Source organism: Aethalodelphis obliquidens, unplaced genomic scaffold (assembly GCF_003676395.1).
Source record: "Aethalodelphis obliquidens isolate GAN/ISIS:26980383/991018 unplaced genomic scaffold, ASM367639v1 scaffold6, whole genome shotgun sequence".
In the NCBI taxonomy this organism is placed as follows: domain Eukaryota; kingdom Metazoa; phylum Chordata; class Mammalia; order Artiodactyla; family Delphinidae; genus Aethalodelphis; species Aethalodelphis obliquidens.
In genome coordinates, this window is record NW_020837950.1 from 58,014,854 (window position 1) to 58,086,942 (window position 72,089).

The window sequence follows — 72,089 nt, forward strand, 5'->3', positions numbered from 1 at the left end:
CCTTTCATCTGTTCTCTCAAGAGAATCAGGTGGTGTGTCGATGAAACGTACTGTGCATTACTGCTCTCATTTTAACCACATTATGAAGCGAAATATCTTTCCAGATAGTGCAAAAGCCTATGAGGAAATTGGTTGAGACCCAGAAGACTAGAAAAGCTGTATCTTAGGAGAAAAGCTTCATGTGATGAAGCATGATGCCTTCTCGATCCCTTCTCACCTTCTCTTACCTCCAAAAAGCAATGGCAACCACAGACCGCCTTCTACCCCTTGCCACCGAACCTTCAAGCAGTAGCCATTCCAAAGTAGTTGCTTATTTTATTTCGCTGAGTCTTATGTGAACTTCTGTGTGTCTTTAACGTCTTACTTCATTTTTCATTTAGCTTACAGTGCGTGTTTGTGGCAGCACAGAAGGAAAAACATAACTCATATCTGATTCTGTATAATATCAGGGAGCACTGCACGCAAATATATCCGCTAATGAGTTCATTAAGTGTTAAATAATTAGATAATTGGTGTTTTTACACGTTTGGTAGCATGCAGGAACCCTTGATGCACTGTTATGTAGATGTCTAAATAAGAGTGTTTCAGTGATGTTTGGGAAAATTAGTTGGGCTTTTCAGACACACTGGGAACATATTATTTTTCATATTAAAACTAATGGATGTATATAGTTCCTATCATCCAAAAACTAACTAACCCGTTTTGGGGAAAGCATTAAACTTACTAGGCAACATATTTTTCAGGATTGGATAATGAGGCATTCCTGTCTAAACTAATTAAAATAGGGTATTATTTTGACTAAAGCACAGCAAATGCCTCATAGCTGAAGTATAGTGCATTATGTGTGATGCCCCATACCCCATCATTCTTTCTCCTAGAATATCTAATCCAAAGGAATTTAATGATTTCAGTTTTGCATAAATTCTTTGAGGGGAAAGCCAACGTGCTAGTCATCTTTGCATATGAAGGGGGTCAGAAAATGCCACTCCCAAGTATGCCATTTTGGCATAAGGACCATTTTGAGCTTAAGGCGATTAAGAAACAGAGAACACAAGAAGATCTCTCTGCCCTCCCCCTTTCTGTCTAAAAGCAGGGCATAAATTCTCCCTTTGTAAAGACAATTTCCATTTGTAAAGCAAGTTTCCATTTGTAAAGTTATTCTCCTCTTTTGTAAATCTCTGGAGATAACTCTTATCACCTCAGATAACTTGAGTCTGCATAACAAACCTTCCTAAACAACCCTTATTTATCATACATTTCTTAGTCTTCTAAAACATACCCCCAGGCCAGAAGCCCAGACTGGCCACCCTCTCCTTTTTGTCTACTCCCTTCATCCCACTTTATCACCCTTTGTTAAAATGGTATATAAGACACTGGGTGTAACTGTTTCTTTGGGGTTTTCTCTTCTTTCCTGTGAAGTCCCCATATGCACATGAAATAATACATTTTTCTCCTACTAATCTGTCTTTTGTCAGTTTAATTCTCAGACTTTAGTCATTGCACCTGAGAGAGTACAGGAAAGGATTTTTTCCTCACCTACACACAGCTTGCCGTGTGCTACATGCAGCATACGCCCAATATATTATTATTATTTTTATTTTTAAAGATAAAGAAGGTTTATTCAGGGAGATACACACTCCATAGACAGAGTATGGGCCATCTCAGAAGGCGAGAGGCCCCAGGGTACAGGGTTGTTAGTTTTCATAGGGGTGGGAAATTTCATAGGCTAATGAGTGGGCGGAGTATTCCAACTATTTTGGGGAAGGGGCGGGATTTCCAGGAATCGGGCCACTGCCCACTTTTTGGCCTTTTATGGTCGGCCTTGGAACTGTCATGGCACCTGTGGGTGTGTCATTTAGCTGATGTATTACAGTGAGGCTCAAGGTCTACTGGAAGTCAACTAGTCTGCCATCTTGGACCTAGTTGGTTCTAATCAGTTTATGTCGTGTCCTCAACGGCTATGTCATTCTTTTAAAGGTTGTGCCCTGCCCCCTTCCTGTCTCATTCCCTCCTCAGAGATTTTACTTCCATAGCCTTATGGGAAGCAGAGGGGCGACGGTCTGTCTTCTGTAGCTGCTTCAGGGCTGAGTAGGGACGTCAACCCTGCCTGTCAGGGAGTAAAAATCTCTGGATGCTGATCTAGGGGCCCCAGGGGCAGGACAGCTTCTTGTTTCGAGTCAGAGGGTTGGAATCCCTGAATCCTCGAGTAGCCATCATCTTGATATGGAGCTGTTGTAACTGCTTCCGTAGCCTTCCTGTGAATCTTCTTGAAGATGAAGCACTTTAATAACAGCATCAGCTACAATAACTGTCTATAAATGACAAAATATATTATTTTTAAAGAGATAAAAAGTGTTTCATTTAGTCAGTGTTGATACCAGTTATGTCTGCAAGACACTAAGTGGAAATCTGAAACCTCTTATGTTGATTTTAGCAAACAACCTGCGAGTGAATTAGGTTGTGGCATTTTGTTGCTATATCTGGGATACCACCTGAAACTACCAGAACCCACTGGCAATTCAGGAAAGCAGGATCATGGCTTTGCTTAAAAATCATGAGGAGTTAGAGAGTCACCCATCCTTGATTAGTAATGAAATGTGATTGGTTTTAGTCATGTTTATGCTAATACTGTCATCAGTTTTAGAAATGTTTATGCTAATATTGGTAATCTCCTTAAAAGAAGTGGTTCCCAAAAGTCAGGAAAAAAACGTGAGACTAAAACGTTAGATAAGGGGTTAGAGGCAGGTGATGGTGGGAAAGTGACTGGAGAGAAGAGCTGGGGGGCAGGGGGTAGGGGGTGGGACCTGGAGCTTGAAAGAACCTGGGCTCAGGGACAGCAGGCGGAAGCCATGCAGCAGGGGCAGCACTGGTAATAGACCTGAGTTCTGTTCCTGAAAAATGGAAAAATGACTGTAACCCAGGAAAGCTGCAGAGGTTTTTTTTTTTCTTTTTTAAAAAATTTTTATTGGAGTATAGTTGCTTTACAATGTTGTGTTAGTTTCAGGTGTACAGGAAAGTGAATCAGTTATATAGATATCTATATATAGATATCTCTCTATATATCTCCACTCTTTTTTAGATTCTTTTCCCATATAGGTCAATACAGAGTATTGAGTAGAGTTCCCTGTGCTATACAGTAGGTCCTTATTAGTTATCTATTTTATATATAGTAGCGTGTATATGTCAATCCCAGTCTCCCAATTTATCTCTGTCCCCCTTATCCACTGGGTGTTTTGATTTGGGTGGCTAGAAGAAAGATGGTTTCAACTGGTAACAAGGGGGTAGGCCTGGAATTGAGGTACAGAAAGTTATCCCTCACTCCCAGCCCCCTCCAGAGGCCATGACGACCAAGAGAATCATGCTCTGTCCTTGGGAAGTAGATTTGAAGGTGAACCAGTGTCATTACAATCCTGATCTGTGCCCGCCTAGGTCAAGTTCAATAAGCCTAGGTATCTGGAAATTACCTAATTTGTATCCTGTGATATCACCTCAGTGTTCAGAATTTTCTCTAAGCAGTGACCATATGAGGACATGGTACAGGGGTAGGTACCATAGGAATAAGAATATTTCAGGAGCATGGTCTCTGGAGGAGAAACCCCTCAATTCTTGAGGTAATAATGGCATAAAGTTACCTAAAAATGGACATTCAGAAGATCAGGGCTTCTTCACAGAGGCTTTGAGAACTATAAATCCTATGGGCTCTATGTTTCAGGTAATAAGACTGTCAATTCTGAAAAAGCAGCTGAATTTATCTTGTTGAGCAAGGGAGGTAGGTAGAATATTGGAACACAATTTACTTGAAGATTGCTTGAGCAGGACTTATATATACGTTTCTGTGTGAGTACAGAGGGTTTTGATTCGTTCTAAGAGAAGAGAGAAACCTTTTTATTAATTCTAACAGAATCAGGGAATAATGTTGATCAGCTCTTGGACCAAAGCTGGGCTGATTTAGCCTCTATTCAGTTTAAAGCTGTTTTATTTTGGTCATATAATCCCAGATAGGATTTCAAAAAGCGAGGTTTCTCAAGGATCATGATTTTTTTTTTTTTTTTTTTTGCGGTATGCAGGCCTCTCACTGCTGTGGCCTCTCCCGTTGCAGAGCACAGGCTCCGGACGCGCAGGCTCAGTGGCCATGGCTCACGGGCCCAGCCGCTCTGCAGCATGTGGGATCCTCCCGGACCGGGGCATGAACCCGCGTCCCCCGCATTGGCAGGCGGACTCTCAACCACTGCGCCACCAGGAAAGCCCAGGCCATGATTTTTAAAGAATAAGGTTTCTTAGTGCTGTGTCCCTGATGCTCACCAGCAGATGCAGTTTTACAGTTTTGAGCATATTCAATCAGTCACACCAAAAAAGAGTTTGAATTATGTGGTCTAACCATGTTTACTGATCAAATTAACTGGAAAATATTTGAATCTCTTACTCATTTTGTGTTACAAAGACTCAGTCTTTAGCAAAACTTAACACTCTTTCATGCATTAAGAATGGGAAGCCTAAAGTGGGCTGTGTGTCCTAGAAGTAAAAGCCATGGGTTACGGCATCTGGACCAGAGGGATTCCAAAGTACGTTCTGTTCCGTTCCATTTCATGAACATTCATGAAGCACATGATAGTAATATCATGCCTACTGTGGTTACGTGCCTGGGTGCCTGTTGTTTTACATATGCAATCTCTGATTCTCAACAATTCTGCAAGAAAGTAAGGGTATTACTATTACCATTTTACAAATGAAAAATCTGGGGCTTAGATAACCTGTCTAAGGTCATCCAAGTGGTAAACGACGGAACAAGAAATTTAACAGAGGTCTCTCTGACTCCAGATTCCAAGATCAAACCTCTGTACCTTGCCCATACCTCTCTCCCTCTCCATGTGAATCCATTACAAGTGCGCACCAAGATTGCCATAGGATGGTTCTGAGGAGTGCGTTTTTGCAAGGACAAGTAATTCACCGAGAAACTATTGCTACCCATTTCAGGCCTCAGTTAGGACGCTCACTGTATCTTCAGTATCCTAGAGGTAGCTCACGAGACAAACTCATTTCAGCTAATCACCAAGCCACTTCATCACCATCTCTGCTTTGGGTTGGGAAGGCACTGGAATGGGGACACTTCAGGATCGCCCAGCGGACAGAGTGAAATGTTAGTAAGAGGTTTCCCCTTAGAGTTGTGGTTCTTCACTCTGACTTTGGTTTCCCTGTTCTCTACCTATATTTTCAAGTCCATCAGTGCTTCCAATCTGGACAAGAATCACCAACTGTAATGGCTCATACCAAGGTTTAACTGCTAAGTGCATCACTAAACGTTTTTTATTTTGAAAAGAAAAAAAAGATAGAAGACAATGGCTAACCCAGAGAAAGCGACCATTAGCAGCACAGATCTTTATGCATTCATTAGTCTTTGGTACCTAACTCTTGAATGTACCTGGTACTGAAGGATGGCAGAATGTGCTTCCTCAAAATATGTCACTTGGGCATATGGGCAAGAAGGACACTCTGATCTTCCTTTTTCTGCCCCAAAGCAGGAGATAAAACTCTCACGTGAAAGATGCCCTCCCGGTACCAGGAGGAAAGGAACATTCTTATCACCAGAGGCGGGGAGTGGAGGCCAAGAGAACTCTGTACAAACAGACCTTGTTAAAATAACTCTGATCTTCCTTTGCTCTCCCCATATGTTTTAGTTATTTTTCCACAATTGCCTCTTAGTTCAACCTAGTATATAAATGCACTTAGGTTTTGCCACTTCTTTGGGTCTTCATTTCCTTCTGAAGGCTCCTGTATCCTGTAAAGCTTGTATTAAATAAACCTGTATGCTTTTCTCCCGTTAATCTATCTTATGTCAATTTAATTCTCAGGCCCAGCCAGGGACTCAAAGAGGGTAGAAGTAAAATTCCTACCCCCCCCCCCCACCGCCCCGACAGTACCTATGGTACCGTGCTCAACCCTGCAACGTGAGACTGAGTAAAATCCACTTCCTGCCCTCAGCGAGCCTGTCTTCCATCACAGAAGACAGATAGGTCAACATGAGCATGGGAGCATGGCAAAGGCATCACTGGAGTCATGCACAGGTGCCCAGAGTGTAGACGGAGGTGGCAGGGGGGCGGGGGGAGGTGGCAGTGTTACAGGGAAGGCGTAGCTTCCTTTTGCCTGACCATCACATTTCTGTACGACTGACATTATTCAGACCATGAGACGTGAGGTTAAATAGCTCTCACAGCTTTCAGCTACGTTAGGCGACCTCACTTCAAGCTGGCTGGTGAATCAGCACGTCCCTGTGATCTTTTAGGCATGTGTCCTTGCGTTCAGGACTGAGAGGTGTGGTTCTTCTAAACATCAAGAGATGCACCACAGTGGAGCTTTCCAGAGGTTCCTACTCATCCCAGAGTATGGATGTAATGGTGGTAGTGATTTCTTTTTAAAGAACTTTCCAATAAATTAGGATTTGAGGTTAAGGTAAAACTGCTTCCGGCTTCAGAACAATCATGTTAATGACCCCTATGCAATTTGGGAGATGCGGAAATGACTTTTGTCTAGTTGTCAAGTCCACGCTTTGTGAGGGAACATTTCTCGTGGTTCAAGAGATCCACACGTTCCACTGGGGCTTATTTTTAATTGTTTTGATGGTGTTTCTCTTGATTATTTAGTGGATGGCTTTTAATTTCCTTGAACATAGAAAGTCTGAATCGTATGTGATTCCTTGCACCGTGCATAGTAAATGCAGAGATTCGAAGGATTTAGGGCTCCATCTAAGTGTAAGACAGTGTCATTTTCAGGGCCAGAAGCCCAATCTACTTCAAACATCTTCTCACTATCCAAGAGTCCTTTGAATGAAGTCCTCTCTCACCCCCCAATTTTTGTAAATATATGTTTGTGTAATTTGGCCATTATAACATTAGCCCATAAGAACCATAGCTAAATAACGTAGGATTATTCCTGCTTTTAAAGAAATCAGAGATCCCAAGGTAGAGGTCAGAGGGAGCATGTGGTGAAGGAAAATTTGGGAAAGGGAAATCTGCTGAGGGCTTCTAGAAAGCACCGGCCAACTCTTGATAAGGAACCCCGTGAAAAAATAACCAAGGCTGGGGGCAAACTTGGCCCGTTTTATGGTTTTGCATAGGGTGAGCCTTTTAAGGCGGATAGGGCAGATGATTTTATTTGGCTACTGAAGTTACAGTAAATGGCCACAAATTAAAGGCTGCTATCGTCAGAAAGCAAATTTATTTTTGGTATTACAATCCGTTCTAAAACGTTTTTAATATTAAAAAAAGGAAACTTGATGAAACAATGCATTTAGAATGAGTATATTTAAGTTTCTTTTAAAAATGTGTAGATCTATTTCTCTTAGGGAAATAATTGAACTGTATTAAATTCCAAGTGCAAGAAAGTATACACTCTCACGTTCTGTCCAGCCAGAAACTCCTCCTAACATAGAGCAGTGGTTCTCACACTTGGCCAATGATCTGAATACCATGGAGAATTTCGTATAAATTCTCAGGTACTATCCTAGACCTACTTTCGCAATATCCAGGCGTGGGCCCCCAGAAAGCTGTATTTTTTTTTCTTTTTTCTTTTTGCGGTACTCGGGCCTCTCACTGTCGTGGTCTACTCCCGTTGCGGAGCACAGGCTCCGGACGCGCAGGCTCAGCGGCCATGGCTCACGGGCCCAGCCGCTCCGCGGCATGTGGGATCCTCCCGGACCGGGGCACGAACCCGCGTCCCCTGCATCGGCAGGCGGACTCTCAACCACTGCGCCACCAGGAAAGCCTGAAAGCTGTATTTTTAAAGGCTGTCCAGGTGATATGGGGCCTTTGACGGATCTGAGAACCACTGCCATAAAACAAACAGGGATTTAAAACTTTCAGTCTTATCTCAGCCTCTCACTGAATATGCTCCTGTAATGGTTTAAGGTAATAATGACCTTGTTGGAGGCTCTTTCCTGTTGATTAATGACCAGCTGGAAGAAGTTGTCTCTAGGATCTTTCAATTCAGACTGCCAATAATTACCCAACTAAAGGTACGCCTGCAGTTCAAATGTGTCCCGTTTTCCTCTGTGAGGAACATTGCACTCTTAGGTTGCCTTAATTGCATTCCTTTCCTAATTCATCTCTCAAATGCCACAGTTGCTGCAAAACAGAAAAAACAAACAAGAGGATCAAAGTGTATGTCTCTGCTGGAGCAAACAGGGGCAGAGAGGCACGGGAGAAGATTTAGCTCTTGGGTGGATTTCGCTGAACTCTTCTATTTGAGTAGCAGCGATTTGTACCAGGTAATGTGAACTAGGTTGCCCTCAGTCTCTTTGCAGATTACACCCCATTTCCTTTACTGTGCTGCTAAGTAATTCTCAGGGAATTATTCCCCCTCAAACTTCTCTCCGCTAACGGAGTGATCTGCCACATATGCTTCCACTTTACGTACCCCTGGACAGCCGGTGGCTTCATAAACTGCCTGCCTTTCAAACCATTCAGGCTAGAGCTGCAATCTTTCCACCCACCCCTTTCCCATGAGGTAAAGAGAATGTTCATACCTCAGGTCTTGTTACCAAGCAACATAGCTCCATTTGCCAATTGCCACCATTTCCTTCTCATAGTATTACAGGCCTTATTATTAACATTTAGTTCAGAGAAATTGCTGTCATTATGTGAAGTAACTTCCTTTAGAGGTTATTCATTAACCTTAGGTATTTTACTGTGTAATTATAATTGCCAAGTGCCCGCAGGCTTGGAAAACCTTTGAACTCCTCAAGGTATTAGGGGATGGCAGAAAGGATATTATCTGCTTTTTCTTCCTTTTCTGGTTGTTTTAATCTCGAAGGTGTCCCATTTCCCCTGTGGAGGTGTCTGCCTTCCTAGAGGGTAAACTTCCAGATTGCTGACTGTAAACTCAGAAGATACCGACGGAGGAACTGGCCTGGCAGAGTCTGATTTCCCCAAATACTGGAGTGGAGGGAAATGGTTCCTCCTTTGTCTTAAGGAAAAATAGCGGGGATATTCCTAAGACCCACACGGTTGGCACGTACACTCGTTCGTATGTAGGGCTCCGTGAAGACCTCGCACGATACCTGCGACTGTATATCGTGCACAACCTCGTTCTGACACAGTGGAAGACCGTCAGCCTACTGCTTACTTGATGGCTCCGTAAAAGCAATTTTTCACTCCCTGGCTCTGCAGGAGCCAGGTGTGCTTTCCATCATACGCCTATTATATAGCCATCCTCAGTAGCCACTGCTTACACAATGACCCTGTGATTTGCCCCATCAGCGTGTGGCTGCCAGTGTCTTTGGTGCCCACCCAGGACACCTTCAGGTACGCATGTCACCTGCATTTGCAGGCAGGGCTGCGGGGAAGCACCCCCTTTCTGTCTTTGTTTCAAGACGAACAAAGGTAACTGGCATTTTTCTTCCTCCCAGCCACATGCGCCTGCAGCACGCGTGCCCCCCCAAAAGGAAACCTGTTTCCCTTCTCCTAGGGTTCTGGTTTCTCCACCCCCTGCACCCAGTCCCTCCGGCCTCTACCCAGACTGGGAGAAGTGGCCCGACCTTCCAGGTAACCAGATTCCCCAGACGGGAGGGGCGAGGGCCTCTGGGAAGGCAGCCACGTGACCTCACCTGCCACCCCGGGAAGGCGCCCCTGTTTCCGAAAACTCGGGAAGGTTGAGCCCGGAGTGCTGTTTTGAATCTGAATTTGAAGCAGAGTTCCTGAAAGGGTGCTTGCCTCCGACCCCGACGGCCTCCACTTTGATCATTACCAGTGAAAAGGCACGGTCGCCCGTGGGGTTTTCTGGCGTGAACCGGGCTGCCCGACAAAGGCAGCGCGGTCTGCGGAGGAGAAGGCCGAGCGGGTGTCCCAGGAGCTGCGGCACAAGTCTGGACGCGGAGGCTGCACGCGGGGAGGGCCGAGCCGCTCTGGCAGGAGCCTGAGCTGCAGGCCCCGGACTGGAACCGCGTGCCTCCGTCACTTCCCCGGCTCTGCCGTCCCTAGCGTGCCCTTGACAGCTCTCTTCTTTGATCTGGAAAATAGGAGAAGATAGGGGACACTTTGATATTTTTTAAAAGGTGCGGGGATTTGCAGCTTTCTCCCCCAAATAAAGGGCTGATAGGGAGTTTTTGGAAGAAACATGCTGTCACATGTAATCTAATGAGCTTGGCCTCCTCTTCCAGTGCCCATTAATCTATCAACCAACACCGAAAGCATCTAAGTGTGGATTCTGTGTGCATTGGAGAAGTAAGAGCATGGTCTCTGCTTTTAAGGGATTTACGGTTTAGCTGGGGAGATGGAATATATATGAGTGTACGACGCGGTAATAGCTAACATTTACTGAGTACTTCCCGTGTGCCACGTTCTGTGTGGTACTTTCCTTTATTCCTCATAACAGCCCATCAAATAGGTACTGTGTTATCATCTCCATGTTACAGATGTTTTAGCGAGATCACGTGCCCCCGGTCACACCGTGTGCGCAGTCAGGCTGTGTGTGCATCAGATCTGGCGACTCCGGAGGAGAGAGGTGCGTTTGCAAACCCAAGTCTGTTGAACATGCAGTGATGGTGAGCGGTCCGTTGCATTTGGCCTCATCCTCTCCGCCCCGGTTCCGAGACTGTTCTCCTTGCCCTCTCTCTGGAGAGCAGGCAAACTGCCCGGAGGAACGTTTTTAGCCCCCAGTACCCTTTGGGACCCTACACAAGTTCTGTTTCTTCCCCTTCCTCTGTCTTTTCCTGCTCAACAATCACAGCCCAGTTCTTTTTTCCTTAGGCGACATTAACCTTGTACATGCCTCTTGTTTGTCCTCAGTGATTTTATCATCCAAGTAGAGAGAAGGGACCTAATTCAAAACGAGTAAGTGTACAAAGCAGAACTTCACCTCAATGAAGCGGAACTTGATGGTCTCTGAGGTTCCTTCCTTTCAGTGATTCCTTCCCTCTCTGTTTTACATGGAGCAGTGACCGTCCTTAAACACAGTCAGGTAGAGTCAGGGTTTTACCAGTACCCCAAAGGCAAAGGCGGGGCTCACAGTTTAGCATCTTCAACTCAGTTTGCCACTCATGGGGACTAAAGGACGAAACAGAATGTGGCTTTCTCAGGGAAGCCAGCATCTTGATCATTTCTAGTAGTGTAAAACACTGGTCCATGGGATTTTATGAGTATCACGGGGAGACACGTCTTTTGACCTGGTGTATAATCCCACATCTCTGGGCGCTGGGCTAATTACAGCAGCTCCTTTGGCCATGGGTCCGAATGGGAAACATGGTGTTCAGAAAATTCCAGATTGACGGGAATTAACCCAGGGTCCCCTGTTCTTTATCCCTAGTCAACCTAGTCGATGGGGATTGAGAAGGCCCAGAAATCCTTGTTTAGTATAATTTCGTCTTCCTTTAACCGGAAATAATAGTTATCTGAAAACTCGCTACACTTTGTTGTGCTTTTATTGAGCACCTCTCTTTGCATCACCTATTGGTAAAAAATAATGAAAAGAACAGAGTAGGTGCTGGGAAGCCTGGGTTCTGTTTTCGGACCTGCTGCTAGCCAGCCTGGGACCCATGATACCAACTCCCATCCATGTGGGTCTCAGTTTCCTCACTTTTAAAAAAATAAAAACTTGGACCAGGCCAGTGGTTTTCAACAGCGGCTCTGCTCTCATCTTTTAGGTATTGCAGTTTTGTGAAAGATATTTGTTTACTAAATGGAAAGGGAGACTCACCGACAACAACTGTTACAAACCCACTGCTCTAGAGGCTCGCTGAGGTCTTCAGCTCTAAAGTTCTACAGTTCTCTTGAAGGCCGTGGGCAATGGCCCTGCTCCTTGGGAATCACAGCTGTTTCGTTTGGCTGGATTATAAATTGCACGAAGGACAGAAGTTGGAAGACAAGGCTGGAAAAGAAGTTTCGGTCCAGATTTGGGATTGCCATGGGAGCTTGGCCAATCTGGACACTGTTTCGTTGGAATTCAGGTGCCAACAATGATTTTTGAGAGCAAAATTTGGTCAGTTATGTTTTGCATGCAGCTGTGAGTAACAGAGACCTGAAAAATAGTAGCTTCAGCAGAGAAGAGTTACTTCCTTCTATAAGATCCTTCAAGATTGGCGAATTTGGGGCAGGCACGCGAGCTCCATGCAGCCATCAGAGACCCAGACCCCTCCTAGTGTTTTGCGTTTCTGTTTAGCGAAGCAGGCTTTCCTTCTCACAGTTACCTCATGGCCCACGATGGGTGCTGGGCTCCACCCACCATGCTTGCATTGCAGGCTGGAAGGAGTGTAAAGGAAAAAGGGCACGCATCCCAGCTGAGTCAGCTCCCTTTAATCAGCCTTCTCAGCGGTCCCTCACGACCCAGTTTTTTACATCTCATCGGCCAGAAGTGAGTCTTATTGCCACACTTAGTTTCAGGGAACCTAAGAAATGTACACTTTATTCTGGGCAGGGATGTGACTAGCTGAAAGTCGGGGTTCTGTTACTAAGAGAGAAGGGAAAGTGGATATTGGAAGGCAGCTTTGTGTGGTCTCTGCTACAGAAAATGATCAGAACTCTGCCCTGGATTCATTTAGTTAGTGGCAGTAGTTGGGAAGCTATGGACTAGGTGGAGGGAACGAGAACCTGAAACTGGAGTGACCCTGGGAAGGTGGGTAGGGGAATGAGGGGGAGCTCATGCAGAGGAGGGCCAACAGGACTCTCCAGGTTTGACGGGATTTCATCAGCTGGGTGTGAGCACGTGGAAGGATGCAAAGAACACGCCCAATTTTAGAAGCATGTGAAAGGGATGCTGGTGATGCCAGTAAATGAAATAAGGAAGTTGGAGGAGGAGTTTTCGGGAAGGAGGTCATGAATTAGGTTTTGGACAGGTTGAGCACGGTGCTGGTGGTACACCAGGACTGGAGCTTTGGGGCAATTTGTATTGTACATTTCCAAATAGAAAGGAAGTTCACCTAATTTTTTAAAATCCTAATATCTAGGATGTCCTAAAGCCTCAGATGCTTTTTGGGGCACATGTTGTTATTTAGGGACATTCTGTTAATATGATGGAGTAAGGCAACGGGGTTACGTCTTCTCTGCTGAACCTGAGCTCCACAGAGATTCTTTTCCATCGTTAGGCTTAAGGATCCTGAGAGTTATGACAAGGATGATGTTCTGGGAAAATACCTATTTCTTAAAAGAGCTTCTTCCCAGAATCCCTGTGTGTTCTTCCACACTGGAGAGCTCAAATACGGACAAAACACAACACTCTTCCATTGTCGTCCCGGGGCATGTCTTAGTAGCAGGTGCCCTTATTTCCCTTTTGCTCTGAGCCTCCATTGGGTCCACTGTTAGGGTGGCACAGGCTAAGTGGGGCTGCCCTTGCATTTAGGAGGGGTGTACGTAAAGCGCCGTGTGCAGCACCTCTGGGTCCTGGAGAAAAGCTTACGTTGAAAATGTGGAGGGAATCTCCTAGCAGTCCAGTGGTTAGGACTCTGTGCTCTCCCTGCTGAGGGCCCAGGTTCAATCCCTGGCCAGGGAACTAAGATCCCACAAGCCACATGGTGTGGCCAAAAAAAGAAAAAAAAGTGGAGGTGAGGGCCCAAATTGCATGGGGAGTGGGGACAGATAGCAAGGTTACTAGTAAAGGTGGTCAAGAAGGTAAAGATTAAGGCAAGGGGTTGTGAGGTCAGGCAGCAGAGTTTAAATCCACTGAGCATCAGGTATTATGGGGAGAGCGCTCAGTGCATCTCGCCTGGGCAAAAGCAGCTCCTTAATAGAGAAAACCTGGGCCAGATAATCCCTAGCTGGGGGTGGGGGGCCTTAAAAAAGCCATGCTCAGTGAGAGAAGAGAGAGTTGTCCACCCAGCCTCCGTGTCCTATAGAGTGTTAGTTACTAGTATGCTTGGTTATATAAACCTAGATTTTGGATATCCCTTCCCTTCAGAATTTTGAAGGCATTGTTCTCTTGTCTTCTGGGTGAAGGTGTTGCTGCTGAGGAGTGAGATAGCAATCCTGACCACTGATCCTTTATTTGTGACCTCTTTTTTCTTTATGGAAGCTTTTAGGATCTTCTCAACTTGACACTGACGTGTTCTGCTGTAAATCTTCTATTATTCAGTGTGATGCTCCCTTCATGGGCCCTCACTTGTGTCCTTCAGGTATGGGACATTTTCTCGTATTATCTCTTGGATAATTTCTTCATGCTACATTCTCTGTTCTCTCTCTCTGGAATTCCTATTAGTCACACGGTGGATCTCCTGGACATCTCTTCTCTCCTGTTTTTCATCCCTTTGCTTTATATTCTGTGGATCTTTGTATTGCCTTCTTTATAGGGTAAGTAAAAATAATTTTTTCTATTGTCCTCAAAAGGTGGTTGTGGTCCAATGAATGGAGATGGAGTGGGGGAGGGTGGGAAGGCTTTTTGGCACCAGGACGTTTTCTGGTGGGGAAGCGCTCTGAATTTTCCCCTCACTAAGTCATCAGCCACATGGCTAGTCGTCAGCCACATGGCTCTAGTCTTCCATGTGATTTGACACAACTGAAATTCATTGGTTCCTTGGATTTCTGAATGGAGACGGAGGCCTTCTTTGCAACCTCAGTTCTTCCAGCTTTCTGTGTCTCCTTGGCTTAGAACATGTGTCTGGGTCCTTAATGTAACTAATGAATTGAAGAAGTGGATGGTTACAGTTGCATCACCTGTTGTTATTAGTATACAGATCCTGGCGATTTAGTTGTATACCTCCAGGCAGCCAACTGTCCATATTGCTTGAATAAAGCTGTCTTTCTGAAAAAGTTAATTTGAGTTTTAGAATATTTTCACTTGAACCTCATATTGGCATCATACGAATTTAAGAATGCTTGTTTGTTTATTGTATTTTTGAGCATTTAACAGAATAAACCAAAATAATCTACTTCCTATCTTTGTCTTATGGAGACTTGGTCTTATAGAGACTCAGGCCTTGCTGGAGATCTAAATATCCTTGGGAGACTTCCCTGGTGGTGCAGTGGTTAAGAATCCACCTGCCAATGCAGGGGACACGAGTTTGATCCCTGGTCCGGGAAGATCCCACATGCCGCAGAGCAACTAAGCCCATGCGCCATAACTACTAAGTCTGTGCTCTGAAGCTCGTGTGCCACAACTACCAAAGCCCACGTGCCTAGAGCCTGTGCAACAAGAAAAGCCACCACAATGAGAAGCCCGCGCATGCGAGAAAAAGTAGCCCCGGCTTGTGGCAACTGGAGGAAGCCCGTGTGTGGCAACGAAGAATCAATGCAGCCAAAAATATAAAAAAAAAAAAAATGTCCTTGGCCACCCCGTTATCCCTCCCACCACCGCCCCTCCGCCCCAGCTTCTTGGCAAACTCTCTTCATTTTATTTTTTATTTTTATTTAAATCACATTGTATGCAAAGATTTTTTAAAATTAATTAATTAATTATTTTTGGCTGTGTTGGGTCTTCGTTTCTGTGCGAGGGCTTTCTCTAGTTGCGGCAAGCGGGAGCCACTCTTCATCGCGGTGCGGGGGCCTCTCACTGTTGTGGCCTCTCTTGTTGCGGAGCACAGGCTCCAGACGCGCAGGCTCAGTAGTTGTGGCTCACGGGCCCAGTTGCTCCGCGGCATGTGGGATCCTCCCAGACCGGGGCACGAACCTGTGTCCCCTGCATCGGCAGGCAGATTCTCAACCACTGCGCCACCAGGGAAGCCCCTGTCTTCTTTTTACATTCTGAACTACTGCTACACCATCTTGGTTCTTCCATTTTCTAGACTGTCTCTTGCTGCCTTCCACGCCTCTCTGTTTTCACCCTTCCTGATCCTCTTCTTCCTTTCATTCTCTAAGTTAGTGTTTTTCAAACTGTGGTTTATGAATGTCCAGCATCAGAATCCCCTGGGGCCTGACCAGACAAGTGGATCAGAACCTCTGGGAGTAAGCTGGGGACAGCTGAGGAGTCTGCCCGCTGATCAAGCATTCCTGGGGCTTCTCGTGACACCTGAGTTCAAGGCACGCTGCTCTAATGCCTGATATCCACCAAACTCAGTTCCTGACACTGCTGTTTGTTCTTGCCCTTTTCTCATGGGGGGAGGTTCATACACTGGCAGGCTTCACTTTCCTGGGAGGCACCAGAGGCTCCCTTCCTGTCCTGCGTCAAATCTCCTCTTTCCAGCTATTCCCTGGGCCTCTCCCCTTTGCTGAGTGTGACCGCTCACACTGGCCATCTATTGGGACAACCTCCCGAAGTGTTAGGTACTTTTCTCCCAGGTCACTTTGTAGATGAGGACACAGCGCCTGAGAGCGATCTACGTGGTAAGATTGGCTTTGTTAGGGAGAATCATTATAAATGCGTTTTGAGTGCATGGATGAGAGGGCGATTCACCTGAACGCACCATCTTGATAGACTTTATATGGGATCTGGGTGTATTGTTCTTCTTGAGTTACTTCTCCTAGAACCACTGGGAGGTAGGAGAGGGGGAGCAAATGGTAGCGTTCAGCTTTAACAATCACAGTGCCCAAGCTCTGGGAAGCACCCTGGAATATGCCAGGGCCAGCCAGGAGTGCCTTATAAGGGAGACTTTACCAATAGCATTTTGGGGGGGAATTGTGTGGTGCTCATTGACTGTTGGTTATTGTAGCACTGGGTCAGTCAGAGGTCAGGGAAGGGGGGAAGCTGTGGGCTTAGAGATGGAACAAGCAGTTCTAGCAATCCCTGCGAGATCCGTAGAGAGAGCACAGGGCTTTAAAAAACACGTTTTGGGGAATTTTCTTTATAAAATTATCAGAAGCGTAGATCACTGCACTCTTCATACCCTGCCTATGAAACAATACAAGTATCATAGGGAAAAGCCCCATTATGAGAAAGCAGTTAGAATAACTGCACGTTAGGAGAGTTAGGTCACTGCTGGCCGATCTGACGGTGATTTGCATCCGCTTCGGTACCGGGGAAAGGAATGTTTGATCTGACAGAAAGTGGAGGAGGAGGGCAGCCTCTCCACTTCGCAGGTCGCTGCTGGGTCCCCCGGGGATTTACTGCTTCCTCCAAGGAGCTCCCACTGCAGCTGGAATAGAGGCTTGTTTCTCCAGCTGTCTAACCTTCAGTGTTATCTGTCTCTCTTTGACCTCTTAGTTTTATAATGAGTCAGTTTATTTGTGTGTGCAAATTGAGTTTTCTTAGAAATAGAACAGAGCTAGAAAGAGGCCCATGTTTTAGTCGTTTCCTCTGAAGAAGGAGAAGCAGCCAGGGGACCTGGCACGGCAGAAGGTGCTTGTGCTCTGACAGCCCCTGTTGTTGGTGTCTTTTAACACCGTGGAGTGAAGTCTAGTGGTCAGAGGAAGATTGTCTCCCTGTGGGAGGTGGAAATATCCTCAGGGTTTACCAGCTAATTACTTCTGGAGGCCCTAGGAGCTCAGAGAATTTGCTTAGCAACTGGCCTGACCGGTCCCCCGACCCCTGCTGTCCCCTGACATTACCCGACTTACCAGCGGGGCTGATGGAGCAGTTTGGGAACCAAACACGATCCAGCATTTTTGTGAAAATGGTGCCAATCTTTTCCTCGATGGGACCTGAGCCTGTAACCCAGTCCAACAAAACGAGGGAGAGGAAGCCAAAAAAAACTTTTTTGAGAAACAACACAGGCAGTAGGAAATCATACTGGTCAGGGCTTGTTTTCCTGACTCAGGGCCTCATTCCAACCTGTTGCAATCAGCTCTCCGAGTGTCTATGGGGACACCCTGGCGCAGGGGCCCCTCGGAGGAGAGGAACTTTTTACATTTGTGTTTGACTGGGCTCCTTGCCAGGGGCTAAGTTCAAAGTGCAGTTTCCAGTAATTTGCTGGGACTTCTCTGTGGGTTTGATAGGCCAGGACAGAAGCCTGCAAGCTGAAGTAATATTTCCTGATTTCTGTCATTTCTTAAGAAGAGAAGGAAGGTTTGTGGAGGGCCTGGGGGTTGGTGGGCTTTTTGTTGGCTCTGAGAGCAGATGGGGCTCCTGTCTTCCTCGGCCCTTTCTCCTCCCGTCTGGGGCCCTGGGCAGCCGGGCACTGGGCTGGCATCATCGGGGCTCCCTCCCCGAGCAAACGTGAGGTGTCCGTTCGGTGAAGCCCATGCAAGGCTGCCTTGATTTACTGTGTGCTGGCGTTATTCGGAGCCATAAAGTTGTCGAGTAATGGCAATATGTTCTTATTTTCTCATATCTGTAGGATGAAAGTGAACATTTTTATAATCCTTCCCTCCTCACCACATTCAGTTCCCCTGCGTTAAACATGTGGGCTTGATTAAAGGGGAAAAAGAGCTACAAAGAGAAGTTAGGGTTTATACTCCTTCCCTCCACCACCCCCTTCCCAGCACGTTGAGGGCAGGGCTCATCATTTTGTCATTTCATCTTTGTGTCTCCCCCCTGTGTCTGGCAGAGGACCTGACACGTAATAATTCTGAATGAATCTTTATTCAATGAAGGGATGTGGGGAGCGATGGCATCTCATTTCAAAGGAGTGTTCAGTAGAACAATGTAATTTCTATGTCAGGTGGAGGCTCATAGGAATGATGCTTTATTGATTTGATTATAGCTCATTTTCTACAGCAAGGAATTATCTTCCAGAAATGTTTTCTCTGGTCCCTGCTTCAGCCACTCTTTACTTGGAAAGGACCCAGCTGAGCATGGAGGGCGTTAGGAGCTGAGGAGAGAGACGGAGTGGGCAGTAGTGGGAGCCCGAGTTGAACTCTTCAAGGTTCTTTAGCCCCAGCACCAAGTGGCCATCACCTTTCAATTGTCCTCCCACTACTTCAAACACGCTTAAATCCACAACAACAAAACCCCAGGAAGACACAGAGGGATGGGGGTGAGAGGTGGGTAAAAGGGCCTGGAAACAGCCTGTGGGAGTTCCTTCCCCAGCTCCCTGACTTTTCCAACAACACACTTCTTTTCATTTGCTAATTCGCCTGAGAACGACTATCTCTACGGCTGCTTTTCCTCTAGTCTGGAAACTTGAATTATAGCAATTTAACATTATAACATAATTCCACTGCAATAAAGCAGTTTGGGGCTGGCAGTGGTGATGGAGTGGATGTTGGTGGAAATGGGGAGCCGAGAATTGACTCTAATGGATTTTTTTTCTGTATTCGTTTAAGAAATGTTAGGATAAAGCCATGTTAGTATGAAATCTTATTTAAATATTTTAATTAGAGGATTGGTGCTGTGTAAAACCATCTAAATATGATGCCAAAAGAACTAGTTAAAAGCTTAAAAGAAGATGGGAGACAGTCTAGTTGTGTGGACTTGTGTTACGCAAATCACGAGTTTGTATAATTTTCCCCCTCTTTACTGAATTGATTTTCTAACTTACGTGAATGATTATTTGTTTTTACAATGTGGAATAAAAAGAGTCTCAAATATTTCAGTAGTCTTTAGTTATAATTAAAAAACCAAAACAAAAACAAAGAAACAACTTGTGGCAAATGGTCTAGAAAACCAGGCTCTGTAGGTAGATCTCAGGGACATGGAGAACAAAGAAAGAAATGAACTTGAAAATTCTCCTTGCCCAATGACTTCTCACACCATGTAAGGAGATTGGGTAATTTAGATTGTTGAATGAAGTCAAGACCGCTTTATCATCAGACCGGTCTCTTTAAGGCAGGGCATGGATGGCCCACAGGTGTCTGACTATTACCCATCCGCGTTCAAAAAAAGCGAGATGCCTGCAAAAGACACTAGGTTTAAAGTTGATTTAAAACATGTCTTACTTGCTCTCAGTTCCTGTCTGTGCTAGGTGTGATTAATTGCATCCTGATTCCTCTATCTGTAGTGCTGGCCTTTGGCATTTAGGGAGATAATATTGGCAATTTCACCTACTCACGAGGTATCCTAAAAGCCCATGATGGTGTATAATCTCCGTCAGGCCCAAAGCTCTGACATTTCATCCCGTGTGTGGGAACAAGTGGCTTCTGCAGCGAATAAAGTGCCCAGCGCCTCAGGGTGATTCTGCGGTTCTTCATGCGTCCCGACGGATGCAGCCCGCAGCTCTTGTCAAGTGATCAACATTTGGTCCCTTGTGAAAAATGGACCTTCACCCAAAGTCACCCGAGAGACTGATGGAAATGGCAAGTGAGGGTCTACGAAAATGAAAGTTCTTAGCCAGAAAATACTTCTATACAATTTTTAATCCTGTATTTTTAACGTCATTAACCTCTTAAGAAGCCTCAGGAGTCACTTAGACTTCTCAAATGTACTTTCCTACATGTTATGGAGAATGCTATATGCTGTCGTGATAGTTAAGAATTTAGAATTTGTATGTTAAATAACCGCTTGCGAGCATAGATTTGGCTTTTCGTTTTTGCTATGCTTATGATATTTTGGAAATTTTTTTTTGGCTATCATGCTGTTAGAATTAATAACTATTTTAATACTTGTTTGGGGACAAACAGTATCCTAGGCCCGTAGCATTTAAATGAACAGTATTGAAGTGGGTGACATAAATTACATATTTATAACATCTCAGCTATGTAAATGACTAAGTACGCCTTGATCAGAAAGGCTTAGAAATTAAAAGCATTAAGAGGCGGGTTTCCCTGGTGGTGCAGTGATTGAGAGTCCGCCTGCCGATGCAGGGGACGTGGGTTCATGCCCCGGTCCGGGAAGATCCCACATGCTGCGGAGCGGCTGGGCCCGCGAGCCATGGCTGCTGAGCCTGCGCGTCCGGAGCCTGTGCTCCGCAACGGGAGGGGCCACAACAGTGAGAGGCCCGCGTACCGCAAAAAAAAAAAACAACCACCAAAAAACCAAAAAAAGCATTAGGAGGCAATTATTCATATAGAAAAAGCATTCTGTGCTACAAGAGAGGGTTGTCCACAGGTTATGCTTCAGATACGGGTGGTGTTTCTTTGGTTCTTTAATTGAGATTGTTTTTCCAAGTGAAGTACAGGCCGCTCCCAGGCAGCTCTTCCTTTTCACCCCTACATCCACCTCTTTTTTTTCCATTGGGAGTCCTTTCTTCCAACTCAAGTATCGCAGAGCCAACATAAAAACTGGGTGGGAAGGAAGAAGGAACTGAAATGTAATTAATGTCTTCTCTGTTTTATGTACATTAGTACCTTATCTCATTTAATTCTCATAATGTCCTCTGAAGTTGAGGTACTGCTAACACCCCATTTTGTAGATGAGGCTCAGTAAGTCACACAGCAAGAAGGTAGAGACATTCACATGCAGATTTGTGCAGCTCTGAGGACAGAGCTCCTAGACACCCCCAGCAGCCTCCAGCCAGGAGGTATTTAGCGTGTTTGTGTTGGGCAAAGGGCATTTCGTGGCCTTGCTCGTCTTCCCCTAAAGGTCTGACCACATCGGTTCATTTCTAGTGAGTTTCCCTGATACATTGAAAAATACGGTTGAATTAAGGAACGTATCTATTGCATAAAGCAAAGAACATCTGATTTCTTTTTTCCTGTGTCAATGAAAGTTAGAATTCATGTCATGCTTGTAGTAAATGCACTTCCCGAAAAGCTGCTCTTTTAATGCATGTCGCCTTATTCTTTATTTTCAAAATAATTCCAGACATTTTAGCCCAAAAGCTATACATCTAGGCTATAATTTTAAATTTATCACTATGCTATCCTTCTGAAAACTTTCAACTCAATTTTTTCCCCCCTTGAATATGTCTAATACCACCATTACCTACTAACTGTGGATTGAAATAGCAAGTCATTATGATGTCTGAATTAACATCCAAAACATACTGGTTTTCTTCCAGGGTTCCCATATCTATTATTGTTAAAACATGTAACTTTAAAAACTCAAATGGTTTTCCCAAGCCAATTCTCTAATCACAGACATAAATTTCACTCCATTAAGGAAAGGAAACCAGGCAGTATGACTAAAGTTAGGAATATGATCAAATTTCAAGGGAGGAAAAAAAAACCCCACAACGATTAGGCGTAGAATTCTTTCCACTTCTTTTGCTTACGGAACACGGTTAAATTAAAACCCTGCTTTCCGGCACAAATCAGAGCGTGTAGCCCTTTAAAATGGAGGGGCTGGGTTTAGGTATTGAAGCTGCCATGCCCTCACTCTGATCTGACAGGGCATTTTGCAGAAAGGAGGTATCCGAGTGCTGTTGACTTTTCCCTGGCATGGCTGAGGGGTCATGGAACTGGTGAGAGCCAGTAGGACAGGCTCTCCTCCTTCCTGCATCTCAGGGTGATTGGAAGTTATTCAGTTGCATTTTCTCCCATGAAATACCTGTTGCATATTTATAAGTCTTTTAAATAATGACAGTCCCTGAGAACTTGTGATAACCAGACAGGCCTATAAATAAGGAAAGGGATGTGGTGGGAAAGTCTAGCTCCCTAGGCTATGGGTGGCGGATTCAGTGGTATTCTTTTGATTGCTGCTCCTGAAATACCTCAGCCCCTCAAGGTTGCTTTTTAATGTTTATCAAGATTTTTTTTATAGGCGTCTCTTTTCAATCTACGAGACTTGCTTCCTTGCTATTTTGTAAAGCTGAGTGGTGTTCAACTAGCTTTTAAAAATGTTTGCTTTCACTATCTGTATTAAGAATAGGAGCAAGACAGTTTTCCACCCCCAGCTCACTGACAAATCCACGTGTTTCCTTTGAGAGTGTTCTCTGAGACCCATATTCTTGATTTCATAGGAATAGCCATACACACGTACACAAAGTATACACAAAATGATATAAAAGTACACAGCTTTGTGATGACCTGGAGGGATGGGATAGGAAGGGTAGGAGGGAGGCTCAGGAGGGACGGGATATGGGGACATATGTATACCTATGGCTGATTCACTTTTGTTGTACAGCAGGAACTAACACAACATTGTAAAGCAATTAGACTCCAATAAAGATGTGAAAAAAAAGTACACAAGCTTTAAAAAGTACGTAAAGTAATATAAAGTTAATTTTTGATGTTTACCTTGTAGCTGATGTACATTTATATACGTTGAATTTGAAATAGGTCAGCATAGTTAGCAGAGAAAGAAAAATCTTTAAAAACTTTCCTTAGTGAGTCAAAAAGGAAGACAAGAAAAGTTTATTTTTTAAATCTGTATTTCTGTTGTTAGAAATGAGATTTATTGGAAATAAGCCTTTTAGGAAGCAAAGTAGCAGTAATTATTAAAGTTAAAAAAAAACATATCTTTCAACCCAGCAATCTCCCATTTGGGGATCTGTGTCATACAAGAAATATCTGTAGTTATCACCAAGTGGCTCTCTATCTATCACATTACCCTATTTTAATTCTCTACATATGACTCAATGGCATCATCTCCTATTTTTCTTGTTCATTTGTTCACTTGTTTGTTCATTCATTCATTTATTGTCTTCTCCTGCAAGAATGTGAGCTCAATGAAAACTAGTACTGCACCTGTTTCCCTTACCACTGGAACTCTAGCATCTGGAATAGTTGCTGGCACAGAGTAGGTCCTCAATAAATATTTGTTGGATAAAAGAAATAAAGCACCCATAGATCAGGATATTTATTGAAGTATTATTGTAGTGGCAAAAAACTGGAATCAAGAGAATGCCCATTAGTGATGGGCTGGTTGGGAGACGCACCGTGCCTGGCTCAGCCGTGTGGTATAGGGGTGAACAGCACGGCTCTTGTGTCAGACTGCCTGGGCTTTAATCCCTATATTCTTCTTACATGTATGATGAATGGCCTCGGGAATGGTGCTAAGCTTCTATGTCTCTGTTTTCTCAGCCATAACATGAGGACAACAGCAATACCAATCTCAGAAGGTTTTTGTGAGAATTAAGTAGAAGTGGCAACATAATATGGAAACAGTCCCTGGCACATAGTGAGTACTCAATAAATATTATTATCTCATGACATATTGAAAAGAATGAATTAAGTATCACTTAACAGAGGAATTTTCATCATGCACCATTTAGTGGGCAAAATATGTGCAGAGAAATGTATTTGATGGCTGCTACTTTTACAAATTTAACAATGAAATGTAAAAATCCTATATATGTATATGTAGTATGTTTATAAGAGCATAAAATTATGGAAGATACACACTAAGTATATAAAGCTGGGTATAGGAAGGGCAGGACTGAGGGGTGGGAAAGAGAAGAAGGGAAAGTTGAAAGGCAACAAAATGACTAAATAGTAAGGCATTTACATTACCAGCACGTTACTGAAAACCATGATTAAATTACAAAATATGTGGGTTTAGGTATTTGTACACGTTGAGGTGCTTAGAAAGTGAATCTCTATTAATGATGTTTGTCTCAGAAGTATTGGGACTCCAGGTGATTTCTTCCTTATTCTTTGATGTATTTTAATTTTTGACAGTAAGCATGTATTATTTATATAATCAGGAAAAACAAGAAAATGTTTTTACTGTCAGGAAAAAAGCAAAAAGCAATGCTTCTCTATTTCCATAACAATCTACTAAGGGAAGAGAGCCGGCATTTGAATGCATGTGTCTCTCTTCTAACAGTTTCAGAGCCTGAGGAGTTGTCAGTACCCAATTTAGAAGGATCACGTGGCCATGCAGTCTGAGTACGAGATGGATTTAGTTTTTGGCAAATCACGTGCTTGCTACCTCAGTCTTGTCCTGTTTTGGAAAGGGGAACTCAACTCTGAGGGATTATATGAATCGACAGTGTGGTAAACACAGGCAAACGGGCCACAGAATTCTTGAAAATGGGAGAGAAAGGAATCACAAATGCCCATATCTGCAAATAGTTCAGCCATAGAAGGCTCTTCGGACCCAAATCTAGAAATTTTCTTAAAATACTACTTGACTCATGTCAAAGCTTTGTTCAAAACCCTTATAACCTTTGTATCACTCATGAGATAAAGTTGACATTCTTTTTTTAGATTTTTTAACATCTTTATTAGGGTATAATTGTTTTACAATGATGTGTTAGCTTCCGCTGTATAACAAAGAGAATCAGCTATACATATACATATATCCCCATATCTCCTCCCTCTTCTGTCTCCCTCTCACCCTCCCTATCCCACCCCTCTGGGTGGTCACAAAGCACCAAGCTGATCTCCCTGTGCTATGCGGCTGCTTCCCACTAGCTATCTATTTTACATTTGGTAGTGTATATATGTCCATGCCAGTTTCTCACTTCGTCCCAGCTTATCCTCCCCCCCTCCCCTGTCCTCAAGTCCATTCTCTACATCTGTGTCTTTATTCCTGTCCTGCCCCTAGGTTCTTCAGAACCATTTTTTTTTTTTTTCTATTCCATATATATGTGTTAGCATACGGTATTTGTTTTTCACTTTCTGACATAAAGTTGAAATTCTTTAGGCTGGTGTCAGAGTCTGGATACCTGTGCTAACTCTCTCTGCCACGATTTCTTTACCCCAGCTCTCTGCTTGAGTCTGTGTGGTCATCCCAGTGTCCACTCAGAATCTCTCCTTCCCTTTGTTCATGCCCTTCCCCCTCCTTTTCCCTTTTCTGAATCTTACTCATCGCTAAAGCCTCGGCTCAGGTCCGTCTTCTCCGAAAGGATTTTGAACTATCCTGGTCACTAGAGCCTTCTCTGCCTTTTCCCCACCCCTGTTCTTCCACTGCAGGTGGAAGAACATCATTACCTTTGCCCCAGTCACTTAGCACTCACAGGTGACCTGTAACCATAACTGGTGCACCAGATTCATATGCAAATGTTTCTCCTTCTTCAACTGGGATACTCTCCTCCCCAGGAGTAGGCTTGTGCCTTTTTCTCCCTGTATTTCCATACTTCCTACCACATTAACTTGGGTAGAGTTGGCATGCAGTAAATATTTGCTGATTGATAGGTATGTATAGGTATTTTCTGAAAACCGGAAGTAGGTAGTCATCCCACAATCAGTGTCTGTGTTGGAGCCCTTATGTAGAAACCCATGTATTTGCATATAAGCTTATCTATCAAGATAAGAATGCCTGCCTAAATATAGGAAGAAATTTTAAGAGCCTTTCAAATCCTCAGAAATGTGTGTGCACTCAGGTATGAATCTATCAATACATTTGCCATAAACAGGATGAATGAAAAATGAAACTGAATGAGAGACATTTTATTTTTGAGAACTGGAAACAGTGAAACATTAATAAGGATAATAGTAACTAACACATACATGGCTTTTATTATAAGCTAGTTTGTCTAAATACTTTTCGTATATTTACTCACTTAATCCTTAAAACAACCCTATGAGGTAGGCATATTACTTTGAGCCCCATTTTACAGAGGATGAAACACCATCAGTCAAGCTCCCACTGGTACTGAATTTCTTCAAGCTGTTAAATTGAAATAGGAATAATTTTATGATTTTTTGACTTGTAAATTTACCTACGTGAGTACATCTATACAAAGGACAAAGCCCACACACTCAAGTACTTTGTAGGTGGCATGACTATGATTCTTTTTAAGGTGAGATTTAAAAGTAACAAAGTTGGCTTAAAGAAAAATTAGCAAACATAGCGCAAGGAAAGTTTTGTAAGGCAGACATCTTCTGAAGAAGCCATTTATGTTTAATCTGGGAATTTGGTCACTGCTCTTCTTCAGGACTGTTTTTAAAAGTCAGTATATGCTTCCTAAAAGGAAATTTGATCTCCCTTATTAATAGTTACATCAGGTTTTAAACCAAAGCCAGCTTTATGACGTACTTCATTCACATCATCTTGGCTGTGTATGGTTATGATTTTACCCTCAGAGGCTGAAGGTTTGCTGTCATTGAAGGGGGCTCACGAGAACTTTCTAATAGTCTGCAAAGGGAGTTTCAAGACAAGAGTTCCAAAAAGGTTGGCAACATCTTGTTGCCCAGATTCTGGGAAGATCAAGCCATTATCCAAGGTTGCACAGCTATTCAGGGACAGAGACAAGATGAAGATCCAGGGCTTTTGACTCCAGTCTACTGGTTTTCTGCTAAACTGCACCACCACTAGAGGTCTCAGCGAGAGACTGTGGGCTGGCCCTGGACATGGTGCTGGGAGAGAAAGAGGAGTCCCTTGGGGAGTGGAGAGAAGCACGTGGCGGCATTGACCTGAAGCCTCTCCTTCTTTGGGAGCAGCAGATAGTGCATCAGAATGGTGAAGACTGAAAGATTGGTCAGTCTTTGGAGTCTATTTACTGTTGTGTGGAGGAAAGGGGATTGTTGGATGCCTGTTTTGCTCCTCAGTAAGAAGAAGGAATAACAATTTCTCATGAGCCAATCTTAACCATTTAACAATGCAGAAACTCTAAGCCCAGACTTCATCCAATTTTGTGGATCCTAAAGATGATAATAGCTAACATTTAAGTGTTTACTGTGTATCAGGAATTATTCTAGATACTTTATATGTATTATATCATTTGATCCTCATAACGGGCCATTTGTATCATCCCTTTTTACAGATGGGGAAGGCGAGTTACAGAGAAGTTACACAACTTGCTATAATTTTCCCAAGATTACATCTCTATTAAGTAGCTGAATTGGGATTCAAACCCAGGCAGTTTGGCTTCAGAGCCTCATCAGTTTAAAAAAATTGATTATGGAAAATTTCAAACATATGCAAAAGTAGAGAGAACAGTGCAATGAACTTCCATTTACCATCTCCCAGCTGTCACAACCATTGGCCAATTTTTTTTTTTTTTTTTTTTTTTTTTTTTTTGCGGTACGCGGGCCTCTCACTGTCATGGCCTCTCCCGTTGCGGAGCACAGGCTGCGGACGCGCAGGCTCAGCGGCCATGGCTCACGGGCCCAGCCGCTCCGCGGCATGTGGGATCCTCCCGGACCGGGGCACGAACCCACGTCCCCAGCATCGGCAGGCGGACTCTCAACCACTGCGCCACCAGGGAAGCCCCATTGGCCAATTTTGTTCTATCTGTATCTCAACCTCCTTAGTGGTCTCCCAGCCCCCTTCCTGGATTATTTTCAAGAAAACACAGACATCCTAACATATCATCCATAAATATTTTAGTAAGTACTGCTAAAAAAATAATGGCTTAAAAAAAACACACTCTTCCATAAGACGCACATTGTCTCTATTTTTGTGACATTAACAGCTTGGAAGATGATTGTCTAGATCTGTGATATTCTTTCATTTCTTCTTCATTTATTTACTGTAATACTTTCCCAATACCAACAGTTTGGTTATCCTGATGTATCGTATGCACAGGAAAGCCCAGATAGATGCTAGATTCACAAGCGCCTCTCTCTCTATTTCTCTCTCTCTCTCTCTCTTTACTAGTTTCAGTGAGTTGGTTTTTTCACATCAGCCGAAGTTGATCACTTCATGTGTTTAAAGTAGCATATTGAACTTACGGATGTTTAAACATATTAATGGTTGTAGTAAACATATTTGGTACTTCTTTGATGCATTTTTCTTATCAATGCTCAGATTGTCCCGTTTGGGTCAGTGGGAGCCTCTTCAAGTTTGGTTTATGAGTCCTTCAGTCATATTCAGCAGCCCCCTTATTTTCTGATACGACAAGATGTTCTAGGCTTATCTTGTGTATTTCTTGCCCTAACCCTGGAATTAAGCATTTTTCCAAGGAGCTGGCATTCCTTCATGGGAAACAGTATTATTTAGAGACCACAGCCTGGGTATGGGGGGTGCTTATTGCTACTAGGGTGGTCATTGTTTCCTTTCCTTCCTTCTTTCCTCCCTCCTTCCCTTCCTTCCTTCCTTCCTTCCTTGCTTCCTTCCTCTCTCCCCCTTGCACCTTTCTTCCTTTTCTTTCTTTATAAAGAGAAACTAAATAGTGAGTTGTTACCAATAATTAATTATTTGTTTTCTCTTTCTTTATAAATAACTATATATATAATTAATATTTCAGAATAAAAATATAAAATAGTATTAAAATATGATTATCAAAACCAGTTTGAATTTATTGTGTAATTCATCTTTAGAGTATATACCACTAGGGATGTACAGTCAAATTATTGTCTTTTAAAGTCACTTGAAATGAATTGTTCTCTGTACAATCTAAAAATGTGCTTGGTGGTTAAATTTATTTGTTTCATTCTGCTTTAGAGTTGTAGTGTAGTTATGTTAAATTTCACTTAATTTTGTTTTGAAGTTATGTAAAACAAGATCTATTCAGAGACGTCTGGCTTCCATTTTTGTCTCCCCATCCACCGTTAACTAATTTTTAAAATTTCATTGTTTATCATTCTTTTTTTTTTTAATAGGAGCAAGTATGTGTAGCTATTGGTTGCCAACTTAAAAAAAATGCACCATGTGAGAGTTGTGAATCAAGTTTTATTTGGGGCAAAATGAGGACTATAGCCTGGGAGACAGCATCTCAGATAGCTCGGAGAAACTGCTCCAAAGAGGCGGGGGGAAGGTGATTTTGGTGAATGGGGAGTGCATGCAATCAAGCACATATTTTTTGCAGAGGTTTCTGCTAGTGTCATGAAGGTTACTGCTAGTCACGGGGAGCAGACGTCACCATGAAGGATTTTAGTGCTTCTCTAGATATGAGTATACAAGAATTGGGCTCATAAAATCCTCTCCTGAAAATATCTATCTGAAGACCTGTTCTGCCAGTTTTTCCCAGAGCACAGAGTGCCTCATTTCTGCTCTCCACCCTGAACCCCTTTCAGGGGGTGTTGAAAATCAGCAGCTGCAGCAGCACGTGATTTAATCCCTGCAGAGGTAGATGGCGAGTGCCAATTTGTAGGTGACAGGTATCTCCTCCATCTCCACTTTCTTAGATAAATGTTAGCTTGAGAAACATATTTTCCTCTACCTTGGCTTTTCACATTTTTATGCCATGTATCTTGACAGTCACTACTTAGCAGATATATAGACGCTTCTCATCCCCTTGAGAGCTGCAGAGTTTATTCAACCAGTCCCCGAGTGATGGGCAGTCTCACAGTTCTGTCCATATGTGGATCAAAGTCTAAAGATATTTAAGTGGGGGGAAAAAGTCCCATTCCAGCAAAGGGGCAAACTTAGATAAAATGTGTTCTACAATTTGGGTCACTCTCCTGGTCATCATGTATATATAAGTTAAGAGAACCTTCCTTGTTCAACAATACTGGGCTTCAGGAGGTGATAATAGGAGAATCATGGGGTTTCTTAACTCTCCATGTGGTTCCTAGTCCTGGAGATCCAAATTGGTATAAGTATGTAAATTAATGTTACATGTATCTACATATTTACATATGTAAATGGTAATGTGCTAGGAGCAGCTACTAACTTTCAGGAGATCATATGTGCATATGACACAGACATTACTAATGTACTATTTTTGGCCTCCCCCTTTTTTCTGTCTTTACCTATTTATTACCTTTTAAAGAATGAATCTACCCTTGTGTATTCAAATACAGTATCACTCCTATGCAAGTGTCCATTTGAGTTCAGGTATTTCTCCACAGACCTCCAACCTAAGGCATCTAAAATTAAATGTATCATCTTGGATATCTTGCATACAGTGTGAAAACACCTGCCCTGTTGTCTCTTCCTATTTTCAGTGATGCACTATTTTCCCACGTTTAAAGCCACTGGTATATCTCTTTATTTGTTTAACTTTTACACTACCTAATTTGACCAAGTCTCCTGCATTAGATGTTGATTTACCTGGGGTTCCGTGGAAACCTGGACATGACAGTCATATCCAAAAGAGACTCCTTGAGAGGAGTCTGTAACAGTAGCAATTTGTCCTTGGCCCTTTCCCGTGGATCAATGGATTAGATAAAGATGTAAACACATGCTGGTCAAATGTGACTATTTAGAAGAAACACTGAATGTGTGGAATAAAGCACTTGGAAAAATGATTCTAAAAGCTAGAGTAAATGAGCTCCAATTAAACAAAAGAAACCGATTAAATGCCATGGGTGGTCTTCGGAGAGAGAGTGGCCTGATGTAAGAGGGGTGAAACCGCATCCCAGCAGAAACGCTGGGATGTGATCACTGGCAGCAGTGAGGTCGATGGTGAGAAATTACCAGCACCCTCCAGGCCTCACAGGCTCTCCTGAAGCAGGATTAGAACTGTCTGTCTTGGGAGGCTCTGGGAAGCCGATTCTTCTCCTGGAGTTGATAGATGTGTGTCATACAGGGTTCCCCGGGGGAAACAGTGCCCTCTGAGTGTGGGCTGAGGTATTTATTATAGGAATTAAACCTTACACATTGTGGGAGGGTCAGGGGAAGGGGAGGTCCAGAAAGGGGAGTTGGAAGGTCAGAGGAGTCACTTCCTTAAGAAATGGGCGGAGTACTGGCCCAGGGGGCAAGTCAGAGCTGTGGGGAGATCTGAGGAGACAGGCCATGTGGCTGCTGAAGTGGGACTGGGAAGGGGGAACTGGTGGAAAGCTTCCTCGGGAAGCTGCTGCTTCTGGGTAGCTGCAGAGGGTCTGTGACCACGTGATTGGTAGTGGGACACTGGTGCTCGGCAGGGCTCACAACTGGGAAAAAGAGCTACATGTGAAGAAGAGGGGACGAGGCCCCCTGGGACTTGTTCCTCTGTCACCACGTCCTACTGAAGACTTCACTTGTGCCTCTCAGGTCTTGTCCGAAGTCTCTGTTGGTGACTCCAACCTAGAACCCTGGAGGGAAGAGAATCCGGGCAGAGTAGTTGGCAGTCTAACCACGTGGCCTATGGCACTCTCAGCACAAAAAGAGGTAGACGTTTGCTCAATGAGAGGAAGAAATAAAGGGGTGATATAAAATCTGCCCAACACACGTGTACAATGGAATATTACTCAGCCATGAAAAGAAACGAAATTGAGTTATTTGTAGTGAGGTGGATGGACCTAGTGACTGTCCTACAGGGTGAAGTAAGTCGGAAAGAGAAAAACAAATATTGTATGCTAACACATATATATGGAATCTGAAAAAAAAAGAAAGGTTCTGAAGAACCTAGGGGCAGGACAGGAGTAAAGACGCAGACGTAGAGAATGGACTTGAGGACACCGGGAGGGGGAAGGATAAGCTGGGACGAAGTGAGAGAGTGGCATGGACATATATACACTACCAAATGTAAAATAGATAGCTAGTGGGAAGCAGCCGCATAGCACAGGGAGATCAGCTCGGTGCTTTGTGACCACCTAGAGGGGTGGGATAGGGAGGGTGGGAGGGACGGAGACGCAAGAGGGAGGAGATATGGGGATGTATGTATATGTATAGCTGATTCACTTTGTTATACAGCAGAAACTAACACACCATTGTAAAGCAATTATACTCCAATAAAGATGTTAAAAAAAATAAAATAAAATCTGCCCAAATGTGGGATCCCTCTAGACACAGTGAAGGAATGTCCGCACGGCAAGACACCGTAGAAGGATCCACGTGCTGGGCATCTAGTTTGTCTAGTGGTTATAGAGCACTCCCCGTGCTGCCACCATCACATCTACCCTCCTGCTTACGGCGGACCTGTGGCTTTACTTTTCGTTCCTCTGTCCCTCTCCATTTTCTGTGAACTGGTAGTTAGATTTAGAGGTTGACCTCACTCAGGTTAGATATTATATTTTTTCAGCAAGAATAATTCAGAAGATGTGCCTAGTAAGTGTTGTCTCCCTTTCGTGATCTTAGCGGTCACCGATGATCATTGCTTCCTTTGGGGAGAGCCAGACCTCTTACCCTCTTTGCTGTCGCCTCTTCTATAAATAGTAACCAAACCTTCACAATCCTGGCCAGAACCGGGATAGCCTAGAGAAAAAAGGATTATGCACACGCGTTCTTATGTCTACCTACGCCTGCATCCCCACATCCGTATCGTTGTCAAGATGAGTTATTTCTGTGCTGTTGCAAGAGAAGGCCTAGGTGATCTTCTTAGGCAGCACTGTTGCATGCTGGCCTGAGGAGGGCAGGTAAGAGGAAGTGCAGGATCTGCAAGGAGCAAGTGTAGTGTAAACATTTACCCCCCCAGAGAATAAGCATATTATCCTGTATGCTTTATTTTCATGCTGTGTGTCTGTACTGGGCCTCCTGGGGGATAAAACCAAATCCTTCCATTTACACTTCCCAGCGAGGTGGGGCTGGGAGAGGTGGAGAGCAGCACGGCTGTGAATGTAGGGATCTTAAAATAAGGCATTTGCTTTCACTGGCCCCTGTGCCAGCCCAGCTTGGGGACCCAGGTGAAGCGTCTTTGTTGCTCTCACTTTATGAAAGTCCATAAATACAATTTGGTGGAGCTCATACAGGACTAAACTAGTTTGCAAGCTAAATCACCTGTAATGTCTTGATGGAGATTTTCTTCAGCAGAGATGGAACAAACTCCTTTGCTGAGGTGGAAGAACCAGGTATTACAGAGTCTTAAACTGTTTACACTTTGGAAAGCATTTCTATTGCCTTCACAAGTTAAAAGGTCCTATATTTTTATCGGATTATTTCCTATGGTTTCGGAATTATCCTCTGAAAGAAGCCTGGATTTTTCTGCTGTATAATTTCTCTGAAACAAAACCTCCCAAGGCAGTTAGAGGATTGACTTTTGACAAATAGCTATGAGGGTTGGAAGAAACCTAGAGATGCCTTTCAGGGAAACATTGAAATCCTCCAGAGAAAGAAAAGATTCTACTTAAAGACCCTTTAGCACACCGGAAACCCTTGGGATTTTTCATTCTATTAGTTTGTACATATGATACTGCTTTTTTTTTTTGTATGTAAAAATGGTTATTGGCTATTTCATACTGTTCAGCCTCTCTAATTTAAAGCCATGTTCAGCAGCCATCCTTGGATCCAAGCTCTTATGAGTGTGAAATTAAGAGGGAGTACAGTCAAGTAAAAATTGTTACAAATGGGTGAGGAAATGCACTCTACTGGAAAAGAAAATTATAATATCCTGATTTAAACCACAATCCTATATATGATCTTCTAAGTGTCTGTTCCCTCACTGAGACTGTTATGTATGGCATACCCATTCCTTAAGGTTCTTAGAATGTTAATTGGGAGATGATTTTGTTCCTTTGTGCGTGAATGTCTCCCTGCAACTAGGAGAAGATTTAGATTCCACGGAGTACCTTGACAGTGCTGAAGGAAGCAAGAAAACTGAGGCTGGGACTCTGCCTGGTGGAGCTTAGACTCCTGAGCCTTGGTGGGGGTCACCACTGAGCAGATTGGGATATTTGACTTTATTATTTTTTCCAGAGATAATAGGGCAGGGGCATATGAGTCTTACTTTTATATATATATATATATATATATTTTTTTTTTTTTTTTTCGGTACGCGGGCCTCTCACTGTTGTGGCCTCTCCCGTTGCAGAGCACAGGCTCCGGACGCACAGGCTCAGCGGTCATGGCTCACGGGCCCAGCCGCTCCGCGGCATGTGGGATCCTCCCGGACCGGGGCACGAACCCACGTCCCCAGCATCGGCAGGCGGACTCTCAAGCACTGCGCCACCAGGGAAGCCCAAGTCTTATTTATATAATTTTTGAGACTAGGTGTTACTTTTTAAAAGGTCAGTTTATGAATTTATAATGCAATATCTAACTTCTTGATGAATTGGATGTTTGGGTCAGCTGACCAATGCATTCCTGTTTGAGAATCTCACTTAGAAATATAGTAAATATAGTTGAAGTTTTGTTGGATGGTTTTAAAAGTATATTTTCTTCCAGCTCTGCTATTCTCTGGAATCAGTTTTCTCCACTAAATAGAAATACTTGTCAAGTAGACAATCTATTTTAATTAGAGCGAGTTTGAGAAGACCATTTCTGTCACCCACAGTGTCAGCAAAACACCACTAAATTTCTTTATTTTCTCCCCCTTTTATATTTAAGGTACTCCTCTGCTTATATCATTTGACCACCAAACTGTTTCATTCCAACACGCTTTACATGTTGTGAGTCTCAAAGGTTTCAGATTTACCAGAAGGTAAATTCCTTGAGGGCAAGAGCTGTACTTCAGGAAAGCAGGTGTGCACTGGAAGAGGCATGCGTTTTAAGGAAGAGAGGCCTGGGTTCAAACTGTGGATACTTTTGACCACAATTTATGTGTCTGTGACCTGGGAGAGTTGTTTAATTACTCTGAGCCTCAATTCTTTAACCTGTAAAAATATGAGTAATAATACCTAACTCCAGGGTTTCATGGAGATTAAGTGATGTAGCTATGAAAGCACTTTGGGCTGAATACCTAGTACCACGTGCTGAGTAAAGGCTGACCTCTTTGCCTGTCTTGTCTTAATCTTCTTTGTAAGGCATCGCACATAATAGGCCCTCAGGACGCACTGGGTAATTGATTTCATATTAGGGGGGCCTTTCCTTGATGATGCAGCGTGAGATCCTTTTGTTGGTGGCAAATTATCTCCAAAGCACATTGTAGGTTGGGTTGCCTCGGGGAAGTCATCTTGCGAATCAGTGCTTGTCAATATTTTGTATGTAATATAAAAGCTACCATGAGAGGAAAGGAAAAGCTCATTTATTTTTCTGAGAAGGGCTGTGATTGTTATGCTGTCATTGCTGGCCAATTTTACAGGCTTAAAAATTATAGTAGTCCTTGCTGGGACTCCCTGTGCCGCCTCAGCAGCTGAGTGGCTCAGCAGCGGATCACTAATTCCAACCATCTTCGGCGGATTCTGGTTAGTTTACATCAGAGGATGGCCTTTTGTCATGTAGCCTTTGTTTGAGGGTTACTTTTATGGGCTTGTAGTACTTTATGCGTTGAGTTCACCACTCAGTGCTAGCATACTTTTATTATTTATTTGTTTGTTTCTTATATTTTTGAGTTTTAAGAGGTTTTTTTTTTTTAAAAAAAAATATGTTCTGTGTACTATCCCTTTATGAGATGTGTGATTTGCAGACATTTTCTCCAATTGTTAGCATACTCTTAAATGGTTGGAGCCAATGAAGCCTTTTTGAAATCAATCTGTCTTGGGCAGTAGACGGCAATTTCTCTGCGAGTCATAGGTGGTTGCAGATCTGATCTAAGTTCACTTTTACTTGCCTGTGGATCCTTTGCTCAAACTTTATAAAGCTAAGAAGTTAAAAAAAATGTTAAAGCCTCTGTGAAGATAAAAAATGCAAGATAATATGTGCTTGCAATCGCTTTACCAAGGTTTCAGAAGACATAAAAACAAAACAAAACAACCAAGAAGTTTCTTTGTCAAAGGTCTGGAAAATACAACGTTTGGATAGATTTTTGGGAGACCTGTTTTGCATTAAAATACCAAATAAAACAAAATGATGGATTGTTTTGGCACCATTTAGGTTGGGCTTATGTGATGAGAACTGTGCATAAAAGACAGCCAGTTATTGTCATAGTTGACAGATTTTTGGGTACCGTCTACTTGTTCAGTACAGTAAAGTCCCAGGGGTGAGGAACTTTTCCAAAATTCTTATGGCAGGAACCATGCAAACTTCAGCTGTAACACACTGACATTATCTTCCCAGTTCTATAGCTGTCTGTAAGTTGTGGTCTTGCCTGGCACACCAGATTAGTTCCTGTGACTTTCTGTATGAGTATTATCATTACTGATGTGGCTTCATTTTATTTTTCCCAAGTCTGTAAGTTGCCTTAAAGTATTGGTCAGATTTTAACAGGAGATGGGTGTAGAGGTTTTCAAGTGGAGCAAATAGCGCAGGCAAGAAAATGAGGCAGAGCGTGTCCTAGGAAAAGCCAGGTGATTTGTTTAACTAGAGTATAGGTGTTCTCTAGGGGGTTTCTGAGAAAGAATACTGGAAGGGTATTTGAGGGGACATATTTGGAAGGCTTTGAGTGCCAGAATAAGGAACAGGTACTTAATTTTTGGCAATGTGGATCAATTTTAATCTGATGAAACACATGTTGGAAAACTCCTGAGGAGGCCAGTGATCTAGAGGAGAGGTGATGAGGTTTGAATTGGGGGGAAGTGATGACAGGAAGCACACGGAGACAGATCGCCCTCATTCTGCCACATTACACTTAATGCACTTGTAACACACTGTGACATACGTCACCAAATGGATCTGTGTGCCTATTAATAGAAAGAATGGAGGACTGACATTAAGTCCAAGGTTATATGAGGAATAAATGTGTTCAATAAATATCCATGTGTATTAGGTCGCTGGGAGGAGAGGTTGCCACCACAAATTTACATACCTGTGTGGAGATTTAAGTGAAAGTTTATTATTAAAGTCAATCAAAACCTAATGTACATGCTGCTATAGGTAGCATAGATAACCAGCAAGGACCTACTGTATAGCACAGGGAACTCTGCTCTATATTCTGTAATAACTTAATTGGGGAAAGAATTTGAAAAAGAATAGATACATGTATATGTATAACTGAATCACTTTGCTGAACACCCGAAACGAATACAACATTGTTAATCAACTATACTCCAATTAAAAAAAAAACCCTAATGACACTTTATTTCAGCACTTCACAGTTTTTAACATTTATTCCCCTTTTTACCTCATTTGATCTTTAGAAGGGTTTGGTAAAGTAACTCCTAGGGTCTTCACTTTTTTTTCTAGAGTCTTCATTTTATAGAAACTGAGGCATAAAGAAGGGAAAAGCCTTGCTCAGAGTATAAAGGTGGCAGAAATCAGACACTAAATCCATGCTTCTGGGGCCCAGGTCCATTTCCCGCCATTTTTTTCTCCTGCCTCAGCAGTCCTTGATGACCCATTAATTTGCCATTTAATGCATTTGTTTGTGGATGTGCGCTGTTCATCATTTTAATCAAAATAATGTTAAAAATCCCTCAGACCTCTTTGTTTTCTCCTTCAGCTTCTACGGGCAGTGTGAGAATTGCATTATGAGTCACTTGTTCATGGTCCTTGGCACTGAGTGAAGGAGAGAATGTAGACATGTTTGGATTAAACATATTTGAATGAACCCCCATAGCACTTCCAACGACAGGTCAGAACCTTTAAGCACTGAATAAATGTTAGTTGATGAGCAACGTTCCTGGGAATAAGAAAGATGCTTAGGAATGTGCCTTAAATGGAACATCAAATGATCCCCTAGTGGCTCCAGATTCACTGTGCTTTTCTAAGTGCCTCATTTATGGCCAGGCCCAGGGGAGACCTTAGCTCCTTGAGTTTTATTGTTGGTAATATTTGATATATTATTTGAAGTAAATTGAAAACATTCCTTGAAATGCTTCTTTCTAGTCTCTTCCATCTTTTTACGCAAAATATAATTCTCAGTTTACTTTTCAGATTAATCCCTGACTTTCAACTGAGTTCGTAGAAACAAGATTTAAGATTTATCAATGAGGCGCCTATAGGAAACTCCTGATAAGTACTTGATTTTGATGGTGAGATCCTGGACTTCTATCCTGAGCCTAGGCCAGCATCTGGTGCCATAATGGAGGGTTTGGGGAGGGAGTTGAGTCTGTTTTTAATGTGGGAGGTATGTTGGCATTTGTGGCCAGAGGGAGGACTGTGACAGTTTTAAAACATGGCTGCAAATTCATTGAGAGGAGGGGTCTCGTCCCCTCTCTTTGGATCTGGACAGACTTAAGACTGCTTTGAAAAACAGAGTGTGAAAGAAGTGATGCTGTGAGACTTCCAAGGCTAGGTGTTGTAAGAACAGGCAGTTTTGGCTTTGTTGACTGCAACACTTGCTCTGGAACCCTGAACTGCCAAGCAAGAGGTGACCACTCTGCAGCTATCATCCTGGAGAGGCTTCTCCTAAGTGTTCTGGTTGACAGTTACTGCTGAGTTCAGCCTTCCAGCTGTCCCTGCCAAGATGCAAGACATGGAAGTTAAGCAGACAAGCCCAGCTGCTATTTGGACACCAAAGAATTACCTACATCGATACACATGCAACAGAAGAATCACCCAGCTGAGCCTTGCCCAAATCACAGACCCACAAAATCGTGAGAAACAATAAAATGGTTGTTCCGAGGTACTTCCCCAGACTTTATTTCATTCAGGAAATAGGTATTGAGTAACTTCTAGATGCCCAGCCCTGTGTTGGGTATAGCGGTAAAATCCAAAGATACAGACGGTCTTTGTCTTCCAGGAAACAAGATTATTTGTGAGGCAATTGGTGAGAAGTTAAATAGCAAACAAGAAGTTAAACACCACTAGAAGAAATGCAATGTGCTAATGCGGGCTAAATGTGGGCCATGTTTGTGTTTTTTTTTTTTGCGGTACGCGGGCCTCTCACTGTTGTGGCCTCTCCCGTTGCGGAGCACAGGCTCCGGACCCGCAGGCCCAGCGGCCATGGCTCACGGGCCCAGCCGCTCCGCGGCATGTGGGATCTTCCCGGACCGGGGCACGAATCCGTGTTCCCTGCATCAGCAGGCGGACTCTCAACCACTGAGCCACCAGAGAAGCCCCCTGGGCCATGTTTTAATGAGCTTAGAAGGGTGGGTTATACCAAGGGTCACTGAGTTTGATCTTATTATCTTTTAATTCTGTTATGCATGGGCAGAAAATCTATATTGGTTCTAATGAAAGTTATGAATGGAAAGGATCTTGGACCCTTGAATGCATATTCAACAAACACGTATTTACTGGGAACGAGTGAGGAAGGTGCGAAAGTATATGATGTGGTCATACAGCTTGCTGAGGGCCCCAGAATTTCCCACAGACTTGTTTTCACATGTTGCTGGAGTTTAGACCCAGGGCCACAAGACTCCAGAGACATGCCTTTGACTCCTGTGCTACGCTGCCTGCTAAGAAAAATGAAGGTGGACTCCTAATGGATGCTTTACACGGGGACATGAAAATTGATAAAGAGCTTCTTAGAATATAATGCCCATGACTACTCTAAGTATCAAAAAGTGATCTTAGCTGATTGAAGTAGAAAAGAAAATTCTTAAAAAGATACTGAACGGCTCACAGACTTCCAGAAAAATCCTAGGCTTGGAGGCCACGTATCCAGGAGCAATGCCCCAAATCATACTGTGGGCTGGACCCACTAAAGACACTTCTTTGCCGCTAACCACACCACTGGCCTCACTGACATGGGTCCTGTTATTTGAGCCCCTGCTCTGGCTGCCTCTGGGATGAGGATCCGGCCACACACGGTCCACGTGCATGCTGCATGCTACCTACTTCCTCCCGACACAGCACCAGATGGTGATTCCAAGTCTGGGGCAGGTGATTCAATTGGCAGAGCCTATGCCATAATGTGCTAGTCGGGGAGACTCAGAAAGCAAACACCTGGCACTTTTACCTTCTATGATAATCAGGGACATTAGATGCTGGGAGACCCAAGAATGACAAATTCCACAGCTGCCCTTTTGGTTCCTTCATACTGCTCTCCTGTTTCTCTTCTGTTAAGCAGAATCTATCCATGCTTCAGGGTTCAGCTTTTATCCCATTTCCTCTATGAAATTTTCTCTGATGCCTCTAGGTTTTGGTTTTATTCCTCTTCTGAACCCCTACATTAGTTACAGCCAGAATGAGTGGTGAAAACCTAATATTTAAGAGTTGACTTCATATCATTAGACCTGAACCTCATTGTCCCAATGAACTGTCGCAAGTAGAATAGTATTGGGTGGCCCTTTTGAATCGTTAGTAGAGAAATATCTAGTCTGTATGGATAGCTTCCTCTCCTTCCACTCAGCGGACTCCCCTTGTTCTCTTTATCTTTGGTCTTTACCTAATAATCAACACTGTCTGGTGTTGCTGCTAATATTTTGTGTTATTTTCTTGTCTCCTTCACTAGGAGGAATTCCCACTGAAGGTAGCTACTATATCTAGTAGTTCTTCTGTGATGTCCATAATATGGAACAAATAGTATATGCTTAGTGATTGGTTGGGAATAAATATGCCTGAAAAATGCAGCATTTTGTGGCACATGTGGGTCCTTTCATCCAGTAGGTATTCACTCGATGTTAGAATACCTCATTTCCAGAAATAGTAATAAAACTTCCTCCCATTCCTGTAAAATTTTCCCTTCAAGCAAGGAATGACAATGGAATATTTTATTATAGGACTGAAGATCCTCTTAGGAACATTAAGTCCATGGCCCTCAAAGTAAAGAATAGCCTATACGTATCTATGCACAAAAGTTGACTGCATCATCCTTTAATATACTTTTCAACAGACTGATTTCAATGGGAGTGAGGAGGAAGCTTTCAATACTGAGTGGTTTACCCATCAGGCTTGTCTTGGTAGAGGTATATACCTATTCTAAGCATTGATTTCTATGGTAGAAATTATTTGAAAAACTAATACCTAATTGCTCAGAAAAATGTGCATAATATATATTTTCTATTATGACTTTCTTTCAAAGAAAAAAAGTCCTTAAATGATAAATCATTTTTTTAGTGATTTGGGGGATGTCCATAGCCCTTAGATAAAATCTCCCTGTGTGCTGCAGTTAAGTGATTTCCAATCAGACTCATTAATGTAGACTGGCCACTACCAACTTTTCTATTACAATATTCTAGGCGTCTTGTTGACTCACCTGAGGAGGTGAAGGTACAAAGCTACATCTTTTGTAGGTTTAAATCTCATAAGCCCTTTTCAAAAGAACTATTTTTTCCATATGAGATTTCAATTTATTTTAAAATAGTTATTAAACAGTTTGAGGGAAAATATTTGCAATTCACATATCTGATAAAAGACTAACATCCAGACTATAAAAAGAATCCTCAAAACCCAATAATAAGAAAACAGACAACCCTCCAAAAATGAACAGTATTTCAATAGACATTTCACCAAAGATGTATGGCTATCACATAAACACATTAGAAGATGTTCAACATTATCAGTCTCTAGGAGAATGCAAATTTAAACCACAATGAGATGCCACCACACACCTGTTAAGATGGTGAAAAGAGAAAGAAAGAGACAATATCAAGTGTTGGTGAGGATGTGGAGAAACTAGAATTCATATATAGCTGTTGAGGTTGTGAAATGAAATAGTCACTTTGACAAATAGCCAGGCCGTTTCTTATAAAGTAAAACAGACGCTTCCCATACGACCCAGCAATCCTATTTCTAATTATTTATCCAGATGAAATAAAAACTATGTTCACACGAAAACCGTAATGTGCATGCTTGTAGCTGCTGTATTTACATACAACGGCCCCAAACTAGAAGCAACCCAATGTCCCTCAGCTGGTGAATGGGTAAAAACACTGTGGTATATTCATCAATGGAATACTCTTCAGCAATCGAGAGGAACGAACGGCCACAGTAATAATGTGGAAGAATCTCAGATGCATCATGCTAAGTGAGAGAAGCCATACTCAAAAGGCTGCAACTGTGTTGTTTCATTTGTGGGCCTGCAGAAACCGTACAGAAACAGAAAAGTGGTTTCCAGGGGCTGGGAATGAGGGGAGGAGTTGACTACACGGGGAACAGGAAAGTTTTGGGGGCAATGGAGTTTCTCTACACCTTGATCGTGGTGGTTACATGACTGTATGCATTTACCAAAACTGCATGATAGAACCATATACTAAAAAGGGTGAAGTTTACATAGGTCAGTTGTACCTAAATTCAAAACTGAAAAATTATTTAGGTTCATCCTAGGACTGAGATAACTGCTAAACACCGAGAATGAAGAGATCAGTAAGATCAGTCTGGCTGAAGGAGATTGGATGGACACAGTTAAATACAAGTTAGAGCAGGATTTTTTAAGTGGAGGTATAAGAGTGCTCGGGTAGCACACAGAAGATTGCAATAAACTCTAATAGTGTCTCTGTGTGTGCTCGTCTTTGAGGATGGGAGCTTGTAAGCCGGGAGGGCCTTGCAGAGGAAGCTACATGTGATGGATGGGGAAAAAAAGTTCCCCAGGAAGACTGGTTGAATGAGGGAGAGGGAGTAGGTCAAGTACGTCCAAATCACAGTGACTGATGGAAACAGAGTAAATGAGGAGTGATCCAAAAAATATAGGGAAAGGCAAGTGTGAGTTTTTAATAAAGAAACCAGTTCCATTTTGTTTATCCAAAGGAGAAGAAAAACAAATATTATTGGAAACATGCAAGCTGTGTTTTCTCTTAGCTGCAGCTGCTAACCATACAGGCTTCCTGGCAGAGAGCAGGTTATCCATCCTGTGACTATGTGGACACACCCTACGTTAGGCCCCAGGCAAAGAGATAATAATAGTATGCACGCGGGCAGCCAGCGCTCTGGAAGGGTTTATGAGGAGGAAGTCCGCAATTACATATTTCTGGGTAAACATTAACCAAGATTGAAACCCAGATTTGAAGAAAAATAACAGGCTGGAATCTTCAGACATATTCTGTAGCTGTTCTGTGGATTGAAAACAGTAGTCAGACGCTGCTGACGCTTAAAGCTAAGGTGAAATATTGAGAAGACAGTACGTACGACGTGGTAAGAGACCTTGATCACACCTGCCCGCGGCACGTGCTCTAGAACACATCTGAATGGTGAGAAACTATTTACATTCATTACAACAAAGCCAAGGCCACAACACAGGATCTATTGTTCACCTCAGAGCGATGACCGAATCTATTTATCCGTGTGGTTTAAGAGCCCACCGCTGTGCACCGAGAGGCCTCCTCTTGGCAACATTGCTAAGAGCATCTCAATCACTGTTACTACCATCTGAACAATTTTGGTTCCACGCTGTGGTTTTGTAATTTCCATTTTTAAAACTTCTTTGGCTGAGCCATGATGTGCCCAGTCTAGGTTCGGCATCCTTAAAATGAAACTGTTAAGCTAAAATTAGCTTGACATCAAGATGGCGCATGTTCATTTTCCTTTATAGTTGACCACAGTCATTATACAGAAGGCATCTAGTCTTTACCGTGCACTCTAGAGAACAGGATGGGCCGTGACAGTAACCAAAAAAAGAACTAAAAGTTTTTTCCGGAGGCAGATGGTGGTAACTACTGCCTGAACGGGTGTCTGCATCTTAGTGAGGTCAGCCGTGTGGGGAGGACTTTTCATTACACAGCTGTTTACTCTTCACTTATTTTGCAGTTAATCAAGAGTGATGGGACCTTTTCTAAAAGTTTTGCTTGGGGGCCCAGAATTTAACTTACGTCACCGCAGAGGAAGTGTTATGTAACAACACTTCCTCTTAGACTTTCTTCACCAAGTAACTTGCCTACTGCCCCATCCAAGAGGCGAAGATAAATTAAACTAATGTGATGTAGAGAAAAGAGTTTTTGACTAAAGACAGGAGATCCGAATTTTAGTTCACTTTCCATGTCTAGCTAGTTGTGTGGTTTGGGCCTTAATTTCATCAGACAAATTCAGAGGGTTGGACGAAGATTCTTCCGTTTCAAAATTCTGATATTTTCCAACTCTTCTGAGAGAAGGACGAGAGTTTTTTGAATGTCAAATGGAACAACTGCAGAGGAAAGAAGAAAACCTTCTATTCACCCCATAAAATCAATATTTAGATTTTTTTTGAATTCCAGAATATCATGTGGAAAGTTACTACACCTCAGGGATAAGATTTCTTGCGAGAGAATGTACATTATCCTTGGCTTTGTGTTGCATTTGACTTTGATATTCTAAGCAATATATTTTTGTTTGTTTTGTATTATTCTGGTTCTGCTATCAGCTATCATTCATTTGACTGGGACAGGTTAGTTAAGGCAGAAGTGCAAGCCTTTCTGATCATAGGCTGAACTGTATATCATATTTCATCCTGGATTTTACTAGTTCAGTTTTCAAAGTAACAGCCTTTAGGTATGTCATAGAGGGATGCTTAATGGGTTATGTCAAGCAGCCCATCTAAAATGAGAATAAAAGTTTACTTACAATCCTGCTGTTTACTTCTAATGCATTTTAAGAACCTTTTTAGCATTGCCTTTCCCTCAATATTCATTACATTGTGGTTACTAAGGAAGAAAAATCTATGGCGCCCTATGTCCTGTTCTTCTGTGACTAACCCCAGATATGGAGGGGAGGCAAACAAGGAGATCAGGGCCTTGGACACAGGGGGAGGTTGAAAGTGAGACTGACGGACTTACAAGACACCAAATTCTAAAGAACACTTTTATGTTGTGCCTTGTACATGAAAACACTTTGTGACAATTACCACTTATTTAATGACTCCTGAGGGATCTTTTAGGTTGAGAGTTGTAGGACTTTTTCTGCTAAAGGGCCAGATAGTAAGTATGTTGTTATGCCTTGTGGGTCATGAGATTTCTGTCCCAACTACTCAGCTCTGCCTTTGTAGCATGAAAGCAACCATAAATGATATGTGAGCGAATAGGTGTGCTGTGTTCCAATAAAATTTTATTTAGAAAAATAGGCCATGGGCTAGATTTGGAGCCATACTTTCCTGAACCCTGATCTAAATTATTGGGATCACCCACATCGTTATCAATAACAAACATCTTGCACCTCTATTATGCAATTTATGGTAGAGTTAGTGTTGCAGTTGAGAAGGAAGGCTGAGCACCTGTGGCCCACAACTCAGTATCAACTCACCCATCAGAAAAAGACCAGTTTTTAAAGGAGAAAACTAATAATGTATAGTAATGAAGATCAAAACAGATTCTCTTTTGATTCTGCAGGTGTACCTTTAGCTGTACCTAAAATTTTAAAAGTATCTGCAGGAATTGATACCTTTTCAATTATTATGTACCTTTCCCTTTTGTATTACTCTATATCCCGCCCAAATTATGAAATTAAAATCAAACTCCTGAGTACTTCTGAGTATTCAAGCTCTCTTTTGGAGACATCCAGCTGGTCCTACAGCATGTTTTAAAAATTTTGAGATGTCAGGTGACAAACATTCTAAGCTATGCCACGACTCTTTCTTATGGTTGATGTTGAAATGAGCAAATGTTTGTAAAAACAAGGGTATGTATATTCACTTTTTTCTCTAGCATCATGGGATTGACCCAACCCAAGATAAGGTAAGATTAATTTCGTTGGATCCATTTTTCCTGTTTCTACTTTCAAGCCTGAACATCCAGTTTTCCTGGTGATCACAGATGAAATTAAACTCTCATTGTTTCAGGCCATTCAGGAGATGGGTGGACCCGTAGTCCTAGTATAACTGCTTATTTTTATCTTTGTTTTTGACTCCAGTTGTCCTTCATAATAGAAGTCTAAACAAAACTGTGGTTCATGGATGTGATTATTTTCAACACTCTGGCTGCTAGTGAGGCTCTAATTTTAGGAGTGATAGACCTACACATAGGGTAAGATTCTAGGGGTGGTGAAAGAACCTATTGTGCAACATTATCTTTTTTCTTTAGTGTTTGAAAACTCACATTTTTTTTTCCCTTCGGACATATTCAAATACATGTATTTTATGTGGTAGAGGGGTATTATTGGCCATTAATGTTTCATCACAAACTTGCGTATATCACGGTGTAGAGAGAGTCCTAAGCCCCAGACAGATGCTTCTAAAAAGAAGGAGAGTGGTGATTTGTTCTCTCTTTTACTATATCATTTTCTCACTCCAGTTCAGTAACACTGAAAATACAACCCTCTTCTGGAATCTGCAACAAATTCAATGTATAATCTCTGGAACATGCTGATCAATTAAAAAATAGAGAAATAATAAACTGCTTCATTTTCTCAAATTTTGTTTTTAGTCCGTGTAATCTTGATGCCGAAGAAACTTCAGTAATGAGAACAGCTGACTTTATCTGCACTCATTGGATGAAAGTTCTTTTCTGATGGCCGATCAGAACATATCAAAAAGTAGAAATGATTGGAAAGGTTATATGAATTTTATTTCACCTTTTGATGTACCTCATTTAAAGATAAAACAATTTTACAGTAAGAGACTCTGTCAGTAGTGTTGAGGTCTGATTCACTTTTTTCCCCCTCAATTCTTAAGCTTTTCTGTGCTGAGGAAATTGGTGTGACAACCGAGAGGAAGAAATTGAGATTGTTGTACTGGCAAACCTCGGGACATGTGTAAATTGATAAGTTCTCAAGGGAGAATCGCTCTATGAAGAGTCTTTGCCAGACCACATTAGCTTTCCCCAGAAGTCAAGAGAACGGCCCCTGGCTAACACTGAGAATGGTCAACCAGGAAAAAGGATGTTTCTTCAAAGAGAAAGAGCCCAAGAATTAGCATCATGCCAGTTCTGTGGAAAAGGGGGCATTGCAGATTCTGGGTGAGAGACTCTAGGAGTCTCACCAAGTTTGTAGGAAATATTACGTCTTTTTGATTTCAGAAAACTCTTTAGAACAAAGTGATACGGATAAAGATTCTCAAGGAGGGAGATTCAGAGATGATTTTCTGTTGTCAAAGAGGGCTCTCCCTGGAGCAAGGAAGAAAACTTGTCATGTTCAATACACTGTGAACATTATTAGGAATCGTAATGCAGGCATAGCAAAGGGGTTTCATGGAAACTGTTGAGGATTCTGGGAATGTTTGGCCTCAGCAGAAAAGAGCAACTTGATGAATTAGTAATGTCTGCTGTAGGTGTGTGAGGGGGAAGTAATTGTGCACACAGTAAGTTTGCTTGAGGTACAATCTTGTGGCAAGTGTTTTGATCTTGTAGAAGAGGAAAAAATCCTTTCCTCCACCCTTTTAAGTTTAGTGGATGGGGCCTGTGAATTAAACTGGCAGAAGACAGGTTAACAGGAGAAAAGGTCCATTTTGCATGCACATGGGAGCTTCACAGAAAAGAAGTGAAAACCCATAGAAGTGGTTAGGCTTGGGAGATTAAACATCATTTAACAAAGGGCAGTAAATTGTGGAAAGTAATGACAAAGGAGAAGGGATTTGGGCTTCTAGGGGGCGGTAAATTGTAAGAAGGTAAATATATGGGGGAAACTAATGGAAGATAAGAGTTATTTTAATAAGGCTTGTTATGCAGACTCAAGGGTGCCATCTTCAGTGACTGAGAAATTCTCCTCTTCCTGGCACGGGAGAGGGGAAGGAGGACAACTTCGCAAATACAAATTGATGCTCTGCTGTTAGGAAATAAGGGGGAGGGCAGAGAGGTTCCTCCTTGTCTGTTGTTTCTTAATTGTGTTCAGCACAAAATAATCCTTATGCCAAAGTGGGCTGTTTTGGGGTGGCATATTCTCATCCTCTTTATCTGAAATAAAGATGATGTTACCTTAAGAGCTATTGTGAGAATGGAATGAGATGGTGTCTCTGAAAGCACTTTGAGAACTGTAAAGCATTCTACAAGTGTAAGGGTTTATTCCCATATTTTAGGTTGCATTTTCCCCTTCAAACTGAAATCTCAGTTTCATATAAATTCACGATGAAATTGACCCAGTTGAAGGAAATGGAATGGAGATGAGAAAAAAAACCCTTTATATATCTTTCCAAAAATGCACCAATTCTTGTACTGTCAATAAACAGCAGAGGAAGATAGGAATGGAGCTAATTATGTGCAAACATCCCTTGACTCCTTTACTTCCCATCTGAATTTAATTCTAAAAAAAGAGACCCTGATGGATTCCTGCTTTCAGGTATAATTACCTCAAAATTGACTGACGTTTAAAGCACACACGACACTGTTTAGCTTTAATTAGAGTAAATTGGTGGAATTTATTTGACCGGTAGTTTTGGGGATGGTTGGAGGCTGAGAATATACTTAGCATATCATTTCCTGCTGATGCTAAGATTTAGCCCCATCAGAGAATTCTATATTTAGGATAAAATCACTTAAGAAATGTAACCCAATCATTGTTATGACCATGAAGTAATCAGTCCAGTCAGGGAGAGATGCTCTGAGAAAAAAAAATTGCCGCTGACAACAGCAGAAACCAAAAATCCACAAAAGTTTTATTTAAACAACCTTGAAGTTTTTCTTGATTTAATAATGTAAAAATTCTTTTGCCTTGCTATGACATTTTTTGACATTGATAATAGGAACACCAAAAAGAAATGCAGTATATGAGAAGTGTCTTAGACCAACTCCAAAAGTATGAATAAATACATATTCGTTCGTCTGAGTGTCTCTTATGATTGTTTCAAATTTCTCCATATTTGTGGCTATTTCTTCTTCTTTCTAATTTTGTTAACTTTCTTTTTTTCTGGGTTAGGCCAGCTAATGGCTTGTTATTTCATTAATTATTTCAAGGAATCAGTTATTAGATTTATTTATCACTAGTACTCTTATTTTTTAGTATTGTAAAATTAACCAATTTAATTTCCCTAATTCACTTTTTTCATCCTTTTTACACTTCCTTAATTTTATTTTGTTGTTCTTTATCTAGTATATTGACTTGAACGCTCAATTTATTTTTATTCTTTCTTATTTAACAATGTGTTTATGATTGTGGTTTAAACCCTAAGAGTTTTAGGTTGTTACATATGTTTTAGTATGTAATGTATTCCATTATTATTTTGTAGATATTTTGAAATTTTAGTTTTGTTTTTTTCTTTGACCCAAGTGTTGATTCAAAGTAAATTTCTTAATTTCTATGAGATCTAATTTTTTTCTTCTTCTGTCCTTCTTTTCTTTTTCTCCTTTTCCTCCTCTTTATTTATAGTTTAATATCACCGGAGGTCACAGTCAGATTATGTATTCTGTGCTATTTCTATTTCTTTTTGGTTTGATTTATGGTCAGAATTTTATAAATGTCCCATAAATTCTTGTAAAGCAGATGTATTTTTAAAAAATTAGGATAGTAATTTCTATATATCTATTATGTTCATGTTCATCAGTTATCTAATTGACATCCAACATGCTTAATTATTTTTTCTCTAATTGAGTTTCCGTGGACTAAAATTGTGATTTAAAGTCCCCTAATCTTATATTTTGGTCTATTTTTCTTTGCATTTCTCATGGTCTCTATATGAATTTAAAATAACTGTTTTGTGCATCTAAACTATACTCTCATTGTCGATTGTATTCTTTATCATAAAGTTTTCTCTTTGTTCTGCTTAACATGTTTGATTGAATTTAATCTTACCTAGTACTGATACTGTGACCAACATTTATGATTGTATTACAAATGCAATAATTATAAATTAGATGAGCAAAGAAAACCATAGCTCCTTTATTTTCCACACCTGAGCTAATTTTCTTCATAGGCCATTTACCCTGCTAGAAAGGAAGGAAACCAGAACTTTGTTAATTAATGGTATCCCAGGCCCCTTGCTTACTCATGCTCTTTTGGGTAAATGCGCAGGTTTTTCGGATGCCCCTCGCCTCTCCCTGCGTGTCCTCAAGGCGGCATCTTGGTGTAAGAGGCTGTTTTATGGAACGTGGCAGGATCCGTCACCATTCTCCGGATCCTTATTGGTCTGTGTTGCAAGGGTCTGATGAGGTAGGACTGGTCCTCTCTGGGCTTTTGGGGGTGCTGGCATTGGGGTGAGAAATTTTCGTATTCCGTGGCCTCTACTTTTTCTGATGCTCCATCTCTGTTGCTCCACTGGCCTGTCTAGCTCTTCTGGGTCCGCTACTAGGGGACATAGGAACATCTTGGTCCTTACGAGCTATATGCAGACTTCGAGGAAACACCACCATCCTAGGCTGCTGGGCCCAGCCCCACCCACCATCCCCCGCTCAATCAGTCATGTTGCCAATTTTCCCATGTCATGTTGACATGGCACTAGGCAATGAGGGGGGTTTTCCTAGAGGCCTGCAGCTTTCTGTAGGTCATGGCAGGGGAAGAGGGCTGCTAGCCCTGGTGTTTACAGCTTTCCTCGTACTTATTAGAATGCTTTTATAGCCTTATCCCTTTTTAATGTCCATTTTAGAAATTTTGACTCTCTGAGTTGCTTTGTGCTTTAAGTCAGAGATAAATCTAAAGTAGAGTTGTAAAGAAAAGTACCGTGTAACCTGAACATCTTTTTCCTTTAATAAGTATATTTACCTCAATGACCTGTGTTGCTGAACCATTAGCACATCCTGTTGATTTTATCTTCCAAACCTATCCCAACACCATCTAGGCTGTCTCCACCACTACCATCCTAATATAAGCTACCTTCTTTTTTGTTTGTTTTGTTTGGGTCTGAAGCAAGAGCCTCCAACTTTATCTTCCTGATTCTAATCTACAGAGCAGCCAGAGTGATTATTTAAAAATATGAATGAGATCATATGAGCCTGCAAGACTCAACAAAGACATCTCTTTACACTTGAAATAAAATTCCGATTCTCTCCCTGATTCTACACGGGCTCTGTTCTCTAGCCAACACCTACCTCTGCAGCATCATCTCCTGCCCCTTTCCTCCTCGCTGATCACACTCCAGCCAAACCACACTGACATTCTTCTGCTCTGGAACTAGACAAGCTCCTTCCTGCCTATGGCTCTGGGGCTAGTTTTCCCCATCTGTGGAATGCTCTTTCTCCAAGACTTCTTAAGGCTGGCTCCTCCCTGGTCTTGCTTTCAGTTGTCACGTCGTTAGAGTGTCTTCTGACCATCCAATCTAAGTAGTCTTCCAAAGATATTTTATCACACCCCCTTTTTTATGTTCTTTACCGTACATTTACTACCTGATTACTCTTTGGATATATTTCTTTATTGGTCTCAAGCAGCGAGATGTAAGCTGCATGAGAGTAGGAATATGTCAGTTATCACTAGTAATAATACTAATAATATCAGCAAAATAATATGGCATCTATTATGATCCTTCAGTCTAGTCCTGTTCTGAGCCCTTTCCGAATATTAGGTCTTTAATCATCCTTATAATCTCATGAGGTACTGTTGTTATCCTCTCTTTATAGTTGAAAGCACTGAGACACAGAGAATTTCAGTGACTTATCCAAGGTCACATGGCTATTAAATGATAAAGTTGGGATTTGAACCTCGGCAAAGACTCTGCACTGCTGTGCAGTCTCAGGAGTTAAAAGATCCCAATAAGGCAGAGACACTCCTCTTGAATACTCAGTAGTTGGAAAGATAGGCAAGTGAAAGAAAAACCACAATAAAGTCTGATAAGTTTTATATTCCAGGCATCAAAGGGGGGCTAGGAAAGCATATACGTGGGACATCTTATTTTGTTAAAATGCATTAGAAAATTCTGAAATACCTTCATTCGTGTGTTTGTTGGGTCATCTACATTTGCTTACAAAGGTATCCGGCATCGTTACTATAGAAACGGGGAGGTAGCAAGATGAAACGCTTTCCAGTATAAAACATACTGCAAAACAGAAGTCTGTAAGACTGGACTCTTTTTCCAAAATGATTTTGATATTGCTTTCCTATTCCTTTACCTTGGCTAAGGGAGAGATGTTTTAGAAGATGAAAGGGGATTTTAGGGACGTAAAGACAGTGTGGCCAACCATCAGGATATTTGCCTGCTTTGAAGAAACCATTTTGAAATAATGAGGCATAATTAATGTCAGTGTTTAGGGTTATGTGAAAGTTTGCCAAGATACCTGGTGCAATTCTAATGGCCAGAAATGACAGCTTGATCACAGGTATGCCAAGTAGCCATCCCATGCCTCGATGAATTTAGCAGTAAAATGAGATTAACTGTACATGTCAAGTAATAACTTAGCCTACGATCACCACCAAGGATGGCCAGCCTTCATTTCGTGCCAGGAGCTAGTCTAAGGGCCTTGCAGTTTATTGAATCCTCACTGCAAACCTGGTGAGGTAGGTATTATTATCCTCCCTGGCTTACTGATGAGGAGGTTGAGGCCCAGAGAGGTTAAACCATTTGCTGGATATCACACAGCTACGGAGTGTGAATCTGAACCCAACCATAGCGTTGTGTCACTAAAACAGCAAATAATCACCACAGTGGAGTGGCTCCTACTGGCCTGGTGCAGCGCTAGGCACTTTCATGTGTTTAACCCCGTGAAGGAAGTGTTGTGCTCGTACTACAGGTCAAGAAACTGAGACTCAGATAGGGTTAGGGAATTTTCCCAAGGGTATGTGAAACCAGGCCTGTCTGGATCCAGAGTCTATCCCCGCTAGTAACTCATTAAACTCTCTAAACCAGAAGGCGGAGTACTGTTTCCCTTTCCAGGATTGCCTTCCCCACCCCTGTTCTCCTTTGGTACTTTCCTCTCACTCTTTGTGCTGTTATGATACATGGTTCAACAATGTGCATAATATAAAACGTGGCAACATTTTCTGAGCCCAGATTAGGTGCTGGGCGTTGCGCTAAAAGTTGTTTCCCTTTAATTACCTCCTTTAATCCTCCCAGCAACCAAATATCACAGGTACTCTTCTCAGCACCATTTTCTATACAAGGCCACTGAAGGTGAGAGGGATGCCCTTGCAGCTGTCTTGCGAAGAGTCTGGTGATGCAGTTTTCCTGCGAGAAAATGGAGCATTTTAAAGCCACACTGCATTCCCCTGCCCCGGGAATAAATCAGCCAGCTTCAGAATGCTTTTAGTTCCTGAACCTTAAAAAACACGCAATCCTGTTTTAAAATTTGTTTTTGTTTTTTTGGAAGCAGGGTGGTTTGGAGGTGCATTCTTTGCGGTGTGTTTCTTGAAAAGTGCCATTGGGCTAATCTGGTTAATTCTGGCCGCTTCCTCTTCTCCTGTCTTTCTGTGGCTCTGTCTTCTGTTCTCAGGACGGCCACCGTTGGCTTGTGTCTACTGAAGGAACAAGTGGATGGGGGGTTGGGGGTGGTGGTGGTGGGGGGGCAGGGTGCTGGGGCCCTGGGAAACTCATTTGCATACTTCTTGTTACAAAGGCCGACCACATCCTGGTTAAGACAATGTGCTGCCTGATAAACAGACTGCATCCCCCAGTGTCTGCCTGGAGCTCTGCCAGCGTGTGGTCCGCCTTTGTCACAAGGTGCTGTTTATTCTGCCTGGAAGTCCAAGGACAGGACAACCCAGCTAAATGAACCTTTTATTCCTCCCATTCTCTGGCAGGAATTCCTTGGGTCAAAAATATTTATTAATATTAGATTAAGGGAGAGGCATCCAGAATTCGCCAAAGAAGCTTCCCTCGCACTGTGGAAAACCTATAAAAGGTTTTGACCTTCCTTTCTGGCTATAAATGCTTTGGGGATTGGGGGAACTAGGGAACTTGGAAGATACAGTGCAAGCGCAACATAAAGATCAAGGTTTGCCAAGATTTTGTGTTGATAAATATTTATTTCCACATCTGTTTTCGATGTGCTCCCTTTCTCTTTTCCTTCCCCTCCCAACCCAACAACACCCAGACCAAAGGAAGTGGAGGCTTAAACAATTCATTGATGACTGCAGCACAGGTTGTTTAAGAATCTGGACAACAGAGTCCTAGTTTCTCCATTCTCCCTGCAATTTGGTAAATTTAAAAAAAAAAAGATTTTGAGATGCAGTCTCATTTATGGCAGTTAAGGTAAGAAATCTCGCTATGCGACCCTCTTATTGGTTTTTCTTTTTAATGCCCCTAAGAACAATTCAACATTTCCTGCTCTGCTTAAAGTGTTTTCAAATCTAAACATGGGACGTATTTTAAGATAGCTTTTAACCGCCAATTTTATTGGTGACTGTTATCACTGAAAGGAAGGTACTCTGTGATACCCGAGTTGTTTTAATAGTTTTAATCAATAATTCCTATAAACAGACTTTGTCTTGGGAGTAGAATACGCAGCTATTTCCTTTCTGCACTTACAGTGACCTCTTAAATATATTACAGCCCCTCATCTGTAGCTAGTTCCACATGTGTAGTGAAGACTTTCAGTAAAGTATTGACCTTACCTCCTGGAGGTCTTCATGGAGGATGTGGCTTGAGAGGATGTTGCTTGAGACAATGTTGCAGAACAGTTTGGAAAAGATGCCAGGTGGCATTTTGAAGGATTACCACCACTTCTGATAAGGCCTCTGAAGAGATTTCTGGCAGCTGAAGAACAATAACATGCTAGAGATTGATAATTTTGTGGTTTAGAAGCTAAATACTTGCACGTGGTGAATATCAAGGTTGACCGTGAAGATGAAAATTAGACCTAGATAGAAAACCTTGTGAAGGATAGCCTATAGGGGAGACAGTTATCCGAACAACATCAACTTTTCTAGATGAGGAAAGATCACTAAACTTTAGTGAATGGTTTTTCCTTTTTTTACATCACACCAGTCCTCAAGATTCAGGGTCAGCTGCAGCTGGGAGTTTACCAAGGATGATAAGCTGATTTCTACTCCAAAGAGGCAGTTGTAAAAAGAGCAGCCTTGATCAAGGGGGCCTGTGACAGCACCATGAGTTTTTGAATGAACACGCTTTCCTGTTTGTTGGCTGTGTGGCTTTGGACATGTTTCTTAACCTATCTGAGCTTCAGTTTCCTCATCTGTAAAATAGAGATACGAATACCTACCTACTTTGCGGTATTTGGTTGTGAGCAGTAGATATTTATAATATAACAAGGTCTGGCAAAACAGTCAGCCCTCAGCAAATACTATTTGTTTCCCTTCCTATCTCCCTCCCTTGCTCTCCTTTGTTTGCACTTGCTTAACAGGTACTTGAGGTTGGGTGTTTACTTCTTTGAGTCTCATTTCTAAAATGAGAACTTAAATTTCTAGGACCTTCCTGCTTCTGAATTTGTATAGTGCCATGAAGTATGAAAGGAAATATTTGTAGTCCACTATCAGGAGTGTTAATCAACAAAGACATGGTTTTTGCACGCTGAGATGCACCACCGTCAGACGGTGCTGGGATGATTCCTCCTTTGTTCTGTTTAGTAGCACCTTCATACTGAATTTCATAGAATCTTGGAGTTTGGCCATTTCATACTCTCTTTGGAATTGTTGAGGATTCAAGTTGTGGAATGGTGAGCTCTCTGTTGGTAGAATAGTTGCATAGTCTACAACCCTTCTCCAGTTTCTGGTTTTGCTCTGGAAGACCTTTAGCATCACAGAGCTGAGGAGATCCCTGAAGGTAAGAAATAGATATTTTAGTCTCTGTAATCATGGTGATCAACAGACTGCCCGGTAGGTAGTAGGTGCTGTCAGAGTTGGGAAATGAATAAATCAAGTTGATATCATTTATTGACCACCTACCTAAGCCAGAGCTGGTGCCAGAGCTTTATTTACAGGATTGTATTGATCACGATGCAAATCAAGTACAAATCATGTAGCAATTTTTGTCTTATACTTTGGAAAGGTAGATGTAAGAAGGCTGTCCACTACCAGATTTCTTCACTCTGCTTTCCTGTATCCTCAGCCCCAGGGAACTCTGATGACATGTCACACCTTGATCTGATATTTGAAAGGACTCTAGGCATTTAGAATGCATGTATTTTATCCCTTCGATATCCAGTGCCACGGTGTGATCTCCTCTCGAAGATGTTTCACGTCCTGCTGTAGCTGTAGCCTGTTCTTGTAGGATCCTGTGTGCTTATGTCCTTTGTTGTTTCCAGAAGCCCCCGTTATCTCTGGACTATCTGAGGGACAGTGTTGTTATCTGGCTGGCAGCCTCTTGGAGATCTGATTGCTCTTTAGCATCTCTACCAGAGGGTGGAAGACGGAAAGCAAAAAATGCTGAGACTCAAACCAGTGCGTTTTGCTACTGGGTTACAGTTCTGGTAAATGACTGGACCAGAAGAGAACATTGAAGTTGTACGGTTTCCATAGCCGTTTGGCCCATTTCCCAAAAGTTTTGCTGGCCAGCGGGTTTGAGGCTAGGAAGTGGCTAGGGTGTGGTTTGTGGTTTCAGAGCTGGATGTTGCCTCTCTCCTCAGAGAAGATGGAATAAAGTCTATAGGTCATTCCTATGTTTGGAAAGCAGTTGACCAGATGTATACATATGGTTATCACTGGAACATCACATGCGGGGTTTGTGTGCCAGCAGTGTGGCTGGGTATAGAAGGTGGCATGAGGGCTGGTTGTGGTTGTTTTCATCCCAAGTTTTTTGACACTTGGGGCATGGGACAAAAGTATCTAGTTTTGGTTTGGCATTCTGTGACTATCCAGTGGGGTTATTTTTTCTTTCCTCCTCTTTTATGGGGTAGTTTAAGGTTTAGATTTTCTTTTTTTAACCACAGAATCTAATTTAATTGTGGTATTTAAAAAATTATTTTTTGTATATGCGCCCAGAGCTTTTTGGGTTATTGGTAAACTTTAAAAAAATACCACAGTGCATGTAAACATATATAATTTAAGAACCAGTCATGACTGAGGCCTATGACATCCTTTGGAAAATTCTTACTCGAGAACAGTTCTAATTAACAAGATATTTTCTGGTTTCCTTGTTGCATGCTTTATTAATAATAATGCTGTTAGTCAGATAGAATCTTTTTTCCTCCTGGGATTTAATTTTTTCCTATTCCCTTTCTCAAGAAATAATTCTATTGCAATTATCTTTAATAAAAAAGTGGTAAACTTATGATAACAAACAACTAACATGATAGAGATAAGAACGATTGGATTCTTAAAAAGTAGGAATAGTGCAGATGTTCTTTTATAATAAACTCACTGGAAATGAACTACAGGGAAACCTCATTAAACTGCAATTGGTTTATGCAAAAGAATCTTACAATTTAAAGAATATGCTCTTACCCGCATTAACTAGATTCCCTGACTATTGCTGTTGTTGCTGTTGTTTTTAAATAAGGATATTGGATAACTCGCTTGGCTATTCAGAACTGTTTTGTTTTTCCTGTCATGTGAATTCCAGGTTAAGACAGTTTCATTCTTTTAAGTAGTGAGGAGACTCATGTCTGAGTGAAATGCTGATAAAATTTGCTGCATATTGCTTTTTTTTTTTTTTTTTTGCTGCATATTTCTAACTGTGCTTTGGACCACAGTGAACAAGAGTGGCTAGGCTGTGAAATTTTGGTATTCAGAGGAAATGGTGACCTGATTCTTTATTCTTCAACACGTCGGGGTCTAGGGAAGAAAACGTTGTTGTGCTGAGGAAAGATGAGATTGCAGCTTAGCACCAAGATTGCAGCTCAGCACCAAGATTGCAGCTGAGCACCAAGATTGCAGCTCAGCTCTAAGATTGCAGCTCAGCACCAAGAGTGCAGCTCAGCTCTAAGATTGCAGCTCAGCACTAAGACTGCAGCTCAGCACCAAGATTGCAGCTCAGCTCTAAGATTGCAGCTCAGCTCTAAGACTGCAGCTCAGCACTAAGACTGCAGCTCAGCTCTAAGACTGCAGCTCAGCACTAAGAGTGCAGCTCAGCACCAAGATTGCAGCTCAGCTCTAAGACTGCAGCTCAGCACTAAGAGTGCAGCTCAGCACTAAGATTGCAGCTCAGCACTAAGATTGCAGCTCAGCACCAAGATTGCAGCTCAGCTCTAAGACTGCAGCTCAGCACTAAGATTGCAGCTCAGCACCAAGAGTGCAGCTCAGCACCAAGATTGCAGCTCAGCTCTAAGACTGCAGCTCAGCTCTAAGACTGCAGCTCAGCACCAAGACTGCAGCTCAGCACCAAGATTGCAGCTCAGCACCAAGATTGCAGCTCAGCATTAAGATTGCAGTTCAGCACCAAGTTTGCACCTCATCTCTAAGATTGCAGCTCACCACCAAGATTGCAGCTCAGCTCTAAGATTGCAGCTCAGCTCTAAGACTGCAGCTCAGCACCAAGATTGCAGCTCAGCTCTAAGATTGCAGCTCAGCTCTAAGATTGCAGCTCAGCACCAAGATTGCAGCTCAGCACCAAGATTGCAGCTCAGTTCTAAGATGTAAGATGCACACAGTGAGTGAATCTCTGGGTGCATGCACCATAGCGGTTGGTTGCCTTTTTAACTTCAGGCATGGAAAGGTATTTGAGGTATTTATTTATTTTATTTTATTTGGCCAGGGAATTTGTGTTATAAAATTATTATAAACTTATTTAATTATTGTAAATTATTGTGTTAGCAAAATTATTTACCTCCATGTCCACTGATTGCTCAAACATGAATTAAGCTTGTAATATTTCTTGGCGCTCTTTTATGCTGTAGCCCTAGAAACTGAGAACTTCTCAAGGCTCTGAGAAAGTTATACTTGATACAACAGAACAACATACAGTGCTAGTGTCAGCATAATTTCTGGAAATCCTTCCTACAATACCAAAGAATTTAAAAGTATGTTTACTTTGTAAGTGCTAAAAATAGTGTCTAAAACATGGATAGCAGTTATTTATTGATGTTATTATGAGAAATAATAAAATGCATAGGAAAACAAGATATTTACAATGTATATTTACTTAATGTTCAGTACATGTAAGCCTGAACTCACTCTCTAGCACAGGAGTTTTAGTATGTTCCAGGAGGTATGTCTCTCCTGTTGAAAGGCTGTCTTCCCCAGACACCACTTCCTTGGAAAGAGGTTTTGTGTGTGATAATATGGTAGTGGATCAGAGTATTAGCCGCCTTTGCTATGGTGTGACCACCACTCTTTTAAACATTTCTCTGCCCAACTTAATGTGCATCAGGGTTGGGGAAAGAGGTGGCAGTCATAGGTTATCATAAATATTAGAGAGAGATTGATCTTTCACAGTGAAGTATTGTTAGTCTTTTTTTTTTTTTTTTTTTTTGTGGTACGCGGGCCTCTCACTGTTGTGGCCTCTCCCGTTGCGGAGCACAGGCTCCCGTACGCGCAGGCTCAGCGGCCATGGCTCATGGGCCCAGCCACTCCGCGGCATGTGGTATCTTCCCGGACCGGGGCAGGAACCCGCGTGCCCTGCATCGGCAGGCGGACTCTCAACCACTGCGCCACCAGGGAAGCCCCGTATTGTTAGTCTTGAATGTGTGGCTGAAGGAAGTTGTAGGACTTCTAGCCTCTTCTCCTAGGTCCTCATTCTGCTCAGGATGGTCAATGTCTGTTGTGGAATATCCTCTAAACTGGAGAAAGGCTTAATGACCTTTTGTAGTTCTTAATTCAGTTCTTTCTATGTCACCAAGTTGTCAAGGAGCAACTTTACCATGATGTCTAAACTTTTCAATTTTTAAAGTATAAATAGTCATAGTAAGTTAATAGTAAGAGATTTTAGAAAAAAAAATAAGAAAAATGAGTAGAATTTTGCAAAGTAGTTTAGCTGAGTCAAGGTTTATAAAATCCACATTGTGGGTTCTTAGGGAGTATTAAACAATGCTGGATAATAGAATGGACCTCCATCTAGTTTGTAATGCTAATGAAAGAAACTGATGTTTATTGGTTGCCTGCTATGAACCAGGAACCTTGCAGGGTCCTTATATGTACTTGTGTATTTAATCCCTTGAGGTGGTCTTACTACGTCTATTTTAAAGATGCAGTAACTGAGATCTGTAAAACTTTAACCAAGTTTCCCAGGTCACACAAGTAGTAAGTGGCAAGCCAATCTTTCGTGAAAACCCATGCCTACAGTCTGTTTTTCTAGAATTCCTAGGTCTGAGCTGCTAGTGAAATAGATGAATCTGGTAAATTTATAGCCTTAGATATTTAAGTAAATTCCCTATGGGTGCAATTATAAAGCAGCATTCCACTCAACACAGATATTTACATACTCATTCCCATCTGCCTCTCCTCTAATCAGTCAACTAGCCTGGTCCTGGGATTCCTCCTCCATGAAGTATATTAGATTGATCTTCTCCTCTCTATTGCAAAAGCTAAAATGCTATTCAGGCCCTTCAAACGTATCACTTGAATGGTTAACTGGTAAATTAATATACTGAACCACCACTTCCCTTAAGTCATCCAGTGTCTCCCGGTTGCCAGCAAATAGGTCAAAACTCCTAAGGACGGCATTGAAGGATTTATATAATCTGTCTCCAGATTGCCTTTTCAGAATCCTCTACCACCACCCCTATATCGGGACCTGGATCCAGTGTTGCCAAGTGGTCTCCCTACATCTCTACCTGGGCGTGACGCTGTTTCTCCTGCCTGTTCACAGCTTAATACACTTGACCATTCTGACTCCAGTTCAGATCCTAGTTCTTTTCTAAAGCTGCCGTATTTCTGAGGTCTAGAGTTCTTTCTTACTTAGGCCACCTCTTGTTAAACCAATCATTTGGCCATTACCACTTGCTGCGAGGCACTGAGAAGAGAACCGGTTTGACTATGACCCTTTTACTTATTGTCTGTGTGACCTTTGGCAGGCCATTTAATATATAAGACTCAGTTTCCTTAAATACGAAATGGGTTATGGTTCGGAACTATCCCCATTTGACCTCCCATGGGGAAACTTCTTTTCTTTATGGCTCAGTTCCTAAAGTTGTAGCATGGAGATAATAAGAGTAACTAACAGAATTGGTGTGACAATTAACTGTGCATTAATCAGGATGAGTGAGGTTATTTTACCGGAAAAACCAAACCCAAATCTTAGTGTCTTTTGTTTTTTTTAAAAAAAATTATTTATTTTTGGCTGAGTTGCGTCTTTGTTGCTACGCACAGGCTTTCTCTACTTGCGGCGAGTGGGGGCTACTCTTCGCTGCAGTGCACAGGTTTCTTATTGCGGTGGCCTCTCTTGTTGCGGAGCCGGGCTCTAGGCGTGCGGGCTTCAGTAGTTGTGGCACGAGGGCTCAGTAGTTGTGGCACGAGGGCTCAGTACTTGTGGCTCGCGAGCTCTAGAGCACGGGCTCTAGAACGCAGGCTCAGTAGTTGTGGTGCATGGGCTTTGATGCTCCACGTAATGTGGGATCTTCCCAGACCAGGGCTCGAACCCATGTCCCCTGCATCGGCAGGGAGATTCTTAACCACTGCGCCACCAGGGAAGCCCAATCTTAGTGTTTTAAAACCACAAAATTTTATTTCTTGCTCACACTCCGTGTCCATATCAGGCTGGCAGGAACTCTGCTCTACAATGTTCATATTCAGGGACCTTGAATGTTCATATTGCTGGAACTGTCACTAACTGGAATAGCACAGTCAATGTGGCAAGAGGAAGGGGATGGAGTGAGCTGTGCATTAGTTCTTAGAGCTGCTGCTCAGAAGTGATATGCATTTCAATAGCCAAAGCAAATCTCATGCCCCAGCTAACTTCAAAGAGGCAGGGAGGAACAATCCCACCAAGTGCTCAGAAGAACGAGGCCCAGAGTCATCTGGGAATGGCACTAATCATGGTCTTACCTTGTGTCATGGGGCCATTTTCTCATGGTACAGTTCATGTTTTATCTGCCCTTCTATGACATAGCCTCCTTGGTTTCAGAATGAGGGCTGTGTTTTCTGCCCTCCTTTCCCTACAATGATCAGCATAGATCCTCAGTACATGTTTCACTGAATAGAGGACTACGCCAAGTGGTTTCTCCCCAATGCTAGGGAGCATTTTAGGTTTTAAGTCCCAGGATTTGCTTTTATATGACGAAAAGTCTTAGGTAGAATGACTTCCCTGGTGGCGCAGTGGTTAAGACTCCATGTTCCCAATGCAGGCGGCCCAGGTTCGATCCCTGGTCAGGGAACTAGATCCCATGTGCATGCTGCAACCTGAGTTCACATGCCACAACAAGGAGCCTGCGTGCTTCAACTAAGACCTGGTACAACCAAATAAATTAAGAAAAAAGAAAGTCTTAGGTAGCATTTACGTAATGCAGAACCAAGGTGAGGTCTCTGAAAGACCTTACTGTCTCCTGCTGTCTTTTTGCTTGAGCCATATGGAAATCTAGACTGCGGACTCGGTGCATCAAGAGAAGTGCTCCTTTGAAATGTCACTTCCTTTTCTAAAGAACCGTTGCCAAAGGCCAGGATTAATTTCTAATTTTCAGTTGAAGATCACCTGCTGGGTAGTCTGAAGTCGTATTATCAACATCTTATTTGCTTTTTCTTTTCTAATTATATAAGACATTTATATTTGTTATGGAAAAGTTAGCAAATATAGATGGACAAAAAGAAAAAAAAAAACCATAAAAGGGAAAATTACCCCAAAGAAAAACATCTTATTTCTCATCTTGAGTTAATATCTTTTAAACAAAACACCATATACTCTTTCATTGCTGTAGTGAATGTTTCTTACAACACTGATCAATTAACATACTGTGTTATAGTTTCTGTCACTACACTGTAAATTTACAGACGGTAAATTTACATCATAAGCTTGGCCTGATGTTTTCAAAGAAATTCCTTTTTATTAAACAAATTTTAAACAATACATAACAACTGTCTTTCTCTGACTTAGAATTACAAATCCCAGATGCAAGCATGGCTTTTTAAAAGTCACGAAAACAATCTTTAAGTAAACAAAAAGAAGTGGGTTGCAAGGAAGCGGTTCCATGAGTCTGTGGCTTGATGTGCTCCAGGGATGAGAGAGGCATTACTAAAAAATCAAGATGCTCTGAAAGAAATGCGCAAAGGGGCGTCTCCTCTCTTGTTGGGGGCCCTTGACAGGGTGCCAAGGTTGGAAAATGAGTAACTTTACTGCTGTCAGAGCCATTGGAGGAGCCCGAGACGCGGGAGTCCGTGTTCCAGGCATCCACTGCCTTTGGTCTATTTGATCAGCAACCTCAAACTGTAAGTCAGAGAGCTGGCTGGCCGCGGGGAGACGAGGTGCTGGTGGGCGTTCCCTCTGATCTGACGCCATGATGCTTTTCTCCCATGGCCACCCTTGGATCAGAACCTCAGTGGGTAAATGGTGTGATCTTTTTGGGAAACTGGATCCCTGTTCTCTCAGGGCCTCTTCTCTCCTCCCGGCCAGTGGGGAGAATTTACTGCCTTCAATTCCTTTTAAAGAGGACACGTTGTGGGCTGGATTCGGGGGTACTAGCCTCACTGCGTAGACATGGCACGTTGAGACTGATTAAATCAACACAGAAATGGTATATGAAATGAAATGAAAATGTAAGCTGAGGGGCCTGGGTCAGATGACAACCAATATTTGTTTAATGCATTATAAGATAGTGTCATTATGACTGTTATTAACTCCGGCTTCTAGACAAGGAAACTGAGGCAAGCACAGGTTAAGACTCTTGCCCCAAATTACATGAAAATGATTTCTCAGTTTCCTTGGAGCTCAGTATTACATGGTGAATGGTCTACGTTTTCTTTCCTATAAACTCAACTAATGCTATTTCCTGCCTTTCTCTCCCTCAAGGCCTGTATTTTCACCTCCACACCTTCTGTCTCCCCATAGTGCTGTGAGTATGCCATGAGTCTTAGTATCTGGGCCCCTTTGTTAGTATATTGTCCTTTTCCATTCTCACTACTCTTTATTTGCTTAGATTCTATCTTTTTCTCAGCCTTCCCTGGTCCGTCCAGCCCACAGAGATCTCTGTTACCCGAAAAGCTCCTCTGGCATTTGTTAGCTGTAGTACTTCTTTAGGGCTTACCGAGTGCCTAGTAGTGGAAGTTATCTTTGTATAAGTTTATGTACCAAACCCAAATCTACACTGTAAACTCCTACGAGGCAGAACAGCCTTGCGTATAGCAAGCTTCAATGAACACTAGCGCTTTATCTCATACTTTATGATGTACTTTTCCTCCTAGATAAATACACGTAGAGTACTGTGGATTCTGTAACCTCTGAAAGGAATGGCCATATGATTAATATCATTATTCATGTTGACGTAGTCCATTCAGGAAGCAATCAGAGGAGACGCTAAATTGAAAACCTGAAGCTTGGGAAATACTTATCCTAGCTTCATGTTATTTAGTATTTCTTCAATAACTGAAAAGGATTTATGGATTTAATGGCATATACCAAGATTTATAACTCCTGTACACTTTATTTTGTGGCATGTGCTTAAGCATCAGTGAATTGAAATCACGGACCAGAAAATCAAGCAACATATACTGTTCTGTTTCCTCGAAGTCAGGCTTCTCCCCTGGAGTTGAGCCCCTATTGAATGCTAACTCTATGTCCATTTCATCAAAGCCTTCTTCAATCCTTTTTTAGAGTCAGAAATAAAGATCTGGATAAAACCCAACTATCTGCAACTTAATCCTGTTGATTTCAAAACCCTTAGCACAAAAGGAAAATAAGGCTAAGTAACTTAAGGCACATGCATTCTGCATATGTTTTCTCCAAAGATACAGGGTCTCGGGTCTTAAAAGACTTAAGCCTGAAGTTTGCAACTTTGATAATAAAGGCTGTTTTGTGTTTCAACAGCATCTGATGTTTAAAGATTAATCTGTCTCTAAATCCATCCTGAGGAGAGCCCAGATGTAGTAAATAGAGATGATTCAACCAACTTTATGGGGAAGGATTGGAATTTTGCCTCAAATCCTACCCTTCGGAGACAAAAATCTCCAGTTTGGCAACATACATTGATAAAAATAAGTGAATAATTTCTAAATCTCCATTTCCCTTTGGTTTGTAGAGACAGTCTTAAAATTAGTTAATTGCCAATAGGCAGATGATTAAAAGGTGCTGCAAGGATTTGAATTAATGGACGAAAGGCAGCAAGAGGTAGGAACAGAGCCTGAAAAGAAAGGACAGATAGTGAATATTCTTCTGAAGAATACATAGCTGTGTTTTTTTTTGTTTTTTGTTTTTTTTTGGTTTTCTTCCTTCAAACATACCAGTTCACAGGATAATCATCATCACAGCTGTTTACATTTACATAATGCTTTACCACTCGCTTTCACAGATTTTTATTCCCACTTGATCAGAGGGTGCCTGCTTTGTGCTGAGTGCCTAATCTTGAAATAAATCATTTACTATATGAGGATTTAAACAGGTCTTTTGGATAAAAAGTGCATTACATATTTATGAGCACTGATTTCAAGAATCATTTTGAAAGAACTATTGATGTTGCTTTATATTAGAAATCTGAACTTAATCCCATTTGATTCATCCTTGGTTTTATTTTCCAGAGGTTCCAAATCATGTTTGTAAATCCCTCAGGGTCCATTTCCTCCGTGTAAGAGGAAAAGCGTTTAGGTGCATGTCAGGAGTTTACGAACCTTCTGCCACTAGTCTCATTATATTGGGAAAATCAATTTTCTGAAATTAAAACGGCAGTCCATTTTTCGAGGCAATCATGATGATGATAATGATGCTAATAAAATGTAGGGGTTCTAATTCAGTACAGCAGGAGAGAGGAGATTATAGTCTGTTAAAACAGTCCTTTGATGTCTGCTGTGAAGAGGGATTCCAGAAATGGTTCTCACTTTTATCATGCGTTATTCCTTGAGTGTCCTTGATTTATTTTTTTATTTAGAGGTTGTTTATAAGGGTTACTGCCACTAAACTGGTTGTTTCCTTCATGATCAAATCCCCAAGAATCTAGGAGAAAAGACAATTGCATGTCACTGAAATTATTTTTTAAGCCCCTGGGAAGAGAAAGAAAAAATAGTATAATCATTGTTTACTGATTGCTACAATTCAACTCCACTCAAAGATTTTGCTTTTTTAAGTTAAAAAAAAAATTACTAGGGGAAGGCCTTTTTTTTTTTCCTCTTTAAAGAAACAAGAGGGGAAAAAAAAAAAGAAAAAATGAAAGCAGGGGCCGCTTTGCAAGGCTACTGGTGCCTGAGTAGAATTGTTAACTGGTTCCCTCTCTCTGTGCTGGGCTGTCTGTATTCACTGTATCACAAGCTTGAAGCCAGACCTCATTTGACTGAGCCAAAAAATGGTCCTTTTGTTGCTGTTTTTTTCCCTAGTGTCATCTCTCATGGTTGCCTGGGCAACCAGTGTGTATCCTTTCAGCATAGGTTACTGGGCCCCAGGAAGGAAGTGCTCCAGTGCTGGCCTGCTATTTTTATAGAACCGTTACATAATACAATCTATTAAAACTTCCTCTTGGTGTTTTATTGCACAAAGGGGAAATTAAGTTTGATGACTCCTAAATGTTGGACGGAGGATGTCAGGTGACTTGGACTGTTTGGCTCGGGCCACATAGCAACAATATTCCTATATTCAATTCAAGGAGAACCAATATACAAGCATGCCCTTGGCAATGATCGCCTGCCTGCGGATCACTGGAGGAAACTGAGCCCTCAGCTGCTCGAGGGTGTGAGTGTTGTCAAAGTGCACAATGCTCCCTCTCTGGTAGGATGGCAGCGGACAATGAAACCCTATTCACAGCTAAGGGCAATGGGAATTTTAAAGGTGTAACACATATGCTTTTAATAGGCGGGATGATTACTGGAAAAGAGAATTGGATTGAAAGGCAGAGGACCAGGATTCTCTTCCCAGAACTGCCCCTTCGGCATTGCGTGAAAGCTATGCGCGCACCGCTGTTCCCCCACGGTCGGGTGTGCCGCTGGGTCACTCTGAAGTGGTCCCAGGCAGGGGCATCAGGAGCGAGAAGGCGCAACGGCTAACTGGCTTTTTGGTGGAGAGCACTGAAGGCCATAGAGCCCTTTTGCATTGGCAACACAACTTCAGGGATTCTCCACTTGCTACAGGACCAATAGGGTGTGCAAGCTCTTAACTCTTCCCCCTAGCCCACCTTACTTAGGGGTTACAGTTGACTACCTGTCTGAATTAAACCAGGTCCCAGTGTACAGTGGGCTCAGAAGACCTGTCCTGACCTTTCCATTCCTGGAGCAGAAATGAACCCTTTAACCCCCGGGAGAGACTTATGGCCACAAGTGACATGAGATTGAGGTTCCTAGGACTAGAGAGGGTCTGAGCTGGGTACTTTCTCCTGTCTCTTCAAAATCTTCCTCTGCGGCTTTCTTCACTCCCATCACCTCAACTAAAACTTGAGGCGCCTGACTCTTAACTCGGTGTCTCCAGCCTGCTTTCCTTCCGGGCTCATCTGTCCTGTATTCCCAGCTGCCTGATGGAGATCTTTTTCTGGCTGTCTCACTTTACCTTGGGCTCAACGTAGCTAAGGTGAAACACAAATCTTTTGTTTCCCAACCCAGGACCCTTGCTGTCCCCTGGTTTCCGTGAATAACTGATTTCAGAGAATGTGAAATGTTGCTGATCATCTAGTCCAATCTTTTCATTAATTAGATGAAGCAGATGAGGCCGAAGAGGTTAAGTGATTTGTTCAAGGGGAGTTGAGAACAGAGGGAAGACCTCTGTGTGCTGGATCCCCACTCCCTGGCACCCAGGCTTGATGTCTCTAGGAATTTTGCACCCTCTTCCCTCACCAGGTCTTATCAGTCTTTCTTTCATGATCTCTCATAATCCAGTCTTTATTTCCCATTTCCACACCTGCCACCATCACTGAGGTTCTTATTTGCCTCAAACTTAGACTATTTTAGTTTCCTAATGGGTTGCTGCCTTTAATCTCTACCCCTTGAGTCAATATTGTATTTGACCTCTGGAAAAACCTCACAACTTTATCATGTCACTTTATTATGCAGACACTTTTGCTTGTTTACATTCAAGCCTGAATTTAACTCTCCATAATCTGACCCTCCCACCCCCAACTTGCATTTGTAGCTTTATCATCCATCCCAATCAGTGGCCCTCTGTTCAGGAAGGTTTATTTTATTGGCCATCCTTTTTTTTCCACAGGTCAGAGATTCATGGACTGTTTTCCTTTTTTCTTTTTCTTTTTCCTTCTTTTTTTTTTTTTTTTTGCGGTACGCGGGCCTCTCACTGTTGTGGCCTCTCCCGTTGCGGAGCACAGGCTCCGGACGCGCAGGCTCAGCGGCCATGGCTCATGGGCCCAGCCGCTCCCCGGCATGTGGGATCTTCCCGGACCGGGGCACGAACCCGTGTTCCCTGCATAGGCAGGCGGACTCTCAACCACTGCGCCACCAGGGAAGCCCTGTTTTCCTTTTTTCATGTTATTGCTTCAGACAGGATGATTTTTTTTTTTTTAATTTTATTTATTTATTTATTTACTTATTTATTTATGGCCGTGTTGGGTCATCGTTTCTGTGCCTGGGCTTTCTCTAGTTGCGGCGAGCGGGGGCCACTCTTCATCGCGGTGCGCGGGCCTCTCACTGTCGCGGCCTCTCGTTGCGGAGCACAAGCTCCAGACGCGCAGGCTCAGTAGTTGTGGCTCACGGGCCTAGTTGCTCCGCGGCATGTGGGATCTTCCCAGATCAGGGCTCGAACCCGTGTCCCCCGCATTGGCAGGCAGATTCTCAACCACTGCGCCACCAGGGAAGCCCCAGACAGGATGATTTCTGATGAAGTATTCCCAACCCTATTCTCTAGGGCTTCCGGAAAATTGAAAAGGATACGGAGTTGATAGAATCGTAATGAATATTTTGCTCAAAACTTCAGTGCCTCATTCAGAACACTTCACTGAGTGTCTCTATTATGCTCAAGCAGTAACCAAGCAAGATACAGCCCCTGCTGCGTGGGAGCTTATTAAGAGCAGAAGGCAGGCGTTACATAAAAATTACATAGCCATTAACTACATGATTACACAAAGAACTAATTTATCACAAATGTTTTAAGGGCTCTGGACCCTAAGTGAGAGTGCATGAGAGCAAAGAATGGCGGGGGGTGGAGGGAGGTGAGGGCAGGGCAGCCTGGGATTTAATATAGTCTGAGAGGCAAAGGAGAATTTTCTGAGGAAGTGACAAGAGGGGTTGGAGAAGCCAAGAGAGTGGTAAGGGGGAAGGAAAGGTCTACCCAGGCTGAGGGAACAGGGTGGTGAAAGCCTCTAGAAGCAAGGATCTAGATGCTGTGCAGCACCTGACTAAAAGGCTGCAAGGCTGAGCCCTGAGACTCTGGGGGAAATTATACTGTATATACAAAAAGTTTTGGGAAGCCCCCCATGATAGCACGCCATCTCTCTGTAGGCTTTACAATCTATAATAAGTCAAATTCTTTTGTTTTTAGGGGAATCCTTCCATGTGGTAAAATTTCTACTCAGAAATTTTTAATTTATAAATTTCTACAAATAATTGTGCATCAGTAACAGTGTTTACTTTCTTTGTTTTAAAGATATAATGATTTAGGGGATTGGGTTGAGCTTTCCTCAAACCCCTGGCTTGGGCAGTAAAGTTACATTTCTTATGGTTTCTTATCCTAGGAATTTGACCTTATTTTTCCTTTGGGAAGAAGTTTCTTTAAAAGTGTAAACTCAGTTTCATTAACTAGCTGGTTCACTCTGGAACAGTGGACTCGGGGAACTTCTAATTGTTTAACTTATATTCATTAAAATAAGCAAACATGGCCCCTTAGATAAGGTGATGAAAGCAACCTTTTATTTCTATAAATTCAATTGAGTAATAGAAGAAAGTATAAGATACAGGAAAGGTAGCGTTTTAAAACTTGAAGATATTATTTAACATTTTTTTTCTTAAAAACTTTGACCTAAAAAAGCTGCTCTGTGTAGAAGGGGAAAATAATAGAGCTGGAATGCTGTACGTGACTCTGTTCTATTAATGTAAACAGGAAGGATGGAGAACATTTTCATTTTTTCTTTCCCTTTGGCAAGCTCTCAGCTCAGCTTCCTATGGGTGGAAATGGGCAATAAATAGCAGGGTATCCAGTGGCCTCTTTCTAGACCTCCTGGTTACTAGCATTGGCAAGAACTTCACTCCCCTTTTCTTTCTTCTTATTTTTAGAGTGTTGACTTTTTTCTTTCTCAGGGTTGAGAGTAAGGCAAGGGCCTGTCATTATCAGAGAGTGAGGTGAACCACAGAGACTGGTTTCCCAGGAATCGGCACCCAGCTGCCAACCTGGTGGGTCAGAGTCATCATCTTTAGTACCGCGGGTGGTTTTCCTGTGAAAGTGAGACTTCCTTTAAATCACACACACACACACACACACACACACACACACACACACACACACACGAGTGGTATGCATCCCCCCCCCCTCCATCTGTTAATCGGAGAAAATATACCTCTTGTCCTATTCTCTTCTGCAAAGAATTCTCTCTGAGTTGAACTGTAAGCAAAATGCTAAGTAATTTCTGAAGATGAGAAATCGTTACATTTTTTTTTCTTGTGTTTCATGGTGATCCACCAAATACTTTTCTGTGGTTTTGACTAAAGGACAGGATTTCCCTTCTGCTAATGAGAAGAAAAAATAACCTCTGGTTTTAAAAAGGCTTTGGAATTCTTGAAAGAAATTGTTGCAGTATTGGACATTTCAGCCAGCCTAAGCTATTGGGGGAGCTCAAGGTGGGAAACAACAAGAATAATAATAGTTTTCTGGTTGATGACAGTTCACCTTTAACAATCTTTAGGTGTAATCCAGTTACACTTAAATATAGTGTTGCTATAAGGATATACCAAAAATATGGTAGAGTTACAATTCTTTGTTCTCATTGGAAGAAAAGAGAACTTTATCTTTGTGGGGTACTTCTTCATTTGGGGGCAGGTGCTTTGTTTTCAGGCAAACTGGGCAGAATCCACTCATCCATTTTTTTTTCAAGTTAAAATGCAACAGTCCTTTTGCAATGACCTTGGATTCTGTAACTAGATGTGCACCTATAGGGCCTGGCATCTTGAGCTTGATCATTCTCATCTCCTGGCTGGAGGGTCATTGCTTCCTCAGTTATGTCTCCCAGCTGCTAGTTCAGTCTTACGAGGTATTTGAACATCATCTGAGAAGCTGCAGTAGAGAGCTGTGAAATAATTAAATATTTGATGTTTTGGTGGGCCTAGAGGTGAAGAATGTGTTTTCCTGCCCAGGTAAGAACATGATCGTTTCACATGGAGGTGACAGGATATGTTGCCTCTGCCTTCTGGGGGCTGGGAGTTGTAGTTTAATGGGCGTCTGGTGTTATGTTTTAAAATACCACTGTCGGGCTTCCCTGGTGGCGCAGTGGTTGAGAGTCCGCCTGCCGATGCAGGGGTCACGGGTTTGTGCCCCGGTCCGGGAAGATCCCACATGCCGCGGAGCGGCTGGGCCCGTGAGCCATGGTCGCTGAGCCTGCGTGTCTGGAGCCTGTGCTCTGCAACGGGAGAGGCCACAACAGTGAGAGGCACGCGTACCGCAAAAAAAAAAAAAAATACCTGGGTCTCTTTTGTCTTCGAGAAAGTACCAAGCAATCTCCACACTTTCTTATTTATAATGTCATCTCATTAAGAAAGAAAAAAGCATATTTATCTCCCTCCTAAGAGTAAGCTCATGGAATGCATGTATACATTTTATACCTACATATTTCCCTACTATCCACCCTTCATACCCCCAGCCCTTACAATCTGCCATTTGACAGAAATCCCTTATACCATCGTCATCTTTTGTCTGTGCCCAAAGTTTTTGCTTCTGATTTTACCTTTCGAAATGTTAATCACTTCTGGCCTAACATTAGTGATGGCAGAGTTTCTTATTTATCCTCACATGTTACTGATTTCTTTCTCTCTTCAAACTGTGAGTATCCCTGGCCATCCTCTTTGTTTTCTACCCTAGGAAATACAACGTCTGACACGGCTTCAAGTCATCTGCCATGTCTCGGTGACTCATAAATCCATATATGCAGCTCTTACTGTAACAGACATATATCCAGAGTAATACACTGTTATCGGAAACCTCGCCATTTGGATATCTCAAAACCTTTGGTTGTACCACGCAACCAAAGTAGACGAAAAACGGTCAAAGAACTATTTTATATGATTCAACCTAATAGTTATGTCCCGAAACTGAAGTTATTGCTTTCTCCCAACCTTCATTTCCTCCAGCCAGCCTCTTACTCCCACTGCAGTTCTGGATGCTTGGTGGTTTGTTACATTGGAGACACGGGTAGCAGCAGAACTCTCTTTCATCTGTCTCTCTGTTCCTCCTCTGTTTCCCCTGCAAGCAAGAAGGCCTATAGCTGTTCTCTGGTTTTTTTCTTCTTCCTAACCACGTTATCCCTGGAATGCCATAAGGAAGTTTGCACACCCCTTTGTATAACCTGATTTATGTCCAGGAGCGCTGATTCTTGGGTAATATGGGTTTGTTTCTTGTCACTTTTTTGGAGGGCCCTTTGTAT

At 42.3% G+C, this 72,089-nt stretch overlaps 1 long non-coding RNA gene across 2 annotated transcripts; it reads left to right on the plus strand.

Annotated features, from left to right (window-relative positions):
- Positions 1 to 16,792: 16,792 nt before the first annotated feature.
- On the plus strand, positions 16,793 to 58,692 carry LOC113619089 (uncharacterized). 2 transcript variants are annotated; one of them, XR_003432277.1, is made up of 3 exons: positions 16,793 to 17,853; positions 23,628 to 23,724; positions 57,299 to 58,692. It is a non-coding gene; the product is annotated as an uncharacterized LOC113619089 (long non-coding RNA). The 2 variants fall into 2 exon arrangements; XR_003432276.1 differs by lacking the exon at positions 57,299 to 58,692 and adding an exon at positions 46,200 to 48,606.
- Positions 58,693 to 72,089: the final 13,397 nt, after the last annotated feature.